At 42.6% G+C, this 72,089-nt stretch overlaps 1 protein-coding gene across 1 annotated transcript; it reads left to right on the forward strand.

Moving 5' to 3' along the window:
* Window positions 1-10,274: 10,274 nt before the first annotated feature.
* On the forward strand, window positions 10,275-59,652 carry LOC126473773 (gram-negative bacteria-binding protein 3-like). The gene is made up of 5 exons (XM_050101038.1): window positions 10,275-10,306; window positions 14,056-14,332; window positions 49,236-49,463; window positions 53,614-53,675; window positions 59,266-59,652. The coding sequence occupies exons 2-5, from the start codon at window positions 14,077-14,079 to the stop codon at window positions 59,500-59,502; spliced, it is 783 nt and encodes a 260-aa protein (XP_049956995.1). The 5' UTR covers window positions 10,275-10,306; window positions 14,056-14,076; the 3' UTR covers window positions 59,503-59,652.
* The last annotated feature ends 12,437 nt before the right edge of the window (window positions 59,653-72,089 follow it).

Consider the following 72,089-nt stretch of genomic DNA (forward strand, 5'->3'; position numbering starts at 1 on the left):
CATGTATGACAGAACAGTATGGTTGATCCAATGATGTACAATGTTTTTCTCCTTGGAGAATCATTGTAATGATCAAAACCAAAAATAAACGTAATAGTGTTGAGCTGATGGCACAAATATTCTTTTACAAATATCGGGAAGAATTGCTAATACCTTGAAATCTCCACATATTTGCCATTTGTATTTCTCAACGAGGTAAGTGTGAATAATCGGTATTCTGTGCCCATTGTAGAGAAGTATTGCTTTCAGACTAACTGTGCTGCCATCTATGAATAACAGCCAATATCTCCTTCATTGTGTCCTGTTTGTTCATCGCTGTCTTTGTCTTCACTGTCAGTCACATTCTCAGGAGACAATGGTACAGGTAATTCTTCACGGCAACGTATAGGCTTTATAGCACATGGTAAATTACGATATTACACAGTTTTCCTAGTTTTCGAGCTGATTCCATTCATTTCTCTCAGACAAAAATTACAGTTCGTTGTGGTTACCTCCTAATCATGGAAATAGTAAAGGGCGTGCGACGTGATCCTTGTAACCAGGCTGTCAGCAGTGCAGCACATGACAAAAAACATTTTGGTGGGGCCCAGTACTTGTCCTGATCGCCAACCTTACACGTTTACAAGACTGTTAGGATATCGTTTCCGCGATTTCAGGGTAAACTCTTTACTAATATAGCAAAAGTAATTTGTGGTATTTACACACGTACGAGGAATTTCTTATTCTGAATTAACACAAATCGCAAACCAGAAATCTTCACTAGTTTAGAAAACTAAGCGGTTGTTTACAATTGCCAGAACTTTTAATGCTGAGACGTAAGTGGCACCAAACAGTGATTCTACATGTTCAATGGGGGCTCTTCGTCAGTGCTGTGAAACCACCTCCACTTCTTGACGGTATATTTCTGGGCTTATAGCCTTGTGTAGCAATTACTTGTACATGTTGTGATTATTTTTCGACAGTTAAATCTGCATAAAATTTAAGTCACGGAAGATTTACCAATACGCAGTATTTTCAAGTATATCGATAGACAGAAGATAGCGTGCGACAAGACAAATGATCCCAATAGTAAGAATTGATTTTATATTCTAACACCTCCTACGATATACTAATGAGCCCCATTCCTATTTTATATAACAAAAAGCTTGTTGGCCAGTGTTAGTAGTCTGTCTCTGTATTTTAAACTCTTATCTTCTAAGGATTATGAATATCCACTTCATCATGCATTCTCCAATGCTTTCTCTTGGACCACAAGTGTTAGAAAAGTATTCTGATTTTCTTCCACTCAGCTTTCCATTATCAAGAGCATCAACATAAATCCTTTTCCGGTTTGTTTTCCTATCGTGAAATTGATCTTCCAATACGTCTTCAACGTCTCTTTGTATTCCAAGAAATACATCATTTTCAATAAGTTCTACCGTTAAAATCAGCACTATATCAAGCACTGCTGGGCAGTTTTGAGTCTTCGCTTGTTTCAAGGGCAGAGACGAGCGAGGGCAAATAAGATGAACTCTGCATTCCAGAAAGCCAGAAACGTATACAAGAAGAAGGCTCTGTTCGTGTGACACCAAAATTAAACATTATAATACAATAGTGAGATCTGAGGCTCCCGAAGACGCCGAAACACTAAAACTAGAGAGGAAAGAGGGTGGTATAAACAAAAGTGTGAAAACAGAAAGAAGATTGATTAGAAGCATAGTTGTCTCGAGGACAGGAGAAATAAAATAGTGCAGGCCACGATCTAACAAAGAAATCTATGAACATGTGGGAACGCAATACACACAATGTAGTTCTGCGGACATTTGGCTAGAATGGATGGTGACAGACTGACGAAGCATATCTTTAGTAAAGTTATGAAGCTGAAAGGACAACTATCATGATTTACGCAGACATAAATGACTTCAAAGAAACAGACGTCAACATAATGAACACACATAAAAGGAATTAAATTAGGAAGAAAGTCCAGAAAGTGGTATTCAGGGACGAAAGGAAGTAAAAGAAAACATTGTCAAACAACTTCGAAAGCAGAGATGAGAACTGATGAAACGAATGTGGAAGAAGAAGAAGAATGCATGCATCAAGAACTGAAATATTGATTTAAAGTGCTGTATAAAAGGGCTATTTGCATATATAAATAAAATAAATGTGTTATGTAATGTTTGCAGATATACTGCTCGTAATTCTTTAATTTTAGGCCAGTGAAAGTTTCGTAAGCTTAATATACTGTTTGATTCTACTTATAATTTTTTGGGATCTTATGTTGTAACGTGTCGCCTTGGAATAGCACAGGAAGAGTGTTGTACCTTCAGGACAGTATACCTAGGAACCCACGACCTTTCCTGGTCAGTGTTTCGATGTAGTGACCGATTTGAGAATAACATGTAGAAATGCGCACTACAAAGCACCATAACCGCTATCCGGCGTTTTATACTGTTTCTATTGTTGAGGAATGTCAGGTTGTGTTTCGTGCAGCATTCGTGTAATCTATTAAAACTGTTTCGAAGATGTTAATTCTTCTGTTACAGAATTTTATGCTGAGTAAAATATTATATGTTTTTGAAACTAGGTATATAACCTGTGGAGATAAATCCACACTTTACCATTCATACCGTCTAGCACCTTGAAACAAAAGGAGGTTGTCTAGCATGGAAGACGTAATATTTCCAAATGAATTGATTTTCTTTAATGTCTTAACAGTTTTACCTGACTTGAAAATGGAAATTTGTGTTAGTCAGCAAATGTATTTGACTTGTAACTTTTTTTTCATACTATTTCTTTTTACTTTGGTTTCACTTGGCTGATTGTTGGTATGTAACAGACTATAAAATACACTATTGACAATATTTTCTCAATTTTTAAATTTAAATAGAATATTTGTTCCTGGGTAAATGACCATGTTGCACCTTGGAACATTTTTTCACTTTTGGAAAAGTCTTACTTTTTCGCAATAATTTTTCTAATTTCAGAAAAAAGACTGTAGCACAGAAAAGTGAAAGCTATCATTTAAAAACCGAACAAGAGAATATACCAGCAGAAAAATGCTCCTACCAGAGTACAAAAAATGTGAAAGTGCTCCTATTTATTTAGGACTCTGTAAATTGGGCTACCAGATGACTCATTTTATCTTCCTCGATACGTTTAAAAAAATTTCCAAAAATGTTGATGTGCGAACGTTCTCACTCCTTTAAAACACACAACTGACCTCTAACGCTCACAAACTCCCCTAACAGTAACTCGCTCACACACAGAAATCCACTCCCACTTGCCCATTCTCATTCTGCCCAGCTCATTGTCATTATCTCTTTGTCTCTCTCACTGTCATTGTCTCCTGTGTCACATCAAGAGTCTCCTCCGTTCTGTCCTGCACTGTCACTCTCTCTCTCTCGCTCTCTCTTACTGCTACTCTCATTTATTCCTTCCCACTGCTGCTCTCTCTTTGCCCTGTCACTATCTCCCCCTTCCTCGTTGTCATTTTCATAGTTTCTGCCTCTCATTATCACTGGCTCTTAACTACATCCACTTTGTCCTTCTCTTTATTCCTCTGCCACTGGCATCGTCTCCTCTTCACACTTTTCCTAGCATTGTTCTGTCACTGTCAACAATGTTCCACTGCCACTGCCACTGTGTCCCTCTCTTTCTCTGCCACAAACACTTATGAAACGTCCCCTTAGAAAAATTATTGAATTACTGTGCTGATAAATCTCTTACGTTATTTGATTTTCAAACAGCTGAGCAGAACTGAACGTACTCAGACATTTCGCTCTGTTCTGATCAACACTAAACTGACACACAATAGTTTTTTTGATCAACGCAATCTGACTTTCAAAAATCCCTACAAACGAATGGCCCTGACTAACATTAAACTATACCTTTCACAAACCACTTACCTCACAAAAATCTTCGTTACTCTAACTACTGCAATACAGCGAGCGCCACTACTGCCAGCTAAATAAAAGATTCAAACTACTGAAGGCACTGATTACTGATATGCATAGTTAGCAAATGAAAGATTTTGATACAGAAAAAACAATGTATTTACCTTAATAGTGTTCAAAAGTCATTATATATATATATATATATATATATATATATATATATATATAGCAGTTCATGACATCCATTCTTACAAATGTATTGTTTCTGATGGACACACGTCCAGATCATCCGCTCTCAAAAATCCGCCATCTCACTTCCCCACATCCACCACTGCTGGCGGCTCATCTCCAACTGCGCAAAGCTACGCGCTGTTAACAGCCAACTGCCCAACACTACAATAGCAAATTCCAACAATGCCATCCAGCCACAGACTGCACACAGCACAGCCAGTGATTTTCATACAGAGCGCTACGTGGCGTTACCAACATAAAAACCTAAACAGTCTACTTACACACTGTCTACTGCCTCCCAGTATTTATTACCTTTCCGTCTCTTTCCCATTGCCACTGTCTCCTTCCATCTTAGCATAGAGAAGTGCGAATACACTCCTGGAAATTGAAATAAGAACACCGTGAATTCATTGTCTCAGGAAGGGGAAACTTTATTGACACATTCCTGGGGTCAGATATATCACATGATCACACTGACAGAACCACAGGCACATAGACACAGGCAACAGAGCATGCACAATGTCGGCACTAGTACAGTGTATATCCACCTTTCGCAGCAATGCAGGCTGCTATTCTCCCATGGAGACGATCGTAGAATGCTGGATGTAGTCCTGTGGAACGGCTTGCCATGCCATTTCCACCTGGCGCCTCAGTTGGACCAGCGTTCGTGCTGGACGTGCAGACCGCGTGAGACGACGCTTCATCCAGTCCCAAACATGCTCAATGGGGGACAGATCCGGAGATCTTGCTGGCCAGGGTAGTTGACTTACACCTTCTAGAGCACGTTGGGTGGCACGGGATACATGCGGACGTGCATTGTCCTGTTGGAACAGCAAGTTCCCTTGCCGGTCTAGGAATGGTAGAACGATGGGTTCGATGACGGTTTGGATGTACCGTGCACTATTCAGTGTCCCCTCGACGATCACCAGTGGTGTACGGCCAGTGTAGGAGATCGCTCCCCACACCATGATGCCGGGTGTTGGCCCTGTGTACCTCGGTCGTATGCAGTCCTGATTGTGGCGCTCACCTGCACGGCGCCAAACACTCATACGACCATCATTGGCACCAAGGCAGAAGCGACTCTCATCGCTGAAGACGACACGTCTCCATTCGTCCCTCCATTCACGCCTGTCGCGACACCACTGGAGGCGGGCTGCACGATGTTAGGGCGTGAGCGGAAGACGGCATAACGGTGTGCGGGACCGTAGCCCAGCTTCATGGAGACGGTTGCGAATGGTCCTCGCCGATACCCCAGGAGCAACAGTGTCCCTAATTTGCTGGGAAGTGGCGGTGCGGTCCCCTACGGCACTGCGTAGGATCCTACGGTCTTGGCGTGCATCCGTGCGTCGCTGCGGTCCGGTCCCAGGTCGACGGGCTCGTGCACCTTCCGCCGACCACTGGCGACAACATCGATGTACTGTGGAGACCTCACGCCCCACGTGTTGAGCAATTCGGCGGTACGTCCACCCGGCCTCCCGCATGCCCACTATACGTCTCGCTCAAAGTCCGTCAACTGCACATACGGTTCAGGTCCACGCTGTCGCGGCATGCTACCAGTGTTAAAGACTGCGATGGAGCTCCGTATGCCACGGCAAACTGGCTGACACTGACGGCGGCGGTGCACAAATGCTGCACAGCTAGCGCCATTCGACGGCCAACACCGCGGTTCCTGGTGTGTCCGCTGTGCCGTGCGTGTGATCATTGCTTGTACAGCCCTCTCGCAGTGTCCGGAGCAAGTATGGTGGGTCTGACACACCGGTGTCAATGTGTTCTTTTTTCCATTTCCAGGAGTGTATGTTCGCATGCCAAACGTTTTGGGAAAATTTTAAAGCTGCTCAGGAAGGTAGAATCAGGCAGTTAGTACCCAACCTTTCAGCCAAATTCTTTTAAATAAGCATATTCTAATTTTTTGTGCTCCGATAGGAACACTTTTCCGCTGGTTTCCTTCTTTTCCCTGCTGTAGCAGAGCATGTCACTTATATGAAAAGGACCGTACAGGACTGTAGAATACTGATAGTTTACTCATGTGAAATTGAAGCAACGCAAAATTAGTTTTACACCGCAGATCAGATTTTACGTGCAAAAAATTTTTGCATATGCTTCAGTACTACAAGGGGTTCCCAGAAACCTTACGATGATAACAGAGGCGCTTTACAGCATGTTACTCCGTGCTACGCCACTTAATAAACTCCGTTTTCGCCTCGCAACGGATTTCACTTGCGTATTTTTAAGTATACAAGTAGGAGCCTCTGTGTCTCGAAAATGGATTGAGATACTGTATCAAGAAAATTTTCGAGGTGGCTCGAAATCGGGATCTTAGGAATATATCGAAAAAATTTCATCCATTTGCTGTCCTTAACCGTCTTGGAACAGCGACTCGGTTGTCGTACCCAAATACCATGTTCTTGGATTGTTTCTCGATAACGACGGGTAGTAGGCTAACTTTGAATCTCTGTATCTCAGAAATTGTTTGGATTCCGTAGAAACACTGGAACACGTGAAGCAATACTGACCTTACGACTTATCTTAGAAGAAAGATTAAGGAAAGGCAAACCTACGTTTCTAGCATTTGTAGACTTAGAGAAAGCTTTTGACAATGTTGACTGGAATACTCTCTTTCAAATTCTAAAGGTGGCAGGGGTAAAATACAGGGAGCGAAAGGCTATTTACAATTTGTACAGAAACCAGATGGCAGTTATAAGGGTCGAGGGGCACGAAAGGGAAGCAGTGGTTGGGAAAGGAGTGAGACAGGGTTGTAGCCTCTCCCCGATGTTGTTCAATGTGTATATTGAGCAAGCAGTAAAGGAAACAAAAGAAAAATTCGGAGTAGGTATTAAAATTCATGGAGAAGAAATAAAAACTTTGAGGTTCGCCGATGACATTGTAATTCTGTCAGAGACAGCAAAGGACTTGGAAGAGCAGTTGAATGGAATGGACAGTGTCTTGAAAGGAGGATATAAGATGAACATCAACAAAAGCAAAACAAGGGTAATGGAATGTAGTCTAATTAAGTCGGGTGATGCTGAGGGAATTAGATTAGGAAATGAGGCACTTAAAGTAGTAAAGGAGTTTTGCTATTTGGGGAGCAAAATAACTGATGATGGTCGAAGTAGAGAGGATATAAAATGTAGGCTGGCAATGGCAAGGAAAGCGTTTTTGAAGAAGAGAAATTTGTTAACATCCAGTATTGATTTAAGTGTCAGGAAGTCATTTCTGAAAGTATTCGTATGGAGTGTAGCCATGTATGGAAGTGAAACATGGACGATAAATAGTTTGGACAAGAAGAGAATAGAAGCTTTTGAAATGTGGTGCTACAGAAGAATGCTGAAGATTAGATGGGTAGATCACATAACTAATGAGGAAGTATTGAATAGGATTGGGGAGAAGAGAAGTTTGTGGCACAACTTGACCAGAAGAAGGGATCGGTTGGTGGGACATGTTCTGAGGCATCAAGGGATCACCAATTTAGTATTGGAGGGCAGCGTGGAGGGTAAAAATCGTAAAGGGAGACCAAGAGATGAATACACTAAGCAGATTCAGAAGGATGTAGGTTGCAGTAGGTACTGGGAGATGAAAAAGCTTGCACAGGATAGAGTAGCATGGAGAGCTGCATCAAACCAGTCTCAGGACTGAAGACCACAACAACAACAACAACATCTCAGAAATAGATAAAGATATCAAAAAAATTTTCTAGATTGTTTGAGATATTGATCTTAGGAATATATCGTCAAAAGCGGAGCCATTTCTGTGCACAGCCGTCTTGGAACTCGAGGCTAGGTTTTGGTACGAAAAACGGTAAAAAAATGCTCTTTTCAGGTTCCCCAAGAAATCGCCCATGCACTAATGGCGTCCCTTAAACCCCATAATGCATATCGTAGAAAAAAAAAAAAGATTTGCTTCGTTTGCCTAAGCTGTAGGAAGTGTGTAATATTCATACATTGACCCTGTAGTGTAGGATAGCGACACTAAGAGGATCTTTCTATTAGGCACTCTAACACTCTGGTCCAAAGACTATCCAAAACACTTGACCCTACTACTTCATCACCAGCAGAAGCCTAGGTACGATCCGCGGAATAATCGCTGTTTTAGGAGCAGCGTTTTGGAACATATTGGTAAGCGTGATATTAAACTACCAATACAGAGCTGGCTAGCGTCGGAAGTGTGAAAAGTGCTCCCAAATACAAAACTCTCCTCTACTTCGTTGCACTGCGTACACAAGGATGCGATTTTTCCGCGTTTGCGAGCACACTTCATTAAACAGTTCACCTTCGCTGTGCGTTTATAAAAAAATATCTACATCTACATTTACATCCATACTCCGCAAGCCACCTGACGGTGTGTGGCGTAGGGTACTTTGAATACCTCTATCGGTTCTCCCTTCTATTCCAGTCTCGTATTTTTCGCGGAAAAAGAGAGTGTCGGTATACCTCCGTGTGGGCTCTAATCTCTCTGGTTTTATCCTCATGGTCTCTTCGCGGTATATACGAAGGAGGGAGCAATACATTGCTTGACTCCTCGGTGAAGGTATGTTCTCGGAACTTCAACAAAAGCCCGTACCGAGCTACTGAGCCTCTCTCCTGCAGAACCTTCCACTGGAGTTTATCTATTATCTCCGTAACGCTTTCGCGATTACTAAATGATCCTGTAACGAAGCGCGCTGCTCTCCGTTGGATCTTCTCTCTCTCTTCTATCAACCCTATGTGGTACGGATCCCAGACTGGTGAGCAATATTCAAGCAGTGGGCGAACAAGTGTACTGTAACCTACTTCCTTTGTTTTCGGATTGCATTTCCTTAGGATTCTTCCAATGAATCTCAGTCTGGCATCTGCTTTAGCAACGATCATCTTTTTATGATCATTCCACTTTAAATCACTCCTAATGCCTACTCCCAGAAAATTTATGGAATTAACTGTTTCCAGTTGCTGACCTGTTATATTGTAGCTAAATGATAAAGGATCTTTCTTTCTCTGTATTCGCAGCACATTACACTTGTCTACATTGAGATTCAATTGCCATTCCCTGCATCATGCGTCTATACGTTGCAGATCCTCCTGCACTTCAGTACAATTTTCCATTGTTACAACCTCTCGATATACCACAGCATCATCCGCAAAAAGCCTCAGTGAACTTTCGATGTTATCCACAAGATCATTTATGTATATTGTGAATAGCAACGATCCTACGACACTCCCCTGCTGCACACCTGAAATCACTCTTACTTCGGAAGACTTCTCTCCATTGAGAATGACATGCTGCGTTGTGTTATTTAGGAACTCTTCAATCCAATCACACAATTGGTCTAATAGTCCATATGCTCTTACTTTGTTCATTAAACGACTGTGGAGAACTGTATCGAACGCCTTGCGGAAGTCAAGAAACACGGTATCTACCTGGGAACCCGTGTTTATGGCCGTCTGAGTCTCGTGGACGAATAGCGCGAGCTGGGTTTCACACGATCGTCTTTTTCGAAACCCATGCTGATTCCTACAAAGTAGGAAAGTCATTATACTCGAACATAATACGTGTTCCAAAATTCTACAACTGATCGACGTTAGAGATATAGGTCTATAGTTCTCTACATCTGTTCGACGTCCCTTCTTAAAAACGGGGATGACCTGTGCCCTTTTCCAATCCTTTGGGTCGCTACGCTCTTCTAGAGACCTACGTGTATTGGTTGGGAATATTTTTGCTGTTTATGGTGTTATCAACTGTCGATGTGTGTTTTTCGCCGTGTTTTGTTTGCGTTGTGATATCTACAGGGTGCGTCAAAAAAATGTATACACACTTTGAACTGCCATAGACAATTTATTTCCCGTTCTACAAGGTTAAATATCTGTGAGAAAGTAATGTTATGATTCTTCAACAGGTGGCAGCAGTGGCAAGGAAGTAACTGCAACATGGCGGACGTGCGTTTGAGCTTCGAAGCCCGGAAGCATATAATTAAGTAGTACTGGAAGTTTGAGAATGTAGCTGCGGTTCGAAGACAGCGGAGCAGTGAGTATGGTACAGAACCACCTTCAAGGTTAACAATTACACGTCTACGAGACAAATTCGAAATTCATGGAACAGTGTGTGATGTGCATAAAGGTCGATCAGGGCGACCTCGTACAGCTACAAGTGATGATTCCACAACTGCGGTCTTGGAACTGTTTCAGCCCTCGCCTCAAAAATCTTCAAGGCAAGCGGCACGTGAGAGTAATGTAAGTGCTAGTAGTGTGCTACGCATTCTGAAGAAAGGCAAGTTTCGTGTGTACATTCCAAGGCTGGTGCAACAGCTAAGTGACGACGATCCAGATCGAAGGTTAGAATTTTGTGAATGGGTTCAGGAGATGGTGAGACTAGAACCGGGATTTATGGGTAGCATAATTTGGTCGGATGAAGCCGAATTCAAACTCAATGGAACTATCAATAGGCACAATTGTGTGTACTGGGCTGAAGATAATTCTCACATTACAGTTGAAAAGGCTGCGAATTTGCCTGGTGTAAATGTGTGGTGTGGTTTGTCTGCAAGGGGACTCATTGGGCCTTTCCGCTTTGAAGGTACTGTTACTGGAGAAACGTACCTAACAATGCTTGCTGACTTCATATTCCCTGCCATTCGTGCATTATACGGTAAGGATGAGTTTTATTTCCAACAAGATGGCACCCCGCCACACTGAGGCGTAGCGCCTTCGCATCGCTCCTGTCACTTGTTAGGATGATATCGTTATAGGCATGAGACATCGACAGATGTCTCCAGCTGACATGGACCTGAGTTACGGAGCTGCACGTAGTTGTACTAGTAGGCGGCAGAGGTCAGCAGTTGACGGACAGTGCTAGCAGTCGTAGTCAAAACAATGTTGTAAAGTTATGTTTGACTAATATTTAATGTAGTTGCATAATTATAATTGTTTTATATGTGAAGTAATTAGCAGTGTGAGTGTTGTATGAGTGAAGAAAAACAGAAGTAAATCAAAAGTGTTTTGTTTATTCACGAAGTACCAGTTAAACTATACAGGGGATTTACTATAATTAAAGGCAGTCAGTTTATGGTACTAATAAATCGTGAGTAGAACACAAATTAATCGGTAATTTCAGAAGGAGTAATTTTATATTTGATACTTTTCTAAATTTATTTATTTAGCAATCGCCATAGAAAGAATTGTTTTACTATGTTTGGTCATTGATGTAAAGTTCGGGTTAGCGCGGGATAATGCTGCAACCTGATTTGCTGTTTGTGATATCAGCCAATCAGAAAAATGCAGGCTCGCGCCAATCTATGCTGGGAACAAAGCCTTTGGTGTGATCTAGGTCGGTCGGGACTGAGGGCTCGAACTAGTAAGATCTGATTGAAAGCAGCTCCGACGAAAGTACTGTAAAATCGCGGAAAAATGCTAATTACGAGTTCGCGAAGTAGTACAAAGCGTATTTAAGTGAACGGTATAGTGGAAGTCGTGTGGAATTTCGGACGGAATATCAAAATTATTGCTTTTGACTGTTAGTTAAAACCGCATGGCGTGTTGTGCGAGCTAAGACTGGAACAGGTATTACTTGTAGACCAGAGTGCACAACATTTGAGCGAGCATTTTCGTAACTAAACGATCTAGTGAACTCTATTAACTTCGGTAACGGGTGTAAATACCATAAACTGGCTACGTGTGTGGTTGTGGTGTGCGTGGGAACTTTACATTGTGTAGACACTTAGTACGGACTTGGCAGTATTAACTGTGATCTTTATCGTAAAAATACACCTGAAAATTTACATTGCCAAGTTAAAATTTTATTTCAGTACTAGCCACATCCCATTTACCGGACAATTCTACACTCCTGGAAATGGAAAAAAGAACACATTGACACCGGTGTGTCAGACCCACCATACTTGCTCCGGACACTGCGAGAGGGCTGTACAAGCAATGATCACACGCACGGCACAGCGGACACACCAGGAACCGCGGTGTTGGTCGTCGAATGGCGCTAGCTGCGCAGCATTTGTGCACCGCCGCCGTCAGTGTCAGCCAGTTTGCCGTGGCATACGGAGCTCCATCGCAGTCTTTAACACTGGTACCATGCCGCGACAGCGTGGACGTGAACCGTATGTGCAGTTGACGGACTTTGAGCGAGGGCGTATAGTGGGCATGCGGGAGGCCGGGTGGACGTACCGCCGAATTGCTCAACACGTGGGGCGTGAGGTCTCCACAGTACATCGATGTTGTCGCCAGTGGTCGGCGGAAGGTGCACGTGCCCGTCGACCTGGGACCGGACCGCAACGACGCACGGATGCACGCCAAGACCGTAGGATCCTACGCAGTGCCGTAGGGGACCGCACCGCCACTTCCCAGCAAATTAGGGACACTGTTGCTCCTGGGGTATCGGCGAGGACCATTCGCAACCGTCTCCATGAAGCTGGGCTACGGTCCCGCACACCGTTAGGCCGTCTTCCGCTCACGCCCCAACATCGTGCAGCCCGCCTCCAGTGGTGTCGCGACAGGCGTGAATGGAGGGACGAATGGAGACGTGTCGTCTTCAGCGATGAGAGTCGCTTCTGCCTTGGTGCCAATGATGGTCGTATGCGTGTTTGGCGCCGTGCAGGTGAGCGCCACAATCAGGACTGCATACGACCGAGGCACACAGGGCCAACACCCGGCATCATGCTGTGGGGAGCGATCTCCTACACTGGCCATACACCACTGGTGATCGTCGAGGGGACACTGAATAGTACACGGTACATCCAAACCGTCATCGAACCCATCGTTCTACCATTCCTAGACCGGCAAGGGAACTTGCTGTTCCAACAGGACAATGCACGTCCGCATGTATCCCGTGCCACCCAACGTGCTCTAGAAGGTGTAAGTCAACTACCCTGGCCAGCAAGATCTCCGGATCTGTCCCCCATTGAGCATGTTTGGGACTGGATGAAGCGTCGTCTCACGCGGTCTGCACGTCCAGCACGAACGCTGGTCCAACTGAGGCGCCAGGTGGAAATGGCTTGGCAAGCCGTTCCACAGGACTACATCCAGCATCTCTACGATCGTCTCCATGGGAGAATAGCAGCCTGCATTGCTGCGAAAGGTGGATATACACTGTACTAGAGCCGACATTGTGCATGCTCTGTTGCCTGTGTCTATGTGCCTGTGGTTCTGTCAGTGTGATCATGTGATGTATCTGACCCCAGGAATGTGTCAATAAAGTTTCCCCTTCCTGGGACAATGAATTCACGGTGTTCTTATTTCAATTTCCAGGAGTGTATGTATGTTGCGACCTGCAGTAGACTGTAGTGGCCTTGTATTTTCTACTACAGCTTTTAGCTAGACAAATGAACATTGCTGGACACTGGCAGGGCGGTAAAAAGAAACGTGCCGCGCCGCAGCACTAGCATAGGGACGTATGAGCACACCTGGATCACAATGTGGCAGGCCAGTGGATAGGACGAAGGGGACTAATCGAGTTTCCTGTACGCTCTCCAGACCCCACGCCGCTGGATTTCTTCTTATGGGGCACAGTAAAAGATGAGGTGTACAAACGTAAACCACGTTTGTACACACTTTGGAATGAGATTCGGGCAGTGTGCGCAGGAATCTCATTGGACACTTTGTACGACGTATGGAATCAGTGGTGACTCGTACTCAGAAATGTATTGACGCTGAAGGCCACCAGTTTGAACATTAATCACATTTGCAAAGTACATTTATTTTTCCAATTGTAATTTAAGCTTTCCATTTCCAGAAATGTAACATTGTAGAACGGGAAATAAATTTTCTATGACGCTTCAAAGTGTGTATACATTTTTTTGACGCACCCTGTATGAATTCGTTTGTTTGTTGTGTTGGTGAATGTGGATTTGCGGTTATTGTTTTTTTTTTTGTTTTTTTGTTGTATGTTATTCTAGTCAATAGTTCACAAGTTTGAATCAACAGCCTAATAGTCAGATAGTTTCCGCATTTGCACGGCGTATGCAAAGTGTTTTTTGCAGGCGCTGGTGACGCAGAAGGTGATGTCTGTAACCGCAGTGGGGCCCGCCTGCCGTGTGTACGCTGCCTGGAGGTGGGGGTCTGCAGATATAGGCGGCCGAGCAGCCGGCGCCACGGCAGTCAGCAGTGGGCGAGCCATGGCGCTGGTACGAGTTGTGGCATCTGTGGTGGCGGCCGTCGTGCTGGGGCAGCGCGCCGCACTTGCAGAGGGCGCCTACTCCGTGCCGGAGCCCCACATACAGGCGCTCAGGCCCAAGGGGGTCCGCTTCTCCATACCAGGTACACCACGCTACCTGCCAGACTCACTGCTACCGTGCTCTAGACCAAAACTAGTTTTCGTTCTATTCCATTTACAATCTGAAATTTCAAGGGTACCAGTGATCAACTGTTTGGAGAAAAAGGTCCTCCACAACTTGTACAGGAGAGTAGAAGGATGTGCAAGACAGACGTAGCTGGCGAGGGACGGAGACAGAATTGTAGGCTATCTGCCACATTGTTCAATTTGTATGCCGACCATGTAGTACAGGAAACTAAAGACAAAGGTAGAAAGGAAATTAAAGTTCATGGAAACTTCAGGGGCGTAAGTTTCCGTCAGAAGATCGTACAGTCCAATCACGCAAAATCGCCGTGAGCATTGAGGCAATGATCCCACCGATGCACCAGGTTGAAGCTATCCGTTTGGTCCTTTTGCACGAAGAAGTCCGTAACTGCCTGCTACACATCATCGTCCGACAGGAATGTCGAACTTTCACTGCCTTTTTTAAGGGTCGAAGGCATGAGAGATAAGGACTATTGGGCGAATATGGGGACGTGTATTATCAAGTCACGGTTGATTTTCGACAAACATGCTGACCCGTACACATTCTTCATTCTTCGATGGGTGTCTATCGGTATTTGTCCTTCGGCAGCCAAGAAGAGGACAACAGCACGTTGGTCCTGTTTCGACACATTTGATAATAACCTCGCCACTGTACACGTTTCCGCATTTACAGCACCCACGTCGAAAAACACAAATGCCGCACTAATCCCTCGAACACGTGTCAGCGCATTCCCACGCGCATCGGAGTCGCGCTACGTTTAGCCATCGTATTCAGACGGAAACTTTTCGATCGCCCCTTATAATTAAAAACTTCGACTATAATTTCTTAGACTTTCCCAGCGATTCGTAGTTATCTAGTAGAATAGGGTGTACTCAAGTGGTCCGCGTCTTCCCTACATGATATTTCGACGTCGTAACTCGGCATCTTCATCAGGTGTTTCTAGAGACTGACGAAGACGACGGGTCATGACGTCTAAATATCGTGTTCGGAAGTCGCAGACCACCGGCAGTACACCAGATTCTACGAGATGACAAAAACTCTGAGCTTTTTTGATGACATTGTAATCTGTGACACACGGGGAAGGAGTTGGAACATCGGTTGAACGGAATGGACAGCGTCTTGAAGAGCGTTATAAGATGAACACCAACAAAAGTTAAATGGAACGAATTGAATGAGGCGATTCCGAGGGAATTGGATAAGAAAATGAGACACTAAAAGTAGTAGATAAGTTTTGCTAGTTTGGTAGCTAAATAGCTCACTTTGACAAAAGTAGAGAGGATATAAATGCAGTCTTGCAACAGCAAGAAAAGTTTTTCTGAAAAAGAGAAATTTGTTAACATCTGAGCCTTTTCTGAAAACACGTGACTTGTGTGTAGCTTTATGTGGAAGTGAAATGTCAACGATGAACAGCAAAGACATTAGCTTTCGTAACATAGTGCTACAGATGAATGCTGAAGATGTGGTGGCTACATTGAAAAGCTAATGAAGAGGTACTGAATCTAATAGGAGAAACAGAAATTTACTGCAGAACTTGACTAAAAGAAGAGATTAGTGGACAGGAGACATCCTGTGGCAATATCGTAATGGCAGGATTCCGAGCGTGCGGAACAAGAAGGGCGGGGGAGAGGGGGGTGAGTAAATTTTTGAGGGAGATCAAGGCTTAACGATAGTCAACTCAATGTAAGTTGCTATAGTTGTGGAGCGAAGGAGACACTTGCACAGCATCGGCTAGCGTGAGCTGTGCGTCAGACCAGTCCTCAGACTGAAGGTCAACTGGTTTATTAGAAAATAAATGCCGGAGGAGAAACTAGAAGGAAGAGTACAGTTTAACGTGCCGCCGACATCGAAGTCATTAGAGACGGAGCAGAAGCTCGGAACGTTTATGGGATGGTTAAGAAAATCGATCGTGCCCTTTCAGAAGAACCATCCCGGCATTTGCCTGAAGCGATTTAGGGAAATCATTGAAAACGTAAACTCGGATAGCCGGACGTGGATTTGGACCGTCGTCCTCTCGAACGCGAGTCCAGTGTACTGATCACTGGGCCACCCCTCTAGGTGTGGAACTAACGAGGAGATAAATGTTGACTGGCAATAGCCACAAAAGTTTTTCCTGGAAAAGTGAAATGTGTTATCATCGAATATAAATTTGTTAGGAAGTATTTTTTGAAAGTATTTCTGTTGAGTGTATCATTATAAGAAAGCAGGCAGTGGACGATAACGGAGGCTTTTTAAAGGTGATGCTACAGAAGAATGCTGAAGATTTGATGAATGGATCAGAAGAGGAACAGAAACGAATCTAGGCGAAAATTGCTTTGTGAAGCAATTTGAAAAAAGCACGAGTAACGCAGTAGAACAGTTACTGGGGAATCAAGAATAGGTAATTTGTAATGGAGGGGAGTAGATAAAGATCAAGAATTGAATGTATATACAGTTTCGAATGGATGAGGAAGCATCAGATAGGGATGATGTTACCTAGCAACGAGTCTTTGGACGAACACCGCAACTACTTTAGTATTGTAATACTAGTTTGAGGCTTGGTCCCACTATGAGGTATGGTCAGATAAAAACGTAAGTTAATGCTTTCCTCAGCCCAAAAGCAGTTTTAACATTGCAGTGTTTTATTAGGCATGGGGTGCTACGTCTTTTTCTTTCCCCATCCTTTGAAGTCAATTACCAGAGCAGTTACAGAGGTACCAGCAGTATAACGGGCACTCAGAACTTGGCATTTCTCACACATGCAAATCAGTGCCAGAGATTGGAGAAGCGGTAAGCAACAGAAAAAATCCTAGTGCCAATCCCCACACCACTGGGTATTTAGTCTGACAGCCGCGCAGTCACCGTGCCCACATTTAGTAATTTGCGACTTAATACTTCCTTCCACCGAAGTGCCGCTTCATTTATTGGTAAACCACAAGATAACAGTTCTTTCATTTAAAGTCTGAGACAAGACAAGTGCCCTGGAAAGAATGCGAAATTCGTTGCGCCATATACTACTTGAAACTGTCCTGTCAGCAGCATCTATTCACACAGCAGAGCACAAATTCAAACTGAAGTCTTACAAGGTAACGATAGTGCTTCATCTGAACAGATAACGTTGTTTGACGTCAGTACTTCAAATGGCTATTGCAGTCTGAGCGCAATGTGGGAGTTGATCTTGAAATGCTCATTTTGTATGAGGTATGGCTGCATTTATCGAGGCGCGTGCAATCACAGGCCAATAGATGTTGCAGTACCGAAAAACTTCAGCAGTTACATCAAGAGCATCTGCATGATCTGGATACGGGAGTGTGGTGCTCAGTTAGCGCAACACAAACTACTGGACTGATCTTCTTCCACCAAGTCGTACCTTTTGATAGGTTTGTGAACAATATACTGCAAGCTTTTTTCAGCGAACTAACAGCTAATAAAAAGACTTAAAAGTTATTTCCTGCAGGACAATGATAGAGGTCACACCTCCAACGTGTCTGTAATAGTATTATGAGGATAGTCCCTATAATCAGAATCAACTTTTAGTATTTTCAAACTCGTATGGCCCCACAAACGTTTCCTTTTTTCTAGTAATGGTCTTCCGTAGAATTCTTTCGCCACCTTTATCTGCCAACTTAAATTTCTATGTTCTTCTCTATACTGTGTTCCAAACGTACACTTTCAGAAACTTCTGAGTTCCGTACCAATATCAGATATCAGCAGAGCTTTCTTTGTCTGCACTTATTTGATTCTGATATATTCCTTACTTCCTCTGTTGTGTTATAATCTTTCTTTCTCGTTAGCAGATTGTTTCACTTCTTCCATTACCATGTTGATCCCGCCTTTGATGTTAAGCAAGTTACTCTCCTTTCAACGACTCTTCACCATCTTCGTCTTTGTTTAACATTAGCAATATTCTGCGCTAAATATTCTGTCCATGCCTTACAACAGACCATCAAAGTATTCCTTAAATCCAACCAAACTAAAAAGATTCTTTGATAGAGTAATCCAAACTATGTTGAAAATTATGTTTACATATTGATAAGCATTCAGAAAATGTGACACATATTGAAAATAGCTTTTTCGTTGTTAATCTATATCTGTGTAACATAAAAACGAATGCATGTTTGTATGTATGTTCTACCTCTCCTCCTAAAACACTGGATCGATTTCAACCAAATTAGGAACATATACTACTTATTGTCTGGAAAGAAATGGTAAAAACCACCGAAGTTCCATAAAGGCATGGGTGGGAGTGAAAAGGGATGGTAGCCACTGACATCTAGATGGCTTCGCAGGTAGTAACAGAATGCGTTACAGAGGATATACATGCGGACGGGCATGGCTGAAATGAGAGAATGGGAGGAGGAGATGCACAGAGAAAGAGAGAGAACGAGACGGATTGCTGGAGGGAATAGGGTATGGAATGAGGGGGGGTGTAGGAGATGGACCAACTGATGGGGAGAGGAGGAGATGGACAGATGGTGGGAGGATGAGATAGAGAGAGGCGAAGGAGGAGATAGAGAGAGAGGGGGGAGGGGGGAGGAGGAGGTAGACAGAGAGAGGCGAGGAGAGATGGACAGAGAGAGGGGAAGAAGGTGGACGGAGAGAAAGAAAGAGAAGATGGATAGAGAGAAGGGGGAATGGACAGACGGAGAGGGGCGAACAATGAGAGGATTATTAGAAGATGGAAGAGGAACAGGTTGTGAGGATGCAGATGGAAAAGGGGCAGATGTGAAGAGGCAGATGGAAGACGGACAGATGTGAGGAAGCAGATGGAAGAGGATCATATTGTGAGAAAGCAGAGAGAAGATGTACAAGGTGCGATGAAGCAGGTGGAAGAGGGGAAGAGAAATGGCAGGGGGAAGCTAGGGTAGGGGAGACATTTAAATTTTTGCTGATTATTTTTATGGAACAACAGCTGAGATCTACCATCATGTAGGCAGTCTGTGTGTTGAGCGGCAGTTGGGTTGCAAAGACAGTGACATATCAATCAGACCATCTCTGCAATGCCTGAAGCAGTTTTTCCCATACTTGGTACACATATCACTTGCAACCTGAAAAAAATTACTGTTACAGTTAGATATCAATGGCACCCCTGCGACTGAGGTAAAGGTGAAAAGGAGTGACGTAAAGGCATAACTCAGGGGCGCCTGAAGCAATTTCAGCAAACTTTAGTGTATAAATGACTCATTTATTTGTATATAAACAAGGTGGTAAAGATACCCCTATAGCCCCTAGGGGTGGGGATGGGAAGGGAGTGAAAATTGTTCTAAAACAACCGGTTTTGGTATCTCTCTCCTCTATTTAGCTGACATAGAAAACTTGAGAAGTATGTAGTGCAATTTGTCTCTTACTTTTGCTGTTCAGTGTGTCAATCAGGTTGCGAGAATGAGGCGAGCCAATACTTTTGGACCAAAGATTATGCCACACAGCTGAATACCACAGATTAATTCAACATCCTCTCTGGGGTCGTATGTTGTAAAACAGCAGACCTTGCCGTTGGTGGGGAGGCTTGCGTGCCTCAGCGATACAGATAGCCGTACCGTAGGTGCAACCACAACGGAGGGGTATCTGTTGAGAGGCCAGACAAACGTGTGGTTCCTGAAGAGGGGCAGCAGCCTTTTCAGTAGTTGCAAGGGCAACAGTCTGGATGATTGACTGATCTGGCCTTGTAACAATAACCAAAACGGCATTGCCGTGCCGGTACTGCGAACGGCTGAAAGCAAGGGGAAACTACAGCCGTAATTTTTCCCGAGGGCATGCAGCTTTACTGTATGATTACATGATGATGGCGTCCTCTTGGGTAAAATATTCCGGAGGTAAAATAGTCCCCCATTCGGATCTCCGGGCGGGGACTACTCAAGAGGATGTCGTTATCAGGAGAAAGAAAACTGGCATTCTACGGATCGGAGCGTGGAATGTCAGATCCCTTAATCGGGCAGGTAGGTTAGAAAATTTAAAAAGGGAAATGGATAGGTTGAAGTTAGATATAGTGGGAATTAGTGAAGTTCGGTGGCAGGAGGAACAAGACTTCTGGTCAGGTGACTACAGGGTTATAAACACAAAATCAAATAGGGGGAATGCAGGAGTAGGTTTAATAATGAATAGGAAAATAGGAATGCGGGTAAGCTACTACAAACAGCATAGTGAACGCATTATTGTAGCCACGATAGATACGAAGCCCACACCTACTACAGTAGTACAAGTTTATATGCCAACTAGCTCTGCAGATGACGAAGAAATTGAAGAAATGTATGATGAAATAAAAGAATTTATTCAGATTGTGAAGGGAGACGAAAATTTAATAGTCATGGGTGACTGGAATTCGAGTGTAGGAAAAGGGAGAGAAGGAAACATAGTAGGTGAATATGGATTGGGGGACAGAAATGAAAGAGGAAGCCGCCTGGTAGAATTTTGCACAGAGCACAACATAATCATAACTAACACTTGGTTTAAGAATCATGAAAGAAGGTTGTATACATGGAAGAACCCTGGAGATACTAAAAGGTATCAGATAGATTATATAATGGTAAGACAGAGATTTAGGAACCAGGTTTTAAATTGTAAGACATTTCCAGGGACAGATGTGTACTCTGACCACAATCTATTGGTTATGACCTGTAGATTAAAACTGAAGAAACTGCAAAAAGGTGGGAATTTAAGGAGATGGGACCTGGATAAACTATAAGAACCAGAGGTTGTACAGAGATTCAGGGAGAGCATAAGGGAGCAATTGACAGGAATGGGGGAAATAAATACAGTAGAAGAAGAATGGGTAGCTTTGAGGGATGAAGTAGTGAAGGCAGCAGAGGATCAAGTAGGTAAAAAGACGAGGGCTAGTAGAAATCCTTGGGTAACAGAAGAAATATTGAATTTAATTGATGAAAGGAGAAAATATAAAAATGCAGTAAGTGAAACAGGCAAAAAGGAATACAAACGTCTCAAAAATGAGATCGACAGGAAGTGCAAAATGGCTAAGCAGGGATGGCTAGAGGACAAATGTAAGGATGTAGAGGCCTATCTCACTAGGGGTAAGATAGATACCGCCTACAGGAAAATTAAAGAGACCTTTGGAGATAAGAGAACGACTTGTATGAATATCAGGAGCTCAGATGGAAACCCAGTTCTAAGCAAAGAAGGGAAAGCAGAAAGGTGGAAGGAGTATATAGAGGGTCTATACAAGGGCGATGTACTTGAGGACAATATTATGGAAATGGAAGAGGATGTAGATGAAGATGAAATGGGAGATATGATACTGCGTGAAGAGTTTGACAGAGCACTGAAAGACCTGAGTCGAAACAAAGCCCCCGGAGTAGACAATATTCCATTGGAACTACTGACGGCCGTGGGAGAGCCAGTCCTGACAAAACTCTACCATCTGGTGAGGAAGATGTATGAGACAGGCGAAATACCCTCAGACTTCAAGAAGAATATAATAATTCCAATCCCAAAGAAAGCAGGTGTTGACAGATGTGAAAATTACCGAACTATCAGCTTAATAAGTCACAGCTGCAAAATACTAACACGAATTCTTTACAGACGAATGGAAAAATTAGTAGAAGCCAACCTCGGGGAAGATCAGTTTGGATTCCGTAGAAACACTGGAACACGTGAGGCAATACTGACCTTACGACTTATCTTAGAAGAAAGATTAAGGAAGGGCAAACCTACGTTTCTAGCATTTGTAGACTTAGAGAAAGCTTTTGACAATGTTGACTGGAATACTCTCTTTCAAATTCTGAAGGTGGCAGGGGTAAAATACAGGGAGCGAAAGGCTATTTACAATTTGTACAGAAACCAGATGGCAGTTATAAGAGTCGAGGGACATGAAAGGGAAGCAGTGTTTGGGAAGGGAGTAAGACAGGGTTGTAGCCTCTCCCCGATGTTGTTCAATCTGTATATTGAGCAAGCAGTAAAGGAAACAAAAGATAAATTCGGAGTAGGTATTAAAATTCATGGAGAAGAAATAAAAACTTTGAGGTACGCCGATGACATTGTAATTCTGTCAGAGACAGCAAAGGACTTGGAAGAGCAGTTGAATGGAATGGACAGTGTCTTGAAAGGAGGATATAAGATGAACATCAACAAAAGCAAAACAAGGATAATGGAATGTAGTCTAATTAAGTCGGGTGATGCTGAGGGAATTAGATTAGGAAATGAGGCACTTAAAGTAGTAAAGGAGTTTTGCTATTTGGGGAGCAAAATAACTGATGATGGTCGAAGTAGAGAGGATATAAAATGTAGGCTGGCAATGGCAAGGAAAGCGTTTCTGAAGAAGAGAAATTTGTTAACATCCAGTATTGATTTAAGTGTCAGGAAGTCATTTCTGAAAGTATTTGTATGGAGTGTAGCCATGTATGGAAGTGAAACATGGACGATAAATAGTTTGGACAAGAAGAGAATAGAAGCTTTCGAAATGTGGTGCTACAGAAGAATGCTGAAGATTGGATGGGTAGATCACATAACTAATGAGGAAGTATTGAATAGGATTGGGGAGAAGAGAAGTTTGTGGCGCAACTTGACCAGAAGAAGGGATCGGTTGGTAGGACATGTTCTGAGGCATCAAGGGATCACCAATTTAGTATTGGAGGGGAGCGTGGAGGGTAAAAATCGTAGAGGGAGACCAAGAGATGAATACACTAAGCAGATTCAGAAGGATGTAGGTTGCAGTAGGTACTGGGTGATGAAAAAGCTTGCACAGGATAGAGTAGCATGGAGAGCTGCATCAAACCAGTCTCAGGACTGAAGACCACAACAACAACAACATGTGTGAATTATATAAATGACACACACTTAGTAGGAGAAGCAGCGGGTAAAAAGCTAATTGTCAATATAAACTGCACGATACCGGTACTGTTTGATCTGATGTACTTATGACGTCAATTATTTCATATTCCTTTCACCGCTGATCATTCCATACCATACGCCAAGGAAAGCAAGTTCACGTTTTAACCTTAGCAATACCAACGCAGCACCCCCAGAAAAAATTAAAGAGAAACAAAATTCGTTAATTGTTGTTACCTTTGAACAACATACTTTTTAAAGAGGTACTGATGTCTTAGTAAGAGCCAGAACATGAAAATATCTTTTAGCGCACCCTTAGCAACATCAACGCACTTTCCAAAATCAACGCTCTTTCAGTAACGTGTACTAGCAGAGGGGGGGGGGGGGAGGGGGGGGGGGAGGGGGGGCGAGGCGAGTACCTTATCCCCACCCTAAAATGAAGTTTAAAATATGCAGATTTCGTTACCTGGTTGATTTTTGCTCACAACATACTTTTTAGAGAGATATTGATGTGTAAGTAAGATCTGAGCCGAAAATATTTCATACGACATTCATTGTGGAAAGTGATCGCTACTACTAGGACTTAAATTTTTTGGTTAAGTTTAATTCAAAGTTTAAAACATTCATGGAATCAGAAGAATTCACCAAAAATAATGATTTTTAAAAATTTTAAAATACAAACTAACTCGATTACAATATTTCCAAATGGTGGGCGTGAAGAACACTCCCCTCCCCCTTGGCACTGCGAGCGTTAATGCTGTTGCTTTATTCTTAACTATTGGAAATTAAGTATCGGAGTGCTTATAAACCTTCCGCAGTCTTGCCTTGAGAATGACAGGGTGTGCGCCTGTCGAAATATTGGCGTTTGTCGACGACGTGCCCGGCTTCATTTCCGTAAATTGTGTCAACAGATGTAAATTTTGTTTCTGAAATACCACAGAGGGTGTTATAACGCCGTTAGTGTTTACAATGCAAGGCTTTCATAAATTACTTGTGTAGAAATCATTAATTGTGAAAGTATTAAATAATTCATATCAGTGTAAGGCCAGGAGGCGGCCACACGGGTAGGGGGAGCTGTGTGGCGTGGACTGGGCGGTTTTTTGGGTTAGAGGGTCTCAGAGAAACACAAAAAGGGCTTCAGTCTCAAAGGGTGCAGGTTGAACACAGGAAATACGTAGATCTAAGAACAATCGGGGTAACAGTTGTAAACTGTCGTAACTGTGTTGGAAAAGTATCAAAGCTCCAAGCGCTAATACAAAGTACTGATGCTCAAATCATTATAGGCACTGAAAATTTGCTTAAGGCGGAGATAAGTTCAACCGAAATTTTTGCGAAGGACCTAACAGTGTTCAGAAAGGATAGGCTACATACAGTTGGCGGTAGGGCGTTTGTTGCTGTTAGAAGTAGTTGATCTTGTAGCGAATTTGTAGTAGATAGTTCCTGTGAGTTAGTATGATTAGAAGTTATTCTTGGCAACTGGAATAAAATAATAGCTTGAGCCTTTTACCGACCTTCCAGTTCAGATGATTCAATTGCTGAAAGGCAATTCACACATCTACCGACTTAAAAAAAAAAAAGGTTCAAATGGCTCTCAGCACTATGGGACGTAACATCTGAGGTCTTCAGTCCCCTAGAACTTAGAACTACTTAAACCTAACCAACCTAAGGACATCATACACATCCATGTCCGAGGCAGGATTCGAACCTGCGACCGTAGCGGTCGCGCGATTCCAGACTGAAGCGCCTAGAACCGCTCGGCCACTCTGGCCGGCGCCTACTTCAATTTACCAAATTTTCAAATGTATGTGAATTCCTAAGGGACCAAACTGCTGGGTCATCGGTCCCTAGACTTACACACTACTTAAACTAACTTATGCTAAGAACAGCACACACACACACACACGCATGCCCGAGGGAGGACTCGAACCTTCGGTGGGAGGGACAGGTTTCAGCCCGAAGGCAGACGTAAAGCATCATCCGAAATTGTGCTAAACGCATTCTCTGAAAATTATTTCAAGCAGTTAGTTCATGAGCCCACTCCAATAGTAAACTGTTGTGAAAACGCACGTGACCTCTGAGCAACCAATAATCGTGAGCTGATAACGAGCATCAAAACGAATATATGGATTAGTGAACACAAGGTTTTCGTAGCGAGACTGCATATTGTAACTTCCAAATCCTCCAAACATAAATGAAAAATATATCTATTCAAAAAAGCAGATAAAAATTTGCTTAACACCTTCCTGAGAGACAATCTCTCCACTCAGTCCAAACTAATAATGTGAGTGTACACCAGATGCAGCTTGAGTTCAAAGAAATAGTATAGACAGCTATTGAGAGATTACACCAAATAAATTAACAAACGATGAATCTTATCCCCCATGACAGAGAAAATAGGTCAGAACACTGTTGCAGAAACAAAGAAAAAAGCTTCTCAAATTTAAGCGAATGCAAGACCCCCAAGATAGGCAATCCTTCATATAAGGTCGAAATTTAGCACGAACTTCAATGCGAGATGCTTATAATAGTTTTCAGAATGAAACTTTGTCTCGAAACCTGGCAGAAAATCCAACGAGATCCTGGTCGTATGTAAAATATGCTAGCTGCAAGGGGCAGTCAATGCCTTCTCTGCGCGACAGCAATGGAAATTCTATCGATCCCAATGCTGCTAAAGCAGAGTTACTAAATACAGCCTTCCGAAGTTCCTTCACCAAAGAAGACGAAGTAAATATTCCAGAATTCTAATCAAGAACAGCTGCCACATGAGTAACTTAGAAGTAGGTATCCTTGGTGTACTGAGGCAGCTTAAATCACTTAAGGAAGGTAGGTCTCCGGTATGCACTGTATACCAATTTTGTTCTTTTCTGAGTATGCTCATGCACTACCTCCATGCTTTACAATCACATACAATCGCTCGCTCGACGAAAGAAAGGTTCAAATGGCTTTAAACACTATGGGACTTAACATCTGAGATAATCAGTCCCCTAGACTTAGAACTACTTAAACCTAAGTAACCTAAGAACATCACACACATCCATGCCCGAGGCAGGACTCGAACCTGCAACCGTAGCAGCCGCGTGGTTCCTGACTGAAGCGTCTAGAACCGCTCGGCCACAGCGGCCGGCTCGACGAAAGATCCGTACCCAAACACTGGAAAGTTGCACAGGTCACACCGATATTCAAGAAAGGCAATAGGAGAAATCCACTAAATTACAGGACCATATCATTAACGTTGTTATACAACACGATTCTGGAACATGTGACCGCACATTACGAATTACCTCGACGAGAACTGTCTATTGACACATACTCAACACGGATTTAAAAAACATCGTTCTTGTGAAACACAACTAGCTCTTTACTCTCACGAAGTGTTGAGTGCTATTGACAAGGGACTTCAAATTGATTCCGTATTTCTCGATTACCAGAAGGCTTTTGACACCGTATTTCCAAGCGGCTTGTAATCAGATTGCGTGCTTATGGAATAGCGTCTCAGTTATATGACCGGATTCGTGATTTCCTGTCAGAGAGTTCATAGAGTTGGCAGAAAGTCATCGAGTAAAACAGAAGTGATATCTGGAGTTCCCCAGGATAGTGCTATAGGCCTTCTGCTGTTCCTTATCTAGTCGTATACAAACTATTTAGAGAAGCAGTCTTAGGTTGTTTGCAGATGACACTGTCGTTTACCGCGAAGTAAAGCATCAGAAGATTAAAACAAATTGCAAAAGATTTCGAAAATGTATCTGTGTGGTGGCAGTTGACCCTAAATAATGAAAAGCGAGAGGTCATCCATATGAGCGCTTGAAGGAATCCGTTAAACTTCGGTTACACGTTAAATCAGACATATCCAAACGACATAAATTCAGCTAAATACTTAGGAACTACAACTGCGAACAACTTAAAATTGTAAAGAACACATAGGAAATGTTGTGAGGAGGGTGAACCAAACACTGCCTTTTATTGGCAGAACACTTAGAAGATGCAACAGATCATCTAAAGATACTGCCTACACTACTTCAACGGCAACACGTTTTTTATTATCGGGAAATAGGGTTGAGAGTGTCACGGACTTGACATAGGATTGAGGTGGACATCATTAAAACAAAGGCGTTTCTTGCTGCGGCGGGATCTTCTCACAAAGTTTCAACCACCAGCTTTCTCCTCCGAATGCGAAAACATTGTTTTAACGCTGATCTGTGTGACTTGTAGAGTATCCATGTAGATCAGATGTAGATGTAGATACAGCACTGAATGCAATGTTTCTTTACGTTCTATTCCCGCCTAACACTGTTAGTTACCGATGTTCCCACTAGGTGGCATGCGCGAAAGAGTTGTTCCAACAGACACCATGGAGTCGTGTAACGGTACAGAGCTTGGCGAGTGTTGTTTATGGTTTCATAAATACAAATCCGCTTCAATTCAGGACAAAATGTCGCAAGCCACCACCTCAAAGGCAAACTGTTATTACTTGGTACAATCGTTTCACAAAAACGGGCTGTGTATCACGTAGGATGCGAGGTCAGGGTCGGCTAGCAGTCTCTGATGAAGCAGTTGATCCAATTCAGCAGTACTACATTCGTAGTCCGGATAAATCAACGAGACATGCCGGATAAGAATTGAATATCTCTAGTGTTGCAGTGGGGAAGATATTACAGAAACGCCTGTCACTCAAACCCTACAAAGTAGAGCTGTTGCAAGCTATAAGTGAAAGTGACAAAGAAAAACGAGCTGAGTTTGCGTAGAAACTATTAACAAAACGCAGACTGCAGATAATTTTCTTTGTGAAATTGTGTTCAGTAATGAACTACCTTCCATATCTGTGGTAAAGTGAATCTGCATAATATTTGGATATGGGGTGAGCAGGAACCACATTACGCAATCGAACATCGATAGGACTCGCCTAAGTAATTTTTTTTTCTTTTTTGTGTGTTGTAAGCTGGTATAATAAGATTTACGGTCATTTCTTTTTTGCTGAGTCAACCGTAACTGACATAACGTACCTGGATATGCCAGAACATCACCTAATGTCTCAATTACAACAGGATACGGGCACAGAATTTATTTTTCATCTAGATGGTGTGCCACCACGTTATCATCGTGATGCTGTCGCGTATCTCCGTAGGAATGTCCCGACTTGGATTGGACGTGGCGGAACAATATCCTGGCCTCCACGATCATCTGAGTTACTCCCAATAGACTTCTGTGTATGGGGTCACATTAAAGACAGAATGTTCGTTCCTCCGCTTCCTGGAAACGTCGACGGCCTGCGTCAAGGAATATTACGAGGGTGGTTTGAAAAGTTCTCGGGCTCGCCACGAGAGGTCAGCGCTAGCGCAACGAATTGTTCAAATGATATTCATTGGAGTGTTTCCAGTAAACATGTGCCACGTCAGTGCTCTTGGAAGAGAGCTGTGGCTGTGTGTGGCTCTGTTGTTGTTTCCGCGTAGTGATTTGCGACGACGAAAAAAATCGAGATTCGAGCAGTGATTAAGTACTTCGTAAAGGAAGGTATTCATACCGACTTTCTGAATACACTGGGGAACTCTGCTCCTTCATATTCAACTATTGGCAAGTGGACAAATGAATTTAAATTTTGTGCGGTAGCGTTCTCGCTTCCCGCGCCCGGGTTGCCGGGTTCGATTCCCGGCGGGGTCAGGGATTTTCTCTGCCTCGTGATGACTGGGTGTTGTGTGATGTCCTTAGGTCAGCTAGGTTTAAGTAGTTCTAAGTTCTAGGGGACTGATGACCATAGATGTTAAGTCCCATAGTGCTCAGAGCCATTTGAACCTTTTTTTTTATTATTTAAATTTGGTTGGGAAAGCTTAGGTGATGATCCGAGCAATGGTAGGCCAAGATGTGTCACTACTCTAGACGTCATTGCAAAGGTGCACAAAATGGTCATTGAGGATCGCCGATTGGAAGTGCGTGAATTTGCTCACGCTTGCCAGATGTCATCTGAAAGGGTATATCACATTTTAACTGAAGAATTAGAAATGAAAAAATTATCTGCAAGATGGGTGGCGCGACTCTTGATAGTGCATCAAAAGCGCATGAGAATGGAGAATCGGAACAATGTTTGGCCCGTTTTAGGAGAAACGAACAAGACTTTTTGCGCCAGTTTGTAACCACAAATGAAACTTGGATGCACTACTATACCCCAGAGACAAACAACAGTCAAAGCAGTGGAAACATGCTGATTCTCCGCCGCCAAAGAAAGCAAAGATAATTCCTTCTGCGGGGAAGGTCATGGCATCAGTGTTCTGGGATGCGAAGGGGATTCTGTTTGTTGATTATCTTTTCATAATGGTTCACATGGCTCTTAGCACTATGGGACTTAACATCTGAGGCCATCAGTCCCCTAGAACTTAGATCTACTTAAACCTAACTAACCTAAGAACATCACACACATCCATGCACGAGGCAGGATTCGGACCTGCCACCGTAGCGGTCGCGTGGTTCCAGACTGAAGCGCCTAGAACCGCTCGGCCACACTGGCCGGCAGATTATCTCCCCACTGGGCAAACAATTACTGGTGAATGTTATGCTAACCTCCTGAACAAATTGCAACAAAAGACACATGAAAAAGGCCAAGTTTAGCAAACAAGAAAGTCATCTTCCATCAAGACAATGCGCACCCGCACACATGTGCCGTCGCCACGGAAAAATTACACGAACTAAGGTATGAACTGTTGCCACACCCGACTTATTCATCTGATATGGCTCCACCAGACTTCCATCTCTTCCTAAAACTGAAAATTTTTCTTAGTGGACGAAGATTCACATCAAACGAAGAATTGGTAGCAGGAGTTGACAACTATTTTGCATGCCTACAGGAAACTCATTTTCGAGATGGGATCAAGGCACTGGAACATCGTTGGAGCAAGTGCATTAATCTACAAGGAGACTACATTGAAAAATAAAAAAAGTTTCAGTGATGTAAGTACTTTTTTTCTATGCCGTTCCGAGAACTTTCCAAACCGCGCTAGTACAAGCAGCTGCCACCATAAATCAAGACCTGCTTCATAGAATTCGGCAGCTGACAACAGTATTTGTGGTATTACAAAAAGTAGCTGCATTGAACGTTTGTAAATAAAACTTAAAGATATACTGCATTCAATGTTGTGTCAAACATTTGTGACAATTATTTACCTTTTCCACAATTAAAGGTTACTATTGTATAACTACGAGGGTTGGAACTTTAGTAGTGGCAACTATTTATTTACAACTCGTACAAAATAGATACGTGTCACAAAGTTTTACTAACCTTCAAAGTAGTCACCAGCATTGTGTATAACCCGTTGCCAGCGATGTGGAAGTTATAGGATACTCTTACAAGGGAACCTCCTCATCGCACCCCCCTCAGATTTAGTTATAAGTTCGCACAGTGGATAGGTCTTGAAAAACTGAACACAGATCAATCGAGAAAACAAGAAGAAGTTGTGTGGAACTAGGAAAAAAATAAGGAAAATATACAAACTGAGAAGTCCATGTGCAGCATAGGCAACATCAAGGGTACCTCGAGCTCTGGAGCGCCGTGGTCCCGTGGTTAGCATGACCACCTGCGGAATGAGAGGTCCTTGGTTCATGTCTTCCCTCGAGTGAAAATTTTATTTTCGCAAAGTTATGATCTGTCCGTTCGTTCATTGACGTCTCTGTTCACTGTAAGAAGTTAAGTGTCTGTGTTTTGCGACCGCACCGCAAAACCGTGCGATTAGTAGACGAAAGGATGTGCCTCTCCAATGGGAACCGAAAACATTTGATCGCAAGGTCATAGGTCAACCGATTCCTCCACAGTAAAACACGTCTGATATATTCTATACAACACTGGTGACGGCATGTGCATCTCATGACAGGAATATGTTGTTGACCCACCTAACTTGTACAGTTGGCGAATGGGTAAAAAGATTCTTCTACTTTGCCCGATTTAGGTTTTCTTGTTTAGGTGTAGCGTCCGCATATTACGGCGCAGTTACCTCGCATCGGACGGACGGATAATAATTGTCTGAAAATAAAAAATTAAAACTTTTCACTCGAGGAAAGACTTGAACCAAGGACCTCTCGTTCCGCAGCAGCTCACGCTAACCACGGGACCACGGCGTTCCTGAGCTTACACATTCCTTAATGTTGCCTATGTTGCTCATGGACTACTTAGTTTGTATACTTTGCTTTTTTTTCATAGTTGCACATAACTTCTTCCTGTTTTCTCAAAAAAATGGTTCAAATGGCTCTGAGCACTATGGGACTCAACTGCTGTGATCATAAGTCCCCTAGAACTTAGAACTACTTAAACCTAACTAACCTAAGAACAGCACACAACACCCAGCCATCACGAGGCAGAGAAAATCCCTGACCTCGCCGGGAATCGAACCCGGGAACCCGGGCGTGGGAAGCGAGAACGCTACCGCACGACCACGAGATGCGGGCCTGTTTTCTCGATTGACCTTTGTTCAGTTTTTCAAGGCCTATCCACTGTGCCAACTTATAACTAAATCTGAGGGGGGTGCGATGGGGAGGTTCCCTTGTTAGCAGTGCCAGTTGTGTTGACAGTTCGAGCGGCGCGGTCTATTGCCCGACGAATTTGCAGCAGTTCTGAAGCGAATGCCGTGAAGTGTTTCCTTTAGCTTAGTAGTCGAGTTGAACTCACGAAGGCTTAAGTCAGGGGAGTGCATAGGTGGTATAGCACTTAGCAGCCCCATCAGTCAAACAAATCAGCATTGTCCTGCAAAATGATGGTCCGGTCGTGCAGAAAGTGTCATCGCTTCAGTCTCTATGCTGTTCATTTTTGGAATAGAGCCTACAACCAGCTTAGAGACAGAAATGATGACACTTTCTGTAAGATATGACCATCATTTTGCAGGACAATGCTCAAGCACGTACAGTGCAAGCAGTTACTGATTCTTTGACTGATGGGGCTGCTAAGTGCTGTACTACCTACTGCACTCCCCTGACTTAAGCCCTCGTAAGTTCAGTTCGATTTCTAAACTGAAGGAAACACTTCACGGAATTCGCTTCAGAACTTCTACAAATTCGTCGGGCAATAGACCGCGCCTCTCAAACTGTCAACACAACTGGCACTGCTAAAAGTATCCTATGACTTCGACATCACTGGCAACGGGTTATACACAATACTGGTGACTACTTTGAAGGTCAGTAAAACTTTGAATGACGTATCTATTTTGTATGAGCTGTAAAGAAATAGTTGTCACAATTAAAGTTCCAACCCTCGTAATTTATAAACACCCTGTATATATATGAAGTTGATTTGATAAGTCTGGCAAAGAATAGTAAGAAAAAATGTTCGTTTCATAAGCAACTCACCTTACTTCTCAATATAGTCGCCTCTGAGGGATATAAACTTGGTACAGCGATCGTCCAGCTTTTTCGTTCCATCGAAAAAATAGGTTCTGCAAAACTCTGTAAAATACTCGTTGACTGCAGCTATCACTTCCTCATTTGATGATAATTTCTTCCCAGCAAGCCAAATTTTCAATTTGGGCAAGAGGAAGAAGTCACTGGGGGCTAAGTTTAATGAATAGGGTAGATAAGCAACTAGTTCAAAGCCCAGTTCATGCTCTTTCGCCATTGTTATCCCTACTGTGTGGGATTGTGCATTATCCTAGTGAAGGAACAATTTTTTGCGTGCCAATTTTGGACTCGTTTCAGCCAACGCAAGTTTCATACGATACTAGCATAGTAGGATCCAGTTACGGTTCTGCTTTTTTCAAGTATCTATGGGGATTATTCCATAGGAATCCCAGAAAACAGTGACCATCCCCTTATCAACTGAGGAAATTATCTCCGCCTTCTTTGGTGCACTTTCACCGCATTTTGTCCATTGTTCTGAACATGGCTTTGTCTCTGGTGTGTAATGATTGATTCGGGTTTCATCAACAGTCACAAATCGGAGCAAAAAGTCTTGCGGACAACGATTAAAGATCGTCAGACATTGATTTGAAATGTGCTGGATGCGCTTTTGGTCGACTGTGAGCAATCACGGCATCCACCTCGCACGCAGCTACTTCATGGACAATTCTCCATGCAAGATATTATGCACTCGCTCAGTTGAAATGTCTACAGTCTCAGTACTCACGAAATTTTATTCGGCGGTCTTGGATTACTATATTATGGATTTTGTCAATGGTTTCCTTTGTGGTCGGCTGGAGCATGATCGTCTTCGGTACCTGACCAACCGCATTTATATTCATTAATCCAAATGTAAATCACCTTCAAAGATGGTGTAGAGTCCGCATGAACTGCATCCAGTTATTTTTTGATTTGTGTGGTAATCCAACCCTTCGATTGAAAATGTTTAATAACTGCACAAAACTCCATTTTCAATCACAGTCGACACTCTGGCAATTCCGACGGCTGCCAATAATGAACTGTGCAGTGTACATTGTTGAAAGTCCTTGGAATAATCAAGCTCACCCAACCATGAAAGTGCATCAAAAAAGTTCCATTCTTCTATGGAAATTTACCAGACTTATCAAAACACCTTCGTAAGTGATCTGGCAGATAACGTCGGGAAGTTGCAACTCCAGAAGACAGCAGCGAAAAGACGATTGATGCAGGGACAGGCAGCTGGTTCTCAACGTAAATAAATGTGACGCATTGTGCATAAATAGGCGAAGAGCTCCACTACTGTTCCGTTACACTTTCGTGATAAAGCACTGGAATCAGCAACTACCATAAAATAGCTACGAGTAAGCTTCTGGAGCGAGTGAAATGACCACACAAAGCTGGCAGCAAGAAAAGTAGGTGCCAAGCTGAGACTCAGTAGAAGTGTCTTAAGGAAATGTGATTCATCCACGGAAAAAAAGTCTTATAAAACTCTTGTTCGACCGACTGTTGAGTATTGCTCGCCTGTATGGGACCCTCATCACGTCGGATTAATGGAATATATGGAGAAGGTCTGGTGAAGAGCAGCGCGGTTGGTCACGAGATCGTTTAGTCGAGGCAGAAGCATTACGGAGATGCTGAACAATCGTCACTAACAGACGCCACAAAAGAGGCGTTGTGCATTAGAAAAAGGAAACATACACTCGGCTCCTTAATCTCCTGCCTGTCGGGTTCCGTTATTGAGAAGGCTACTATATCTCCGATAGGAAACACCTGTGTCAGTACGAAAGAGATGTTAGTTAAGCTAATAGGCATCATCCAACTGATAATTAACAACATGTGGCGTCTCACGAGGTTTCATCTAAGGACCTTTACTTTTTATAGTGTACGTGAATGTCCTTTCATCAGTAACATAGCCAGATGCCAAGTTTGTTTTGTTTACAGATGAGACAAATATTTGCAAAAAAATATCAAATCGAGTATAGCCTTAGAAAGATCGATTAATGCAACTGTCATGGACATTAATAAATGGCTCGCAGCCATTTCTTTGTCACTAAACTTTGAAAAAAAAAACACTATATGCAGTGTAGACTCGTAACAAGTTTCCCGTCAGTACTTATATATGGCTAACATATTACGCGAGCAGATACAAAAAGATGACAGTGTTAGATTCTTGGGATTACAGCTTGATAATAAATTCAAATGAGAGGAGCATACCACAGAACTTCTGAAACCCGTAAACAGATCACTATTTGCAGTGCGAATGTTGTCAGACAAGGTGATAAAAAAATTAAAAAGGTAGCATGCTTTGGTTAATTTCATTCCATCATGTCATACAGGATTTTTTTTTTTTTTTTTTTTTTGGGTAATTCATGAAGCCAAGCCAACGTTTTCCGAGTCCAGGAACGTGGCATGTAAAAAGGATTATTTGCGGTGTGAAAACAAGGACGTCCTACAGAGGCCTGTTTGTGGAACTAGGGATACTAAGGTAGCGGTCGGGGTTCAGGGACACTACGAGGTGCATTCAAGTTCTAAGGCCTCTGATTTTTTTTCTCTGGACTGGAAAGAGATAGAAACATGCGCATTGTTTTAAAATGAGACCGCGTTCATTGTTAATACGTCCCAGAGATGGCAGCACCGTACGGCAGATGGAATTTTACCGCCAGCGGCGAGAATGAGAACTGTTTTAAATACTTAAAATGGCGACGTTTTCCTTACTTGAACAGAGTGCAATCATTCGTTTTCTGAATTTGCGTGGTGTGAAACCAATTGAAATTCATCGACAGTTGAAGGAGACATGTGGTGATGGAGTTATGGATGTGTCGAAAGTGCGTTCCTGGGTGCGACAGTTTAATGAAGGCAGAACATCATGTGACAACAAACCGAAACAACCTCGGGCTCGCACAAGCCGGTCTGACGACATGATCGAGAAAGTGGAGAGAATTGTTTTGGGGGATCGCCGAATGACTCTTGAACAGATCGCCTCCAGAGTTGGCATTTCCGTGGGTTCTGTGCACACAATCCTGCATGACGACCTAAAAATGCGAAAAGTGTCATCCAGGTGGGTGCCACGAATGCTGACGGATGACCACATGGCTGCCCGTGTGGCATGTTGCCAAGCAATGTTGACGCACAACGACAGCATGAATGGGACTTTCTTTTCGTCGGTTGTAACAATGGATGAGACGTGGATGCCATTTTTCAATCCAGAAACAAAGCGCCAGTCAGCTCAATGGAAGCACACAGATTCACTGCCACCAAAAAAATTTCGGGTAACCGCCAGTGCTGAAAAAATGATGGTGTCCATGTTCTGGGACAGCGAGGGCGTAATCCTTACCCATTGCGTTCCAAGGGGCACTACGGTAACAAGTGCATCCTACGAAAATGTTTTGAAGAACAAATTCCTTCCTGCACTGCAACAAAAACGTCCAGGAAGGGCTGCACGTGTGCTGTTTCACCAAGACAACGCACCCGCACATCGAGCTAACGTTACGCAACGGTTTCTTCGTGATAACAACTTTGAAGTGATTCCTAATGCTCCCTACTCACCTGACCTGGCTCCTAGTGACTTTTGGCTTTTTCCAACAATGAAAGACACTCTCCGTGGCCGCACATTCACCAGCCATGCTGCTATTGCCTCAGCGATTTTCCAGTGGTCAAAACAGACTCCTAAAGAAGCCTTCGCCGCTGCCATGGAATCATGGCGTCAGCGTTGTGAAAAATGTGTACGTCTGCAGGGCGATTACGTCGAGAAGAAACGCCAGTTTCATCGATTTCGGGTGAGTAGTTAACTAGAAAAAAAATCGGAGGCCTTAAAACTTGAATGCACCTCGTAGTATTGAGCGTCAGTGACAGAGGGGAGCAAAGGTCATTATTTTGTCAGGAATGGTGGGAAGGAAGCGACACTTTGTGGGCGGTGCGGTGGACTCTTTCCTCGGCTCAGTAGGGGAGGTGTGAGTGAAACATTGGTGGTTTCACTAACAGTCATGTACTGAAACATAAGACCCTTTAAACAAACAGATTAATACATTGTGTTTTAACTCGCTCAATTCCTCGCGGCGGCAGATCGGCGGAGTCGCAGCGTGCAGACTCCGGTGACAGCTGATGCAGCGACGGCTCGTGTTGCAGCGGCGCGCTGGTGGCTTATTCTTCCATTCAGTACTGTGCCCGTGACTCACTGCGGCAGCGGCGTGGTCTTTGCTCGTTGCGTTATTAACAAGCGGCTACGGCGTGACGAGGAGTGATCCGTCCCGGAATCGAACCAGCGACCCTCAGGTTGGGCGTCTTCTGGCGAAGTTCATCAACCTCTGGGCTCACAGGTCACCCATATGGCGAGGCCGCAGCCCCTTCGTCGTCATCAGCCACCTGGGTAAGTACCACTCGAACTTCTTTCTGGTAACATCTGGGACGGCATCTTTTGCGTTGTCCTATTGGCGCGGTATCGACTTCTGCTTCTGTCGAGCAGCGTAGCGGCTCAGTCGTCGTAGCGAAGTATGACGTCCGCTGACTAACCATCGGTCTGTCCATCCGGACGACGTTTCTTCATGTCTTCTAGCACCCCTTGAAGGACCTCCTCAAAGGACCACCTTACACCCGTTTGTCGGAGGTATTTATTCGGTGTTTTTGCCAATGTCGCAAAGTTTCTAGGGCGGCGACTGACTCTTCTGTCGTTGATCTGTGCTTCTCACGTTGCACGCAAACGTGACTCATGTGTCGGCTTTCCATTGTTTTACCTCTATGCTGGTGTGGTCGGGCATTGCCCTGTCGTCTCCTCCGCATCGCCAGATACGTCACGTACGTGAGTTCAGCATGCTGACAGTTCCTGGAGCATTGACCACTGATGTGCGAACAGCGCTGGTCTTTGTTCTCCTTCGAAGCGTTGCCCGTCTGCTCGGTCGCCGATCTGTCGAAGTACTGCTGCTGCGCAAACTCCGCTAATCATCGGCCTTCTCACGTTGAGCAGAAACGTGATCAATGTCACACACGTGGCGGTTTTCCTTGTTCGACTGCTGCCGCCTCCGAATATTGTGGCTTAACGTGTCACAGTCTCTAAAATGTTCACTTAACCTATAATAAGTCTTTCTGATTCGAACAAACATAAACAACACATAATTATTATATATATAATTATTATACACTCTATAGTAACTACTGCTTCCCAATATATTTATTCCTAAATGAAATTGTCATTAAAATATATCTCTTTTTCTAAACCAATATTAGAAATAAGAATAAATTTGACAAAGATTATAAGTCACATACTTTGTTCCTGAAAGGCGTCCATTATCCACGAACACAAATTTTCAATGATTTGGCAAATCCATAAAAGCTTTAACTACTTACAAAGTTCAGTTTAAGAGAAGTCTAAAGGCTTTAGTTTTGGTCAACGCCTTCTACTCTGTTGTATTTCTTAGCAAAAGCGTTTGATGTGTACATATTACGAATATTTTCAGTTAACGCGAGTAGTGCGTACAATCTGAATTCAGTACAAATTCAGTGCCATAATGTGATCATCGTAATGTGTAAAAGGTGCTGGGTAGGAATCACTAACTCAGATCTGCATATTTAATAATGGTAATATAAAAAGGATAAAAACTTATAAACGATCAGCACGTAGCCATGTGGACAAATTAATTTGGATGTGAATACAAACCGACTCTTTCCATGTCATTACGATTTATCGTGCAAATGATCCATGAAACATGAAGCAAACTATCCAACTAAGCGTTGTAGAGTGATTCTTCTATTCGGTGACGCATGGTTGCAATAGCCTAAGAATTATGATATGAATATATTTTGTGATAAGTTTATTATTACCTTCGAAATGAAATATAACATTTATTTGTCTAGATCTCGAGTTTAGGAAATATGACCAGTTTAGATCGTGCTAAAAATCATCTTCACATCGTAAGACGTCATTGCAGAATGTGTGTTACATGTTGTGCAATCAAGTACAGTGTCATTAAGACTTTTTAAATGAAAAAAATGGTTGAAATGGCTCTGAGCACTATGGGACTTAACTGCTGAGGTCATCAGTCCCCTAGAACTTAGAACTACTTAAACCTAACTAACCGAAGGACATCACACACATCCATGCCTGAGGTAGGATTCGAACCTGCGACCGTAGCATAAATGAAAACATGTTAAAAATTTCTTAACATTGCACATGCAGGAGGATAATTACACTTAGGATCTGTGGAAGAGACGGCCGCTGTGGTCGAGCGGTTCTAGGCGCTTCAGTCGGGAACCACGCGGCTGCTAAGGTCGCAGGTTCGAATCCTGCCTCGGTCATGGCTGTGTGTGATGTCCTTAGGTTAGTTAGGTTTAAGTAGTTCTAAGTCTAGGGGACTGACGACCTTAGATGTTAAGTCCCATAGTGCTTAGAGCCATCTGTGCAAGGTACATTAGAATATGTTTCTTCTTTGTAAAAATGTACTGTGTATTCTCTGACATATTCTACTGCCTGGTGGATCCCCTCAATATGGATCTTTGGGAACGAAAAGCACATTTGATTTAATCATCACAAAGAAGTTTACTGTTGAAATTCTGAGAGGGTACTTTCAACGGATAGTTGAGCAACATTCCATTTCTTCCTATATACATCTCACAAAACGAAATGATGAGAAAATTTGAGTAGTTATAAGCCATACGGTGGCTTACCGTCTGTAATTATTCCCAGCTCACAACTGTCAAATGGACTGATAGGTTTATGAAAGTGTTCTCCGCTACACACCGTACGTTGGTTTGTGGAGAATAGATAGCGATGAACTACCTGTCGAAACAGAAGAGGGACGCGTTGTATTTTAAGAGTAAGTCATTTCTCAAAGCCGACTCCCGATGCTACCGGTCATTATCTTGATGGATACTTTGAGAAAGATGCTGAAGTGAGAGAGAAAATGGAGAGTGCCAGGGGGACGCAAAAGGTACACAGAGTGGGCGCCAGCTGTGGCCCTGACCTTTGGCGCGATGGGCGGAATTCCCCGCGGCTGGCGGGAGACGCGTCCATCTCGCCTAGCCCGTCACCACGCGCTGCGTCTTCTGCCTCGGGCTGGCTGCAGGGTCGGCGTTAGGTAACGCCGCTAAGAGGCACCCACAACCCGCAGGCTGGGCTCCCTGCGGTTTCGCCGCTTCCTCTCTGCGTGAAACCGTGCCGGAAGTTTGTGCTTACGAAAGGGTCCACTGCTTTTCTGATAGCTCGCATCTGGTGCGATATGGAAGTTGGGAAATACCATGCGGTGTAGAATATCTTCACAACACTGCCGTGGAAACAAAACAGTTTGTTATCACAACGTAACAGCAGAGCAGATGGAGAGGACAACAACGTTTATCTTACAACTGAGGCACAACGCTACCGATCATTGATGAAATTTTCCTGGATAGCATCGTACCAAAGTCTCCGACAAAATGGGTATACGGACGTCCTTGGAAAGAGAGGAATGCACAACAGGCACGGAGTTACCCCGGTTTCAATACAAGCCATACATACCTAAACTTAAGGCGAGTACGTATAAAATATGGATGGATGATTAGACTTTAGCATCCTGTCGAAGGGGTCGTTAACTCGGACTGTGGAAATTGTAGAAGGCAACCCATCGTCTTCTTTCGTCCCAGTATTCGCCTTAAGAGATCTAGGTAAACCACAGGAAAGATGGCTGGACGGGAATTTCAATCGTCATCCTCCCAGATACGAGTCTAGTGTCTCATATCGCTGATTTATGCTTATAGATGGCGGCAGAGGGAGCGAGCGCTCCGCCTCCCAGAAAGAACAAAGAAATTTTGTGGTTTATGGATTGGGCATGGGGTGGACACCACAGAGAGGTGCCACTGTCACGGCAATTTCCTACTCGGCCTCCACGGAATAGGCGTCAGAGGCTCTTCACTTGTTTGCGAGACTCAAGTGCAGGTGTTGTAAGTCACGATTTCAAAAAAATGGTTCAAATGGCTCTGAGCACTATGGGACTTAACTTCTGAGGTCATCAGTCCCCTAGAACTTAGAACTAGTTAAACCTAACTAAGCTAAGGACATCACACACATCCATGCCCGAGGCAGGATTCGAACATGCGACCGTAGCAGTCGCGTCACGTTTTCCTTGCGGCCAAGTGGCAAGCCTGTCAGCAGGTGACTTCTGCAAAAGACTGTGCAAATTGAAACACTAATTTCCCACCTGTATCATCACTCTTATCACATTAGGGAAAGAAACAACTTACGTAATCATCCGTGTATTGCTTAATTCTCACGTAATGCAAGCCATCGTATAACCAGAACAAATTACTATATTTGAATTGTTCTTTATTTTTTTTCCCTCAGTAATCTGAAAGATATTTATTGTTTTGTTCGCCTGTTACCATAACAGAAAATGGCAGCTGTGTTGAGAAAGTAAGACGTAGAATATCTATGCGTAAAAGAGCTTTCAAAAAGTTGGAAGGTTTGTTGACGGCAAAGATAATTCCAACAGCCTAAGAAACAGAGTCACCAAGTGTTTCGTCTCGACAATAGTATTATATGGCTGTGGATCATGGACAATCAAGAAAGGGAGGAAAAATACTTGGATGATTTTGAAATGCGTTTGTGGGGCCTACAGTTTAACGTATACTCGGAACCACGGGGCGGCTGATAATTATTATTTCTATTATTATGTATGTATACCCTGGCTGATGAAAAGTAGCAGAAGATTAATATTGCCTGTTCTGACTATCTTATTCCTCTCAAGAGCCCAGCTGGTAATGGGTTGGTACATGACTGGTGATGCCGGGGTTTCTGAGCTGAAAGCTCTTCAGGACCATAAGTCTTCTGTTAACATAAACTCTGGGCAAGCTAGAGCGACAATCCTGGGGCGTGAAGGTCGAACGTTACGTGTCCCAAAGAACAGATGGTCCTGACTTCACTGCCCGGATAGCGAGAATGGTAAAGCTCCGCCGTTCTGGCCTCAGAAGGACCAATTACGACAGACCGACTACCTTATCAACATCAGCCAATACGTCATCTGGATGCGGTATGGAGAAGTGTGGGCTCAGCATACCGCTCTCTAAGCCGTTATGGGATTTGCAGACGTTGGAGCCGCTTTTTCTCATTGAAGTAGCTCTTCAGTTGGCATCGTGAGGCTCAGTGAACCCCGTTCCAGTCCTTCCATCAAGGAAAAATATCTGGCAATATCGGGAACTGAAACCGGTACCTCCACACGGCAAACCACCATGGAGACCACTCAGCTAAGAGGGTGGACGAGAATGGTAAAGATCTCTATAAGAACCTATCAGTCTCCAGGAACGAGACTTCTTGACAGATTGAAACTGATTTCAGGATAGGGATACGAACCGGGAACTGCCCTGAAAACTTTACTTCTACTTCAGAAACTTCACATAAGCTCCCCTACATACCTTGCTGGACTAACACTCCTGGGAGAAAGGATGCTATGGAGACATGTCTTAGCAACAATGTAGGGGATTGTTTTCACAATGAGAACTTTCAAAGCAGTGCACACAACTTTGCAGAGTGAATACTTTGATTCTTTGAGGATCCAACACATTGCTCTGTAAAAGATTACCGTTTTTATACAGTGTTATCGTTGAGTCAATATTGCAATTGTGCCGCTTAAACCGTAGTTGTTATTGTGGTCTTCAGTCCAGAGACTGGTTTGGTGCAGCTCTCCATACTACTCTATCCTGTGTAAGCTTCTTCATTTCCGAGTAACTACTGCACCCTACACCTTCTGAATCTGCTTTGTGTACTCATCTCTTGGTCTCTCTCTACGATTTTTACCATCCACGCTGCCCTTCAATACTAAACTGGTGATCCCTTGATGCCTCAGAACGTGTCCTACAGCTTAAACTAGAGAACGATTTAATTTTGGAGTCAATGTCATGGGAAGTGTCTAAAGTCAAGGAATTTTAAAAAAACTCATATCTTCGCTATGTGCTTCCTATTAAGTATTTTCTCCTGTCATCTGCTTCCCTGTAGTTTTATGTATCCACACAGGGCGATTCTTATTAACGTTTAAAAATACCGAAGCGATGTAGATGACGCTGAGACATGTAATTTAATGTAAGACTCAAATGGTCACAAATATCGGAAAAACCCAAAAATGGATGAGAAATGTTGAACATGTGACGTCACCAGATGAGGTACCTCGCCGCACGTGCAGTGGGTGGGCATGGAAGTGAAGGTATGACTGAGCGGTGCAGTACTTGCATTCGACCAAACGGTGCAAATTTCGAACACCTTCTGTAAAAGGTGCAATGTGATCCATTGTAAACGTAGACGTTACAAAATTATTGTCCTCACTATAGCCAAGTAAAAGCTTTTCTTACACTGCATTTCTTTGAAAGTAAAGAAAACATTGGTCATTTACTGGTAACGACGCAATTCGGAAGCTTACGCTCATTTATTTGTGACTCAGTGTGGTTGGTTTTTGTTGTACTGTACTTTGCAATAACCCGGAGGAGACCGCGAGACCGGCAAATAAAATCAGATATCTTATGTCAATGTAAATATAGAATTGTCTAAGGCAATGAAGAAAATATTGCCTGCTAGACGTAAGACTCGAACCTGTGCTCCACGCTCTGAAATAGCGCACCTGAGCCGAGCGCCACACCGACATGAATACTTCATTGGCGTTGGAAAGATCAGGTGCGACAGACGACGTTTGACGGGGTATGTCATTTGGTGGTGTCACGTTTTCAACATTTATCATCCAGTTTTGGGATATTTCCCACATTTCCAACCCCATGTGCATTGTATTAAACGACATGTCTCAGCGTTATTTATATCGGTTCGGAGGTTTTTAAACGTTAATAAGAATCAGCCCCTATAATTGAAAATTTTATACTTCTCTTATTAAATACAGTTCTCGGACTCGGTTTTGTAAATCATTTTCCGATTCTGTTTTACTCCGCTTGTCATAAAAGTTGAATGACAAATTTAAAAAAATTAAAAAAAAACAAATTGCACCTAACAAGTAATGATACTAGCTCCTATCGAAGTAGTTTCCTTGACTATTTTCACACAGTTGCCAACGTTTCTGGAGGTCATGGAAGGAAGGAGGGAAATTTTCAACTGCGATGCTGGGAAACTACTTTGTCTCAGCCCATTGGATTCTCCGATATCTTTATGAAGCTTTCCTTTCAGTAGCCTTTTCACTCGCGGATACAGGAAAAATTCGCAAGGCGAGAGGTCGGGTAAAATGGCGGATGTGGGATGGCAACAACAGAATGTCTAGCCAGATATTCGGTAACAGATAAAGCAGCATGGGGTCTTGCATCGTCGAGCAGTGAGAAGTAGTCCTGAGAATGCCACAAATCAGGGCGGCGACGTCGCGTTGCTTGTCGCAAACGTTTCAGTACTTCGATGTAAAGATTTTGGTTCGCTGTTTGACCTGGAGGAAAATACTCATGGTGAACTAAGCCTTTACTTTCAAAGAATGCGGTCAACATTCTTTGTTCTCGAAAGTTGTTGTCTGACTTTTTTCAACTCTGGTGAGGGTCATACTACTGGCTCCAACTTTCATTCCCAGCAATAATCTTTGGCAGAAATGAGGGATCACGTCTGGCTCCACAGAGTTGTTCAACAGAAATTCTTCATATTTCCTCATTCGGGGCGGCCGAGCGGTTCTAGGCGCTACAGTCTGGAACCGCGCGACCACTACGGTCGCAGGTTCGAATCCTGCCTCGGGCACGGATGTGTGTGATGTCCTTAGGTTAGTTAGGTTTAAATAGTTCTAAGTTCTAGAGGACTGATGACCTCAGAAGTTAAGTCCCATAGTGCTCAGAGCCATTTTCCTCATTCTGTTCGTCTATTACTGCGGGAGGGACGAGTTTTGCATGAAGTTTCCGTTTCCCTAAATCTTCACGTAAAATCTTATGACACACATCACGATTCAAATTGAGTTCTTCTGATATCGCACGCACAGTTACATGACGGTCTTCTTCCAATAGCTGCCTTACACACTCCACGTTTGGATCAGTATGTGCTGTAGACGAATGATCAGCTCTGGGATCGTCTTGCACTGAATCTCTGCCTTCACGAAACCTTTTGCGCCACTCGAAAACACGAATTCTTGAAAGTTCCTCGCCTGCGTATGCTTGCTTAATCATTTTCCATGTTTCACTAAGGGCTTTCCCGAGGTTAACGCAGAACTCAATGTTCACTCTTTGCTTGCAATCAGACTCTACTGATTCGCCGCAACTAATGCGCCAAGTACCCAAACAGCCCTGCCACCTGGTGAGTTTGTGCAGAAAGGCGGCGAAGGCCATTTCAAGGACGCCCACTTCCTAGTTAACATAAAAATAGCATTTGTTCCTTTTTAGTATTGCAAAGTCAGAAATAAAAAACTTGTCTTGGAATTTTTCTGACAACTTGTCCACCTCTGTAACCGAGTGGTAAGTACATCTGACGGCCGTGTGGAGGACCTAGGTTCAGTCTCGGTACTGTTGAAAAGGTGTCCGTGGTAGGAGGACTGTAACGGGGTGAATTCAGCACTGTGATGCCAGGTGAGTAGCTACTTGAAAGAGAAGAAGCTGTTCCCAGGTCTGGAAAGCCGACGGCGACTAGGAGAGCGGTTTGCTAACTCTTTGCCCCTCTGTGCCACAGCCGAATTATGCCACATGGCAGAGGATAACGCAGGTCGGCATTGCATGGTCCTCTGGGTTTGAGTGTACAGTTTAGTTTCTTTCTCTGGTTGTAATTACTTCGCCATTTTCAAACAGTTGCAAGTTGATGTTTGGTACCACGTTATTATCTTGGGTTGGTGCATAAGTTCGTAGCGTTTTACCATAAGTTTAATAAACAGAACAGACACTCACAGCATAACTTTAGTTATCAATAATATGAAAGGTAAAGGCACGAGAGAGGCAATTCTGATGTTGCGGTTAATAATGCAGCAAGACTAAAGAAAAATCAAGACATGTTCATAGGATTTGTCGACCTGGAAAAAGCGTTCGACAATGTAAAAGGTGCAAGATGTTCGAAATTCTGAGAAAAGTAGGGGTAAGCTATAGGGAGAGACGGGTCATATACAATATGTACAACAGCCAAGAGGGAATAATAAGAGTGGATGACTAAGTGCTCGTATTAAAAAGGGTGTAAGACAAGGATGTAGCCTTTCGGCCCCACTGTTCAGTCCGTATATCGAGGAAGCAATGATGGAAATAAAAGAAGGGCTCAGGAGTGGAATTAAAATTCAAAGTGAAAGGATATCAATGAAACGATTCGCTGATGACATTGCTATCCTGAGTGAAAGTCAAGAAGAATTACATGATCTGAACGGAATGAACAGTCTAATGAGTACAGAGTATGGGTTGAGAGAAAATCGAAGAAAGACGAAGGAAATGAGAAGTAGTAGAAATGAGAACAGCGAGGAACTTAACATCAGGATTGATGGTCACGAAGTAGATGAAGTTAAGGAATTCTGCTACCTAGGCAGTAAAATAACCAATGACGGACGGAGCAAGGAGGACATCACAAGCAGGCTAGCAATGGCAAAAAGGGCGTTCCTGGCCAAGAGAGGTCTACTAATTGATGTGTTGGCAGAAGAGCCAACACCGTGTTGCTAGAGGAGGCCGAAATGCACGCGTTTAATATCACGCAGACTGGCGTGAGATCTGGAACAGTTAAAGGAGTTGAGTTTACTAAATAAAGTACGAAATTCTTGGAATACTTAACTTTAATCCATAATTGGAGAACATCGCTCTTGTTGATACATTAATAACAATCTCAATATAAACTGGTAATGGCGCCTTGCTAGGTCGTAGCAAATGACGTAGCTGAAGGCTATGCTAACTATCGTCTCGGCAAATGAGAGCGTATTTGTCAGTGTAGCTTCGCTAGCAAAGTCGGCTGTACAACTGGGGCGAGTGCTAGGAAGTCTCTCTAGACCTGCCGTGTGGCGACGCTCGGTCTGCAATCACTGACAGTGGCGACACGCGGGTCCGACGTATAGTAACGGACCGCGGCCGATTTAAAGGCTACCACCTAGCAAGTGTGGTGTCTGGCGGTGACACCACACTAATAGCAAATATCGGTCTTAATTTGAGGAAGAAATTTCTGAGAGTGTAAGTCTTGAGTAAAGCATTGTATGGTAATGAAACACGGACTGTGGGGAAACCGAAACAGAAGAGAATCGAAGCATTAGCGATATGGTGCTACAGACGAATGTTGAAAATTAGGTGGACTGATAAGGTAAGGAATGAGGAGGTTCTCCGCAGAATCGGAGAGGAAAGGAATATGTGGAAGACACTGACAAGGAGAAGGGATAGGACATCTGCTAAGACATGAGGGAATGATTTTCATGGTACTAGAGGGAGCTGTAAAGGGAAAAAACTGTAGAGGAAGACAGAGATTGGACTACATCCAGCAAATAATTGAGGACGTAGGTTGCAAGGGCTACTTTGAGATGAAGAGGTTGGCACAGGAGACGAATTCGTGACGGGCCGCATCAAACCAGTCAGAAGACTGATGCCCAGGAAAAAAAAAAAAAAAAAAAATCTCACCTTCACTGTTTGTCTGTCAATGCTGGGGTAACTTTTCGACTCTGCGACTGCAGAAGTCACATGGTTTTCAGGCGAAGAACTCGTCGAGCTAGGTTCAGAGAACGTTTTCATCCGACAAGGAAGTTCCTAGTAGAGTGTTCACCACCAGTAACGATACAGGATAGGAATGGTTGGTGTTGTTCACGAGCCCGTTGATAACGTGCAAGCAGAGACAGACATATGTCCACCCGCTGATTTTTGTGAGTTTGACTTAGAGCACGCGGTACCCATACACCCGATTTTTGAACCTTTCCCATTGCATACAAATGTCAGACGATGGTGGAATGATCACAGTTTATCATATTCGCCAGTTCTCGGATAAACTGCCGTGGATTAATGCGTTTTAACGATCTTCATCAAACCCGGAAGGGCTTCCTGAACGTGGAGAGTTACTAATGTCAAAATGACTTTCCTCAAAACCAGAAAACCATTTTCTTGCTGTGCTCTGTACACTGACATTGTCCCCATACATGGCCGCCTACCCCGCCGTCACCCCGCTATTGAACTCAAACAGAAGAATATGTCGGGAATGTTACGATTTCTCCATTTGGCACTCCATTTTCCAGCGTCCACAGCTCCGCTCACTATCTCCAAATGAAAAAATGACAATTTGTAAACTCAAACAGCAACAGTGAACTACAAATAATAAAATGACGTGACGAAATGACAGAATGTAATATTAGACAGCAACAGTGAACCACAAATAAAAAACTGACAATCGATAAATAAACATAGCAACCGGAATACCAACATGCAAAACTAAAACACTACGAACGTATGCACCAAGCTAATATTTCACAGTAAAGTACGAGTTAGTAGCATCTTTGGAAAGAACGCACACCAGGTTTCAGCCCTACTGGTCTATTTCTTTGTGTTTGGTATTCTTGTGAATCAAGGAAGTCGAGTGATTGTCAAAAAACGGACGAAGAAGAATTTCGTGTGGTGATTAAACAATACTTTGTGGAAGGCAAACCACATCAGGAGACCAAAGAGAAGCTTGATAAACATTACGGTGACTCTGCATCTTCGATTAGAACAGTTTATAAGTGGTTTCAAAATTTTCGGAGTGGCCATATGGGCACAAGTGATGCTGAACGTTCTGGACGCCCTGTGGAGGTTACGACTGCAGAGATCATTGATAAAATCCATGATATGGTGATGGATGACAGAAGAGTTAAGCTGCGTGAGATTGCTAGTGCTGTCGGCATCTCGAATGATCGGGTACATAATATTTTGCATAAATATTTGGACATGAGAAAGCTATCCGCAAGATGAGTTCCGCGATTTCTCACGCTTGACCAAAAACGGAATCGTTTGAAGTGTTGCAAGGATGATTTGCAGCTGTTCAGGTAGAATCCGCAGGACTTTAAGCATCGTTTCGTCACTGTGGATGAAACATGGATACATTACTATACTCCTGAGACCAAACAACAACCTAAACATTGGGTTACCAGGGGAGAATCTGCACCAAAAAAGACGAAGACCAGTCCTTCGGCCGGAAAGGTTATGACGACTGTCTTTTGGGATTCACAAGGGATAATCCTCATCGACTATCTGGAAAAGGGCTGAAAATATTACAAGTGCATATTATTCATCGTTATTGGACCGTTTAAAAACCGAGCTGCAAGAAAAACGCCGGCGATTGGACCGCAGAATAGTCCTTTTCCACCATGACAGTGCACCACCACACACCTCAGCAGTTGTGGTCGCAAAATTAATGGAAATAGGATTCCAACTCGTTTCACATCCCCCCTGTTCTCCATAATTGGCTCTCTCGGACTACTATTTGTTCCCCAATTTGAAGAAATGGCTGGCGGGACAAAGATTTTATTCAAACGAGGAGGTGATTGCAGCAACTAATAGCTATTTTGCAGACAGTTCCTATTATTCCGAAGGGATCAACACATTAGAACAGCGTTGGACGAAGCGTATAAGTTTAAAAGGAGACTATGTCGAAAAATAAAAAAGGTTGCCTCCAAACATGTAGTAGTTTTTATTTTTGCACGGACTTTTCAAACGACCTTGTACATCTTTTAAATCACTAGAAGCGCATTGTTTTTAAATATTCAGTACTAATTGTAAAAATAAATTGTGCGCAATGCAGTTTGTTTGTTTAACATATTAGAAGTCATCAGACGAGAAAGCCACCAGAAGAAGCCATTATCGTCGACAAAAGTGTTTGAATCGTCGGTGTATGCTGTCGGCCGTGTAGCTTACTGCTGATTGACACGGGGCCCTCACTCTTGCAGACGAGCCTGGCGTGGAGCTGTTCGCGGTGCACGCCAACATCAACAAGGAGATGCGCGACCTGGAAGCTGGACAGTTGTCCGCCGACGTGTTGCGACCGCGCGACGGCCGCTGGGTCTTCGAGGACCACAAGACGGCGCTCCGACCCGGCGACCGCATCAACTACTGGCTCTACGTTAAGCGCGACGGTCTGGGATTCCGTAGGGACGGCGGCACCTTCGCGGTCACAGGTTGGTACCACTGCTACTTCCACATGCCCTTCGGGTGGTCGAGTACGTTTCACGCTGCTTTTTACAGGAACTGACGTAATCGTGTCGTAGTGGCGCTGTCAGGGCAACCAGAAACGAAGCTTTAGATTTCTCGATCGCTGTAGCATCGAGCTGGCATTCTTGGATGTGTTAGTGACAGGAGAAAACCAGAGTTGCAGCGAGAACTCTTTAAGGGATGTGTTTGTGGTTGCGCAACATGTGAAAAATTTGTGACAAGGAAGATTATGAGTTTTACTGTTCATCGTTTCACTCGCAGCAATTTAAACGGCCTTCTTAGGTTCCTGTCTAACCACACATTCCGAAATCGTTACATATACCGAAATAAACAGCTAAGCATTTATGACAAGGAAGAATACGAATTATATTGCCTGTCGTTTCACTGGCACCACTGTAAGCCTGTCATCTTAAATTCCTGCCTAACCACACACACCACATAATCAGAAATAAACACCCGAATATTTATTTCAGCCTTGGTTGTCTAATCAGACGGAAATGTTAAAAACATCAAACACTGCAGAAGACACTTGCACTACACTCATAACGAAGTCCCAGGTTGTGTTAACAACAGATGAAAAACATTAACGCGGAATAGGATGCAAACCCATATCCTTCCACTTCATAAACCACGACAGTACCCACTATGCAACAGCTTATTCGCGCGACCGATATGTCATGTCTTGCTATCCTAATATTTCTTCAATTCTGATACCGTTACTGCAAGTTTGTGATACATTTTTACTGCGCCATTGATTTGAAATGGCACACTGTGGCACACACATTACAAAGGAAATGAGTAATCAAAATGCACACAGCTTACACATAAGTCGTCCACACACGTTCGCAAAATGCGATAATCGAAAAGCCATTAATGACGTCACGACAGCGAAGAGTAGTGTGAATTCTAATCGACCCCCCCCCCCCCCCCCGCTTCCCTTCAGGAGAGGCTTGTGTTGTGTGTTGTCTTGAGCGTGCGGTGCTTATTAGCTAAAGTTGATTATCTCATAAGAAAGGCAGGTTAGTGGTTAAGCACAGAGCGATTCTTTACAATTCGCTCGCAGTACTGCGGCCTTACGTAGCGGTAATATTCAAAATGTTGAAAGAGTTTGACAAGTTTTCGAACATGTGCCTCGCAAATTAAGTATTATTCACGAAACTTCTCGTTGCGACAACTTGCGGAAGCGTTTAAGCAGTTGTTCTTTTCGCAAAACGAGCTATCAAGACAAGGAAAAAACATAGTGTAGTCAGGTGTTTTTCTTTCGAGAAAATGATTTAAAAATCGTTATCACCCAGATTTTCAACAGGATTGCAACTGTAACCTTTTTATTGGTACTTACAAGTCGTCTTCCAAAATGTCAGAAATACTCCACATCACCAGGTCTTCCTCCCCCCCCCCGCCCCCCCCCCCCCTAACAGTCGTATCGGAGCCGTTGTACGTCATACAATGGGAAGTAGCGTGTGCATACAGCTCACTGTAGTTAGACACTTCGTCAATAGAGCTTCTAGGCGCAACACACAATTTAGTACCTCTGAACTCTTTGCACAATGCAGGTTTGTAATCGGGAATGGTTTGCCACTCTGAAGCAGTTAACCCAAATAGTAAGTATCGCACTTATGTCAGCACAGCTTCTACGCAGCTTCCTTGGTTGCCCTTTTTTTTCCCCGTGGGAGTGAGACGTGTGCTTCACTCTGTTATTACACGTGTCAGGTAATCCACTTTCCATCACTGTTACCGCCACACGCTGTTTTTTTATTGCAAATTTAATATTATGATACGTCAGCGTACCTTTACTGATTGTGTAAGTAAGTATGGCGGGGTTGGGAATCTCGGGCCTCACCCACATATTGTAGTTACGTTTGTCACAAACCCATACCTGTGTAGTTACCAGTTAACCAATATGCAGCGCGGAGTGGCCGCTCCGATTGAGGCCCCAGGTAACGGACTGTGCGGCTTCTCCTGCCGGAGGTTCGAGTGCTCCCTCGGGCATGGGTGTGTGTGCTGTTCTTAGCTTAAGTTAGTTTAAGTAGTGTGTAAGTCTAGGGACCGATGACCTCAGCAGTTTGGTCCTAGGAACTCACACACAATTGAACAATCTGAGGAAACACATCCTATGGTGGATATGGTCCAGAGGATAGTCTTTTGCGTTTTACAGCAGAATCATTATTCTATCAGTAACTTCAGTGTTTCGGAGCCTTATGGCATTATTGCGAGATTTGTATGATAAGTGCTGGTAGTTTCCCTAATGTGGCAGCTCCCGTACGCAGGTTATTTATACCATGTAAAAAATAACAAGACCTACTAATTACCGATTATACGCGTCAGTGTAGTGCCAGAGCTGTCAATACAAGCCAGTGATATTGATTACAAAATGATGTATTACTTTTAATAGGTGTTCACTTTTGTATATTATAAATAAAAATGTTTATATGCATGAAATGCATTTTTACATTAGTTACTTTAATTTTCTTAAAAATATATGTGTTAAACTTGTCAGAGAATGCTAGATTTAACTTAGACCTATATTTTTGTACCGGTATGTATGAGTATGGCAGAAAACTGCACGTCGTTACTACAACACAAGATTTTTGTTTAAATTTTCAAAATGTTTTGCCACAATTTAATGGTGCCCTGTCAGATTTCTTATCTTAGCAGTTTAAATTTCGGAATTCAAAATCCGCCAAATATTCAAGCGTACATCTTTGAGGACAGTACGTCAAATTACACATTGCTGGGACTCAGATACATGGGCAGTATGTCATATGTTTTTAACATTTGACTAACACTACGTACGATGTGTTAAAGCAGCATGACAATGGCAGCCGGGAACCTTCGGGTGGAATACAACAGTATTGGCATGCGTTAGCAATCTTAGTTACGGGGACGTGCATAGCAGAGGGCTAAATAAAAGGAAGCAATTTCGCAATCACTCTACAGAAAATGTACGGTGCCAACGAATTGCTTATCCGCACTCTGTCTGGGACGTCAATGGACTGTATGAGGTAGACGCACCTCAAATAACGCTAAAAAACATTTTCTTGTTACTAAATGTCAGGCTAATTTTGGAAAGCCCTCAGCCTACATAGCCTGATGTAAAAGTCTGATCAGTCGACGAACTGACTACGTTTTATTGTCAGGACACTTAGAAAATGTAAACAGACCTACTAAGACTACTCTTGTCCGTCCTCTTTTAGAATACTGCTGCGCGGTGTGGGATCCTTACCAGATAGGACTGACGGAGTGCATCGAAAAAGTTCAAAGAAAGGCAGCACGTTTTGTATTATCGGAAAATATGAGAGAGAGTGTCACAGAAATGATAAAGGATTTGGTCTGGACATCATTAAAAGAAAGGCTGTTTTGATGCGACGGAATCTTCTCACAAAATTCCAATCACCAACTTTCTCCTCCGAATGCGAAAATATTTTGTTGACACCGACCTACATAGGGAGGAACGATCACCACGACAAAATAAGGGAAATCAGAGCTCGTACGGAAAGATATAGGTGTTCATTCTTTCCGCGCGCTATACGAGATTGGAATAATAGAGAATTGTGAAGGTGGTTCGATGAACCCTCTGCCACGCTCTTAAATGTGATTTGCAAAGTATCCATGTAGATTTAGATGGATTGCAGTTTCTCCTAAGCCGCCATCAACTTCAAAAGAATAACTCAAACGACTCCGTTTGCAATAACCAGAGATTTTGACTGACTTGCTTCCGCAAAATGCTTCCCGCTTGAGACTATCAATAACGTTTCAACACAATGTGGTTTGCCCGGTTACCAAATCGCAACGACTCTCTCGAAATAGAGCTTCCATTCTTCAGCGAAGTGTGTGTTCGATGAGGCTTACAGTAATTATAAATCGACTATTTGGCCTTTTACTTTAAAGAAAGTCATACAATAGTGCCAGGATTTTACTGAAAACATTAAACTCCTTTAGGTATTAACATACAGATAAAATCTGGGATTTAAACCTTACCATTTATTGTTTTGTGGCCGACAGGTTGTGAAACGTAGTAACATAATAGAACGAGTAAGTTATTTGTATTTATTGCTTGGATAACTTGCAATGCGCCTGAGTCTGCAACGCCGTAATAGGTACATCTTTTGTACACAGAGCTGGTGGACAAAAACGCGCCAGCATCTCCTCCGTTGGGCTCATACCAGCACTGCCCCCAGGTATGTACCTTGTCTGCTGAGCAACTACACTACACTATGCTATACACTACACTATATTCTACACACTCTATGAGGTTTGGACAAAAATATGGAAGCGTCTTGAGATATGGATGCTCAGACATGAATGCCAACCAAGTCTGCAGGTTGCAGTGATGTATCTGACCACGAACGGCACCTTCTGCCAGTGGCAGTCGTGTTCAGAACAGTATTTTGTGTAGTTGTGAGTGCACTGACTCGGAGCTGAGGGAATGCGAACGATGGAAAATTCTTGATGCTCGTGTGGCGGGTGCGTCCGTAACCAAGGGAGCCGCAGTGTTTGGAGATTCAAGAGGCACCACATCAAACACTTATACTGCATACAGGAAAAGCGGAAAAACGTTATCCGCTAACTCAGAACGCGGACGGAAGTGTGTGTTGACTAATCGTGACAGACGATCATTGACGAGGACTGTGACGAGAAGTAAGAGAACGACAGCTACAAAGGTCTCTCCCCAACTGAATGTCACACACGCGAACCTGTCAGCTATAAAACAACACGAGGGGAGCTCCATAAGCAGGGAATTTCAGGGCGAGTTGGAATCCCAAAACCGCTCATCAGTGATGCAAACGACCATTACAGGAAAACTTAGTGCCAGCGCCATAAAACCTGGACTATGGATCGACGGAAGAAAGTCATTTGGCAGGCTGAGTCTTGTTTCACACCGTTTCCAATTTCTGGTCAAGTTTAAGTCCCAAAAGTGAAGCGGGGGTTCAGTGATGATTTGGGGAGCCACATCGTGGTGTTCCATGGGCTCCATTGGCACTCTGTAAGGTCGCATTACTGCCAAGAATTATGTGACCAATTTGGCTGATCAGGTCCGTCCCGTGATTCTACGTTTGCTTCCAGTGGTGGCACTGTGTTCCATGACTACAGGGCCCCTGTCCACACAGCTGGCATCGTCCAGGACCGTCTTTGTGAGTGCGAGGATGAACTGTTGCACCTACCCTGACTACCACAGCCACCAGATCTTAACGTTATTGAGCTTTCGTGGTCTATTTTGGAGAGAAGTGTGCTTGATTGCTATCCACTTTCACTGTTGTTACCTGAACTTGCCATTATTTTGGAGCAAGAAAGGAATAAGATTCCCTCGAAAACCATTAAGAACCCGTGTTTATCCATTCTGAGGCATTAATGCCAAATGGTCTCCTACACCGTATTAAGCATGGTAAGACGTTGGTTTTTCGTGTTTCCGTATTCTTGTCCAGCCTCTCTATATGCTACACGGTGATCGCACTGCAGAGAGCTTGCTTGCTGAATCCAAGTGCACTGCATTCTGCATCCAGTAGTTGGACCAACATTCAAGGTATTCTCTTACTAATTTCCGTTAATAATGGTTCATTTTACCATTTCCCACTGAAAAGATGGTAATGATAGTATTAGTTGTAATCAAGGAAGCTAATATGTGTCTAAAAAGCTGCAGAAACTGCTAATGACCCCCGGTGTTAACTAGTGTTACATATAAGAAGCATACAGTGCATTTTTAAAATAGGCGCCCCATATTCATACAAGAGGTAGAACTTAACGAATGTAGGGAAAAAAGTCCTTTAATCATGTGTCCGGAAACAAGTAATTGTTGACATATGGGTCATTTTCCATCTGTCAAAAGCTGTCATGTCTCAGTAATGTAGCCTGTCCTCATGTTGGCGTCCATTGTTCATTTCTTATTGTTTCTGTTCGTCTCCGTGCTTCAACTTTACCTGGCTGAATAAACCTAGCTTTCAAACTCTAAACTTTTGACGAGTTGAATGGAGCTTGAGCTAATGATTATGGTGCAACAAGATGGTGCCGCTGGTGAAATTGGAATTCTGGACACTTATCTGTGACAAAACTCTTCTTAAAAGATTCATTGACTTTTACATACGTAGTACGGCAGTTACGGCCGATCGTAGTAAACTCATATAGTTTCAAATTATAACACATTCATGTCTGTTGACGACTTATTTCTCAAACAGTCGATCATATACCACATATTAAAAATGAATTTTATTTTTGTTCCCCATGCTATCCCTGGCGTTACCCCTTAGATTTAGTCTGCGGTCAACACGGGCCTGTTCAGCGACAAAGCGTCACCAAGCTTCAGCGTGTCGAAATGGTTGCTGCACCAGGTACATTTTTAAAGTGCTCAACAAAGGTCCGTGGGTAGCACTGATTGCTGAACTGGGAGTCTTGGACGGACCCGTTGCTGTTTTATTCACGTATGTGTCAATATCGGAACTCCTTGTGATCACACCACAAGAGATCGCGAAACAGGACAGCTGAAAAAGGATAAACATCCTTTGCTGCTCCCAATCACGCTCACATTTATTTTCCTCCTGCGAAATGTGTGGGAATCAATGGCCCAAGGGAAAGGGTGGTTTGAATGACGCCATTTCTGCCACCCCCTGACGCCTTTTCGTGTCGATACCGAGCGACAGTGTGCCTGAAATGATTTCCTCTGCCATCCATAAGAAAACGGCGTGATTTCAACGCTGGGCGTCGTCATTCTGATCTCCATCGCAGGGATGTCAAAAGAAGGGGTGAAATGTGGGTGAGAGCAAGAGGGAGTTTGACGAACCTCCCATCGTGTGACACGTCTACGGTGGCGTTGCGTTCGGCAGAATTGTGGTGAATTCTGGTGCGACTGTGACACCTTACACCTCGCAAGAACTTCTGGCCGATTTTTCGCATTTGTCGAAGCCCTGCAGTCTAAAGTATCACGAGCCCGAGCATGACTTCGCAGGGCGCCATGCTTTTGCACCATTACAGAGAAAGGTTGTAGGCATCTTTAAGTCAATTTTCAAACTTCTGCGTTACTACGGGAGACAATTAAGGGGTCTCGAAAAAGTAACCTAATAACTGTGTCGCGCATTGTGCATATTATTACATAGTACGGTACAAGTATATTAGAATATTTTTCTTTTCGCGCTTATATGACAGTTTTGTTTCAATAAATACATTCACATAAAAACTTAGCTAATATTTTATATACATTCAATAGCAAATAGTCGACAGCAGTAGCTAGCTGTTGGTTAGATTTTATCAAATGGGTCAATAATTCTCTTCGATGACAGTCGTACTGCCTGCAAGAGAGAAGCACGTGATTCAAATCTCCAACGGACGTTCCATCGCTCGCACAGGATAGGCACTCAATAATTTTAATTCGATACGGCTAACTAGAAAATACAGGATGTTTATAAATGAATATCGAGGTTTTAACGCTTCATTATATTTATTATATTAAACTTACAGTTATAAATGATATGTCAAATGAAAGAGCAACTCAAACAGTTTTACCAATAACCTTATAAATGTTCAATGTGAGTACCTTCACGCGGCACACATCAACTCTACAGCCGGGTTCTTTCCAAACGTTGGTAAGTGTGTCTTCAGTGATTGTAGCAACAGCTGCTTCAATCCGGTTTCTTAATTCAGGAAGGCTGCTGGTAACGGAGGTACGTACACACGATCCTTGATGAAGCCCCAAAGGAGAAAATCGGATGGCGTTAGGTCGGGTGAACGTGGAGGCCATGCCAAGCAGGCCCTGTCATTGGGCCCCTTGCGGCCTATCCAGTTTGGGAAGAACTCGGCTATAAACTTGATGTGTGCCGTGTGACAAATGGTGCTCACATTGAACATTTATAAGGTTCTTGGTAAAACTGTTCGAGTTGCCCTATCATTTGACATATCATTTATAATAATGTAATAACTATTATAAAGCGTTAAAACCCCGATATTCATTTATAAACATCCTGTATATTGATTAGATGTGTTTGACTCTCATGCTTATTGGCGATGTTATTTGTCTTCTGTTTGCTTTGAACGAAAGAAACGAAAGTTTAAGGAGAATATCTGCCTGTACTTCTACATAAGTTTTACCTCTCATAATTTTAGATGGATTCCTCCTGCTTTCCCATCCTTCAAAGCTCGTTTTTAACGATACTATTAATTTCAGTTCTTGATAATTTGAAATCGTGTGTTCGAGCATGTTCGGTGAAATGAAATGATCGTATCGCACGGGCTGGAAGATCCCGTCTAAGGGTTGTTTGGCCGGCTGGTGCAAGTCTTTCTATTTGATCCCACTTCAACAAATTGTGCCTCATTGTGATAAATATGAGACGAAACGGTGACAACGCAAACATTGAGCCCCGAGTGAAGAAAATCGTCGACCCGACCGCGAATCAAACCAGCGACTTTACGATCTAGATCCAGCGGCGGTAATCATGAGACCACGAGGCAGATTAAAACTGTGTACCGGACCGAGACTCGAACTCGGGACTTTTGCCTTTCGCGGGCACGTGCTCTACCATCTGAGCTACCCAAGCACGACTCACGCCCCGTCCTCACAGCTTTACCTCTGCCAGTATCTCGTCTCCTACCTTCCAAACTTTACAGAAGCTCAGATGGTAGAGCACCTGCCCGCGAAAGGCAAAGGTCCCAAGTTCGAGTCTCGGTCCGGCACACAGTTTTAATCTGCCAGGAAGTTTCATATCAGCGCAAAATCCGCTGCAGAGTGAAAATCTCATTCTGGATGAGACCACGAGTTGCAGATAGCATGTTCAGCGCCTGTTTTGCTAGTTTATCCACATGCTCATCGAATATTACTTCTCACAAATTGTACCTGCTGGCAAATTAACTTTTTTCGGTTTTTTCTTGATAGCCAGAATAAGTTTATGAGGGATTTACATCCCACTGCCTCTCGAGTGGTATATGAAGCCACTGATAAATGTTGTGTACATAGTTCCGCGTAGTCAGCGCATACACAACGTTCCCACTAGAGCGCGCCCCGCTAAGCACAACAGCGCAGGTGCAGCGCTCGTCCGTCTCCGCACTACGAGATGGCGCTGTCTTAGAGACGGACCAAATTCTGCTTCCGCCGATCCGCGTATTAATATGTAACGCAGCCAATGAGATTGCTGCTAATGTAGAACCTTTTCTCCTCGCAGATCCCACTCGCGCAGTGATACCTGAACGCTCGAGATATTATAACGAGTGTACAGACCATTAGTCAGTCTGCATTAGTCTGCATTAGTCTGTAGTCAAGTTTCAGTCTGCGCCTAATAAGATTATCATATTCCTGTACATAGCTATGAAGAGAAAGGTATAGACACTTTGTCAAGTATCAGAGATATGTGAGAATAAGATTAACGTACCAAGACCAAAGGAACTTCAGATTGTCAGTTGTAAACAGCATCCTGAATCAAGTTACGTAATATCTATGATTTTTATTATTTTAATAAATGTGTTTGAAAATTAATCAAGTTCTGTTTAAAGTTGGTCACCGTCAATCTGCTACTCTAAGCGTGCAAGTGGCATTTCTATCGTCTGACCTAGTGGCAGAAGATAAACACGCCACGATAAGACCACGAGACATATTACTGACACTCGCCTACTTCCTTAGAGCGACGAGTCAAATAATCTGATGGTGTGTGTACCGAAGGTATTACAGTACGCACACCACATTAAGACAGACATTTCTTTGAATTGCTGAATTTTCTACATGAGTAAAATTTTCGTAAAAGTCTTGGTCTTTTTGTACGCAATTTGTCGTCAGCACTGCCTTGTGTTGCACAGGGTTGCCCCCATGAGGGAGTCAGCGGCGGCGCGGTCGACCCGGTGACGGAACAGCGGCTGCGGCACGCAGAGGAGCTGCACCAGCAGCGCATGCGGCACGCTGAGGAGCTGCACAGAGAGCGCCTGCACCAGCTGCAGCAGCAACAGCAGCGCGCCGGACACGGCCCTGACGGCGTCGGCCCGGGCGCAGACGTGCAGGACGTGTCGGCCTTCAAGCGCATCGGCAGCAGACGCTGATCCCTGCCCGCTGTCCGCCAACTGTCCCAACACAGCCGGTTCACATTACTGATCCAAAATGGGCAAGGACTGGTGGTTTTTATTTCTCTCAAAAAGAGCTTGAAATACCTTATAATAACATTTTAATAAAACATGAGGATAAAACTTGAACTTCGATACAGAAATTGATTTTTGCACTATATACGGCACAGAAATGTGCTCCTGGAGTAACCAATCCTACTACTCTTCTGTCAGGGAGGCTCTGATTTAATTTTATTATTTTAATAACTGATATTCAGAAAGCAGGGTATGAGTTTGATGTAGTTCACAGAAGCAGTCATTTCAGTTACTTGTACACTATTTAGTTTAACTTATTTTAAACTGCATAACATACATAATAAAATATTTACTGAAACTTCCTGGCAGATTAAAAATGTGTGCCGGACCGAGATTCGAACTCGGGACCTTTGCCTTTCGCGGGCAAGTGCTCTACCAACTTTTTTTTTTCGATGTAGTTCGTTGCGTATGGTCTATGCGGACTTCACAAGACATCCGTTCAAGTTGATCGTTGATTCCTTGACTCCGTTTTTTTTATTACAGAGAGCACGCAGCCCTCTGACCGAACACGCTGAGCTACCGTGGCGGCATAATTCTAATTTGTTTGTCTCGGAGAGTGACATCCAACGACTCCTCAATCGATCCGCCATCCCACCTTCTGCGTGGATGGAGGGGGGTGGGGAGGAGAACTTTCAACTGAGTTACCCAAGCACGACTCACGACCCCTCTTCACAGCTTTACTTCTGCCAGTACCTCGTCTCCTACCTTCCAAACTTCACAGAAGCTCACCTGCATACCTTGCAGAACTAGCACTCCTGGAAGAAAGGTATGCAGGAGAGCTTCTGTGAAGTTTGAAAGGTAGGAGACGAGGTACTGGCAGAAGTAAAGCTGGGAGGGCGGGGCGTGAGTCGTGCTTGGGTAGCTCAGTTGGAAGAGCACTTGCCCGCGAAAGGTAAAGGTCCCGAGTTCGAGTCTCGGTCCGGCACACAGTTTTAATATGCCAGGAAGTTTCATATCAGCGCACACTCCGCTGCAGAGTGAAAATCTAATTCTGGAAAATATCCACTCGTACATACTGTGTGTCATCACACTTCATTAACAACTGTATTCATAAAATACATGGGTCACACTGATTTTATGTATACACAAGTAACTAAATTTTAACCATTTCAGTACAAGATTCTATACAACTGTAATATGCAGATGATGAAACCTCTGTTAATTGTCAACTGATATTAGATTACCAGTATTTGCTGTTCATATCGTTGAGATTCTGCACTGCCAGTTCAAGTTGTTTGGGGCTGCAACCCACCCTCTCCCCTCTAATTTCCCTCTCCACGCCAGATATAACTGCTCTAACTTGAAATGTTGTATTGTTTAACTGGAAAATATAGGAATTCTCACCATATCCTGCCAGATGTTAGTTTAGTACAATTTTTTGGGGTTAGAAAAGTATGAGAAAAGTGATTGCTAATTAAGAAAAGCAAAGTTCCTCATTTTGGCCCTGATGAGCCATCAAGACCAACTGACTGCCATATCATCCTCTGCCAATGTGAATGTTGTAAGAGCTTCTTACGGCAGGAGTCAGATACTTAGGGGCAACATGAAAGGTACACTGCTACAGTATTAGAGGAAAGGCCATAGGACCTTGTAAGTGTGCCACATCCACTACGATCAAGTTCTTCGGTAACCTGGCAGACAGCCGTTGGACACTGTGATGTTGACCCCACAGTAGGGCCGGCACATTGCTTTGGGCCTTCTACATTTTGGAGCTGTCACCTCTCACTCAAGGACTCAAAGATTCTCAGTTATTATCAGGAAGCTGAGTGCACCCTGTTCCAGTCGCCTAGCCTAATAAAAATCGCTGACAGTACCGAGAATCAAACACAGGTATACGCATGGCAGCCAAGCTCACTAGCGAATGCGCTATGTAGGGAGTTAGTTCCAAATTAAGGAAATGCCAGATTTGAGGAAAGCCAGGAAAGCCATTGTAATAATATTGACTTGCCCCTGGCTAACGTTTAAAACTATAGGTGTCGCACTGTCATCACTTTTGATATTGCCAGAAAAACAAATTATATTAGAAATCCCTGGTTGAATTTTGCTGAGGCTAAATAAGAGGGACACCAAGGCTTGTTTTAGAAGCTGTCTGTTCATATCATGATGTGATGCGGCAGCCTACTAATCCAAAAGTTTACTGTTAGAACTTCTTTCACCTTTGGCTGTGGTATGTTTTAATGACAAATACCAAGTTGTGGGAACCCACATTAAACTACGGGTTCCTCTGTAACTGGCTATGTGGGTCCCTTCAGTGGTCAGAGGAACGGTGTAGCACACAGCCTCCAATAAGACCATGTCTATAGTCCGTACAGCGAAAGAAAAGGCGTGGCAGTTACAGTGGCTTGGCGCGACTGATTCGTGCTCCTACTGCAACCACTGACGTAACACGATTTTGTATATGTCTCCATGACAAATCCCACCGTTGCCACAGCTTTATAGATGATTATTGTTTTCAGTACCTTTCACACTTCGCAGCTGAAAGCTAGCAGTAGTGCTGCTATGTCTTAGGGCTCTTCTTTCGCCGTATAAGGTAGACGAAACCACTACGGTGTTCAACATTTGGGTAGGTAACATGTTCACTTTTCAACAGTCAACAACAGGTTCACTTCAAACACCCACTTATGCAACCTCCACAAGTACTGATCAAACAGCAACCAGTCGCGAGGTCTATGGCTGATGCAACTCTACTCAAGGTCGCATTGGACAGAGAATCGCGTGCGGCAGTGGGCATTCCCCACGTCGTCATAGGAGAAAATCTTACTGAAGAAAGAGTTACAAGGGTTGCACTGCAGACTGTGCACTTAGAAGAGTACATTCCACGCATCCTCTAAGAGTGTCTTACGGCAGGAGTCAGATACTTAGAGACAACATGAAAGCTACACTGCTACAGTATTAGAGGAAAGGCCATAGGACCTTGTAAGCGTGCCACATCCTCTAGGATCAAGCTCTATGGTAACCTAGCAGACAGCCATTGGACACTGTGATGTTGACCCCACGTGTGGTCTCATGGGACCACTGAGTCGTTAGGATAGGGTGTCAGACAGAATTTTGGGTTGATCAGAAAGACGTTACATCAAACAGTGATGAACATGAAACAGAAGATTAAGGAACCAGGTTATCAAAGCAGGAGAAACGCTATGTAAGGAGGAATATCAATTAGTAATACAAATGAGAAGATGGCGATAAGGAATTGTTTAAGAAGTAATGTCCTGATTGAGAGTGACTCAAATGATCAAAATTAACAATTCCTTACAAGCGATTATTAACGTAACAAGAAATGATAATTCTCATACGCGAAGTTTCAACTAAGTTTTCATGGTTCACATAGGAAACAGTTTAGAATGACACTAATAATAGAGAGAATAGAACTGTAGCAACATTGAGGAGTGGGAATGCGAATTGGAAGTAACAAGGTTGCAATGCTAGTAGTATAACTGTGATGAGTCTGGTGCTCTTTCACCTTTGCCCTTCTGGTTGCCTATACACTGCGTGTCAGGTCATACCTTCTTTTTATCCTTAGTTTCCTTGTATAGAATAAAATATTGCGGCCAGTCGAAGTAGGTACGATCCCTGAGCGCCACGGTGGTGCAGAATATAGCAAACAGTTATTAAATTAGTCAGTAGAGGACACCACAGTAGCCATAGACAATAGATACGAACTACATAAAGAAGAATTCAGTGGAGTAGCAAAGAGTGGACTCCATGAATTAACGATACAGAGGAAATGATTTTTTTAAAGAAGATAACTATATGAAAAAAGATAGACAATTGTTCTTTCGAGATCAGAGAGAAACAGATTTTGTAATTATTTAAGAATATTATTCTAAAAAAGTGTCACAGAAAGTGAGAAGAACTTTCATAGGTATACGTGAAAAATATGATAATGGTAAGAGGAGCAGTATCAACAGAAGTAATTACCAAAAATTAAGCAACAAAATTTGTATCTTATGTTTAGTTACGAGAATAATATTTCAGTTTATGTGTTCAATTAACTAATTGTTTAATTTTCTGCTTCAGTCTTAAGCAAACTGAATTTTCCTCATACAGTGTCATCTACAAGACTTTGTGTTCAAGGAACTGGTTTCAAAACACAGATATATTAGTCCACAGCAAATGTGATACGATGATCTGGGCTGCCAGAGGAAGAATAACGAAAGTATTGGTGTGGCTTTTGGAGGTCCACAATAAACAGTTTCACAGTTGCCTGTCTAAAGAATATGTAACTGTGAGAAGCAAATTACATAGCAGCAACACAAGGTGGTTAACAGCTGATAAAGCTACCATATGTGGCAGGCCCACAAATAAATAACATTAAAGAAAAGTCTGCAGTCACTTGTCACGCCAGCGATGAGCTGGGACAGAGATTTGCCTACACACACAGCGGCAATGGCGTCATTAAAATGGTGGGAAATTCACAAATTCAAGGTAGCTCCAACAGGAAATATAGAAATGGAGAGAGACTTGTTAAGGGTAACTCTCTTGGAAGAGAAAGGAGGGAGAATATGATTTGCATCAGATTAATAAAACTAGATGGAGTGGAGTAAAAGACAGGAGGGAGGCAAAGTCTTTGGGAACTAAAAGAATACATTTACAAGGAATAGTGGGAAGTCAAAGCAAAAAGAGGGACAAAATGGTTAGAATGTTTCCATAGGTGGTACAGAGTTTCTTCCTCCTGTCTATAGTGGTGTCAGACCTAAGGGTTCCTGTTTCATTGGGACTAGACCGGTTAAAGAAGTGCGAAACCAATATATTATTTGGCAGTCAAAACATAAGACGTGAACTTAAGAGAGATAAATTTAACAGCATAGATACTAATGTCGCTGTTGAAGAGGTGGTTAATGCATGGGGAGCTGTGCTGCCAATAGGTTATAGTTCGAAACAATAGGTTATAGAGCAACTAGAGGGAAGAGAAAAAATTAAGAGATGATTTCTGGGAAAATGGCAAAGAAAGAAATATAGATATGTGTTTTGAGACCCAGCATCATTAGTGGATACGATTGTAAACTAAAGATGAAAGTGGTAACTCAGTTTTATAAAATACCTTATCTGATCCCTCTGAGCTTGAAGGAAAAGTTTTGGGTTGAGACTAATCGAAAGATAGCATAGGGTATTACTGAAAGATCACAGAGCCCTGTTCAAAATCCTAATGAAAATGGTAATATCAGATTCTTTCTGGATGAGGAAACACTCAATCAGTGTGTAGAAGTTGAAAGAGATCGAACTATAAGCATAGGACAAGTGTTAACCAAATTTTCAGGAATAAAGTATTGTAGTTCACCAGATTTGATGGATGGGTACTGACAGGTATCTATGGTCTAATATTCCAGGAAATACACATCATTCTTGTTTGATGGTAAGAGTTAACAGTTCAGGGTCTCGTCCTTTGGGCTGGACGTCAGTGTGTCGGAAGATATAAGAGTGATGGGCCAAGTTTTAGAGGAGAAGATACTAGAGATAATAATAACTATGTGTAAATCATTTTAATTGCCACTAGAACATGGGAAGCGGACGTACAAACAATTCAAAAAGTGTTGGAACGATTTGACAGAACTAACATTATGGTCAAACTGGAGAAAGTTAATATTGATTGTGCTGAAATAAAATTTTTAGGACACATGATTAGTAGTAGGGGTATTAAGCTGGATTCAAACAAGATGGAGGATCTCATGAAATGCCCCACATCCAATACACAGAAACAGTTGAAAATGTTCCTTTGATTGATTGGATCAGGTATTAAACTGAATCAATTTGACTAATTTATTGAAAAAAGGAGTGGCATGCAGATGGATGGCAGAGTGTCAAAAGGAGTTTGAGGAGATAAAAGGGGTTTTACAAAGCAAGATAGTGCTAAGCCATTCTGACCTCACTGGGAATTTTCATGCAACAACTTATGTATCAGGATACAGCATATAGTAAGAGTAAAAGAAGTGGAAGGGCAAAAGAGTGTGAAGAACTACTGTTTTTTCAATAAATGTCTTACACAGTGTGAATGTAATTATTCTACCATGGAAAGGGGGACACTGTCAGTACTTTGGACTTCCAAAACGTTTTATTATTTGTTTGCAGGAATAAGGTTACTATTCACTGAGATCATGGAGTTAATGTTTTCCTGATGCACAGTAAATTATTGCAACAGTAGGTGGACTATTCTTACAAAAATTTGATTTTCAGGTAATGTATATAAAAGGGGAAATGAACCAAGTGGCAGATGCTCTATCAAAGAGCATATTGATGACTATGAATTCAAATATGATATCTGAGTTTATTTTCTTTCAGAACATGCAACAAGGAGATGAAGAAATTAATAACTAAGATTGGTCTAAAACAGAGGAAAGATTCATGGATTAGTAAAATATCAGAGAAGCAGAAGGTGTTTACCATAGAGTAAGAGCGAGGTTTATTATGAAAGCTGAAGCACTTTACATAAAGAGGAGGTTTGGATTCCCTATTGGAGACTTGTATTCCACAAAGTTGTGCAGTACCACTGGTCAAATACATGCGTACTGAATACAGTCATTTTGTGCCAAAAAATGTATTAATCAGATGAACATATTTTACTATTTCAAGGAGATTAATAACAAGGTCAGGAATATTATAAAAATGTACAAGATATGTCAAATGGTGAAGTGGAAGGCAAAAGGAATTGATTATCCTTGGTATGCAGTTGTGCCAAGAAAGTTATGGGGACTAGTAGTGGTAGATATTTATAGTCCACTACCAGCAAGTGAGGGAGGAGTGCAGTATATTTCTGTGATCTTGGAAGTTTGGTCGAAATTGGTGAAACTTTACCCAATAGTAAAGATGATGAGTAAAAAACTTCTAAAGATTCTGAGAGATAAGTATTTCAGCAAATTGCATAGACTGAAAATACTTCTGACACATAACAAACCTTAGTTTACGGCCCAGAATTCCAGCAACTTTCTAAGAGAACAAGGCAAGAAACATATACTTGACTCAAAGTTTCATCCACAGGGAAACCCGGCAGGGAATGTGATGCAGGAAATTGGAGAATTGTTTAGGACATATTGTGAAAAAAGACAAACTCAGTGGGCACAATATATGTGATATTTGGAAATTATTTTAAATGATTCATCCCATGCTGTTACAAAGGTGTCACCTATAGATGCTACTGGGAAATGTAAGCAAGGGGAACCAATATTGAAACTAGTTGAGGAGCCACGTAGATAAGGAAAGAAGAGAAGATACTACAACCTTAACATATAAATATCTTAAGCAGAAAGTTATGAATTTTTAAGAAAAAGTTAAGCTATTGGTTCAAGAATCAAATTACCAGATAGGAGAGAATGTCTTAGCGAAAGTACATAAAAGCTTGGGAACAATGTAGAAATGTTCTTTCATATGTAGCAGAGAATTTATTGAGATTAGGCATGCTAAAGTATATTTGCCTAAAGATCCAGCATGGGACAAACCATGGGCTTATACAGAGTGTTCCCACCTAACTCTACCACCTCATACATTTCTGGAAAGAAATGAAATGTGAAAAATGCAATTGGCCAGGGATGCTCCAATGTCAAGGGCTCACACAATGTGTAGGAAAGCATAAGCCATAAAGGTCAGCTAAGATTAGATTAGATTAGATTAGATTTACTTTCATTCCAATTGATCTGTAGTGTGGAGGTCCTCCAGGATGTGGAACATGTCAGAAAAACAACAATACATGACAAATATTTACAACTAAAACAAATAAGCTAATGTACCATTCCACAGGTCCCAAGTGGAATGATCGTCATTTTTTAATGAACACTATATGAAAGTCATTTTATAAATACTAATGCACTGAATTTAAAATAAAAAAGTTTTTTATTTATTTATAAGGTAATAAACATGTAATACAACTACTATAATACTTATTTACAATGAACACATTACTGCACTGAAATTGCGCAGAAGTTATATTGTACTTATATATATATATATATATATACAAATCAGTTGGTTTTACTGAGAAATTCATCAATGGAGTTGGAGGAGTTGGCCACCAATAAATCCTTTAGGCTTCTGTTAAACTGAATTTCATTGTTTGTTAAGCTTTTTATGGCTGCTGTTAAGTTATTGAAAATGTGTGTTCCTGAATAATGCACACCTTTTTGTACAAGACTAAGTGGCTTTAAATCCTTGTGAAGATTATTTCTTATTTCTAGTACTGATTCCATGAATTGAGCAGTTGGTTTGAAAAAGTGATATATTTTTAATGACAAATTTAATTAAGGAATAAATATTTTGGGAAGCAGTAGTTAGTATGCCTAGTTCCCTAAACAGGCTTCTGCAGGATGTTCTTGAGTTCACACCACATATAACTCTTACTGCACATTTTTGTGCCTGGAAAACTTTAGCTTGGCTTGATGAATTACCCCAAAAAATAATCCCATATGACATTATGGAATGAAAGTAAGCATAGTATGCCAGCTTTTTCATTTTTATATCCCCTATGTCTGACAAAATTCGCATTGCAAACAGAGATTTGTTAAGACGCTTCAGCAGTTCTGTGGTGTGCTCCTCCCAGTTGAATTTATTATCGAGCTGTAATCCCAAGCATTTAACACTGTCCACTTCTTCTATCTTCCTGTCATTGTATGTTAGACATATACTCGTGGGACACCCCTTACAAGTTCTGAACTGCATGTAGTGTGTTTTTTTTTTTCAAAGTTTAGTGACAAAGTATTGGCTAGGAACCAGTGATTAATGTCCACAAATATTTTATTAGCTGATCTTTCTAAGACTATACTTGATTTGCTATTTATTGCAATGTTTGTATCATTGGCAAACAAAACGAACTTGGCATCTGGTAATGTAACTGATGGAAGGTCATTGATATACACAAGAAAAAGTAAGGGCCCCAAAATGGAACCTTGTGGGACCCCACATGTAATTGATGCCTGATAGGTTGATACATGTCTCTTTCCTAATAACACCCTTTGTTTCCTGCCAGAGGTATAAGATTTGAACCATTTTGCAGCATTTCTTGTTACACTATAATACTCTAATTTACTTAAAAGGATATTGTGATTTACACAGTCAAATGCCTTTGACAGGTCACAAAATATGCCAGTTGCCTGCAATTTTTTGTCTAATGAATTAAGCACATTTTCACTGTAAGTGTAGATAGTCTTCTCAATATCAGAACCTTTTAGAAATCCAAACTGTGACTTTGACAGTATGTTATTTGAGGTAAGATGGTTATAAAGCCGACTGTACATTACTTTTTCGAAAATTTTTGAGAATGGTGGCAACAGTGAAATTGGCCGGAAATTTGATGCTATTTCTTTATCTCCCTTATTAAACAGTGGCTTAACTTCAGCATATTTCAGCCATTCAGGAAATATTCCACTGATAAATGACTGGTTACACAGATAGCTTAATATGTTACTTAGCTCAGAATCACATTCTTTAATTAACTTTGTTGATATTTCATCATACCCACTAGATGTTTTTGATTTTAAAGATTTTATGATGGACATTATTTCTGTTGGGGTAGTGAGGGTCAAATTCATATTATGGAAGTTGCTTGAAATTTCTGGTGAGGTATTCCATAGCAGCATCTACCGAACCTGACAACCCCATCTTTTCGGTAACAGTTATAAAATGTTTATTAAAAAGTTCTGCAACACTATACGCATCTGTCACCAATGGATCATTTACTCTTAATGCTATTTGTTCCTCTTCATATCTGGTTCCACCGGTCTCCTCCTTCACTATATCCCATATTGTCTTTATTTTGTTATCTGATATGACTATCTTTTCCTTGTAATATATTTGCTTTGACATCCATATTACAGCCTTTAATATTTTGCAGTATTTCTTGTAATGTGCTATTGCATCAACATCGGAACTGTTTCAGATTGACAGATACAGTTTTCTTTTTATTTTACAAGATACCCCTATTCCTCGAGTAATCCATGGCTTTTTTGTAGACTATGCTCTAACCTTGGTAAGTTTTGAGGGAAAGCAGTGTTCGAATAAGGTAAGCACTTTATTAGCAAGTGTTATATTTTTTATTCATGCCATGAGCACTGTAAACATCAGTCCAGTGAATGTCTCTGAGGAGTGTCCTAAAATAATCAATTTTTGGCTTATTGATTACCCTCTTGAGCTCAGATTTCACAGATTTTATATCCTGTTCAGTATTAACATTTAACAGAAGGAACTGCATGTCATGGTCTGAGAGGCCATTGACTACTGGTTTTGTAATATAATTTTGTTCACTGGACTTTTCTATAAAGATATTATCAATGGCTGTTTGTGAGCAAGTGGCTACCCTAGCGGGGAACTTAACAGTGGGAATTAAGTTGAATGATAGTGTTACTAACTCAATTAGGTTCTTATTGGGAGAGTCTTTAAGGAAATCTACATTGAAATCACCAGCAACCACTACTTCTTTGTTTTTGGTTGTTAAATGGGCCAGTACAGCTTCAAGGTGGTTTACAAACAGATTAAAGTTACCTGCAGGTGCTCGATATACACTTAATATTATGAAGGATTTTTTGTGAAATTCTAATTCTGTTGCACATGCTTCGATATGCTGTTCTAGGCAAAATTTATGAATGTATATGTTCTTAAATTTATGACAGTTCCTAATGAATGTGGCAACTCCTCCTTTCTCCATTTCTGATCTACAAAAGTGAGATGCTAACCTAAACCCTGTAACACTTAAAAGTTCTATACCAGTGGTCACATGATGTTCAGAGAGGCAGATTATGTCAGCTGGGTTTGAAGACTCTAATTTATCTATGCAGATAGTTAATTCATTAATTTTATTTCTCAGTCCTCGAATATTTTGATGCAATAAAGATAGCTGAATTTTCACATTCACTGAGTTAAAATTTGGTAGAGTTATAATATCTGCTGACTGTTGAAAATTCTTAACCAATAGCTGTTTATGCTGATGTAATAAGCTGGAATTATGTTTTCTGATTTCTTTCTCGAACTTAAGCTTTGCCTCAATTCTAACCTCTCTTAAAATTTGCTTCCTTTCTGTCCTCCCTACCCTAAAAAAGGGTCTTTTCTGAACCCTATAACCACTGGTATTTTACCACTCATGACAGTGCCTCCCCCCTTTAACCTTCCTGCTATTTCCCCAGCCAATTTACCCTTCCCCTTCCTGTTGAGGTGAAGGTCATGCCTAGTATAATCCCACCTACTGAGAGAATCAACAGGAACCACACCAATGTGTGACCATGCACCCGACATAAGCAACCGTTCCAGCTCCAAACTAACACTCTTGACAGAAGAGTTCAAATGAGGTCGGTCATGGCGCCCAAGAACAGATACAAACTCAACACTAGTATGCTTCGATGCTGATGCAATCTTCGCCAGGTCACACTCTATACTGTACCAGGATCTCTGTCAATACTGTTACCTGCCCCACCCACTATAACCCCGGTGTCTTCCTTAGTGAAATCTTTGCAAAGTGATCCTAAATCCTCTGTCACCTGCTCCAGACCAGCACTAGGTTTAAAAAAATTGGTGACCTGAACACCACTTTCAACATAAAGTAAGGTTTTTTTAAATGGCATGTGTTTTCTTCTATGGAAATGATAACTAGAGGTACAATTAGTGATGGCACGCTATGTTTCACTGTTCTAAACGTCATACATTCTGAAACATCAGACTTTCAAGGATCAGAATGGCACCACAGTTTCTGCTGTAATGCACAGGGCAAGGGTTACCAGCACTGTGCTGCAGCCTGCTGTCAGAGCTCACACACTGGGCAGAAATCCGCAGTTCATAAAAATAAATAAACATCACTTTCAACACAAAGTTATGTTTGTTTAAATGACACATATATATTTTTTTCTACAGAAATGGAAAGTTGAGGTACAGTTTAGTGATAAGATGTGGTTCTAGTCACATAAACACAATTATTAGTAGCATATAGCTTCAAGTTTGTACATGATTTCCAGCACGAAAAACACACTCACAAATAACCGGTAACAGCCCGTCCAATGACCTTTGTCACTTCAATAGAAGTATGAAGTAATGCACCATTTGCATCAACACACTTCTGAAGACGAAAAACAAGTGAGCCTTGCACAGATTGTAGTGTTTCCACAGATATTGCTGCAACCACAGTGGCAATACATTGTTGCACATCCCCTGACGTCATGAGGGTGTCGTAGCACACACACCCTTTCATTGTACCTTAGAGAAAGAAGTCTAACGACGTCACGTCGTAGGACGAGGCTGGCTTGCTCACAGAGTCTCCCTTTTTGATCCACCTGTTTGGAAACATTGCCTCCACAACTGGCCTGGAAACATGTGTGTAGCGTGCGGCGCGTCCATCATGCTTTAACCACAATGAGAGCTGCTTTTCCAATCCCACATCATCCACGAGAAGACGTAGATTATCTTGAAGAACTGATGCATATCACAATCTCGTTAATGTTCCCTGATAAAAATATGGCCCTACAATATGATAGCAATGATGCTTCCCCAGACATTGACACCCCACTGTCACTGATGAGCAACTGTGT

Source organism: Schistocerca serialis, chromosome 4, assembly GCF_023864345.2.
Source record: "Schistocerca serialis cubense isolate TAMUIC-IGC-003099 chromosome 4, iqSchSeri2.2, whole genome shotgun sequence".
Lineage (NCBI taxonomy): Eukaryota > Metazoa > Arthropoda > Insecta > Orthoptera > Acrididae > Schistocerca > Schistocerca serialis.

Coding starts and splice junctions, on each gene's coding strand:
- LOC126473773 (XM_050101038.1), top strand. CDS start 14,077: ATGTCTGTAACCGCAGTGGGGCCCGCCTGCCGTGTGTACGCTGCCTGG. Junction 14,333..49,235: donor GGTCCGCTTCTCCATACCAG/GTACACCACGCT, acceptor TCACTCTTGCAG/ACGAGCCTGGCGTGGAGCTG. Junction 53,676..59,265: donor CATACCAGCACTGCCCCCAG/GTATGTACCTTG, acceptor TGTGTTGCACAG/GGTTGCCCCCATGAGGGAGT.